The 72089-nt window shown below is 36.1% G+C and overlaps 5 protein-coding genes across 5 annotated transcripts; all 5 read left to right on the forward strand.

The window, feature by feature from the left end:
• Positions 1 to 13569: 13569 nt before the first annotated feature.
• On the forward strand, positions 13570 to 16765 carry LOC126824963 (uncharacterized). The gene is made up of 6 exons (XM_050554426.2): positions 13570 to 13837; positions 14183 to 14253; positions 14720 to 14860; positions 15023 to 15137; positions 15411 to 15483; positions 16140 to 16765. The coding sequence occupies exons 1-6, from the start codon at positions 13748 to 13750 to the stop codon at positions 16253 to 16255; spliced, it is 606 nt and encodes a 201-aa protein (XP_050410383.2). The 5' UTR covers positions 13570 to 13747; the 3' UTR covers positions 16256 to 16765.
• A 137-nt stretch (positions 16766 to 16902) lies between these two features.
• Positions 16903 to 25801, forward strand: LOC126824960 (uncharacterized). Its single transcript, XM_050554423.2, has 6 exons — positions 16903 to 18097; positions 18728 to 18801; positions 19575 to 19715; positions 20424 to 20538; positions 23195 to 23267; positions 24215 to 25801. Exons 1-6 carry the CDS (start codon positions 18008 to 18010, stop codon positions 24334 to 24336), a joined length of 615 nt encoding a protein of 204 aa, XP_050410380.2. The 5' UTR covers positions 16903 to 18007; the 3' UTR covers positions 24337 to 25801.
• A 7821-nt stretch (positions 25802 to 33622) lies between these two features.
• On the forward strand, positions 33623 to 35194 carry LOC130013126 (recQ-like DNA helicase blm-1). Its single transcript, XM_056101679.1, has 2 exons — positions 33623 to 33972; positions 34624 to 35194. The coding sequence occupies exons 1-2, from the start codon at positions 33623 to 33625 to the stop codon at positions 35192 to 35194; spliced, it is 921 nt and encodes a 306-aa protein (XP_055957654.1).
• Positions 35195 to 46962: 11768 nt separating this feature from the next.
• Positions 46963 to 53197, forward strand: LOC126824199 (dopamine D2-like receptor). The gene is made up of 3 exons (XM_056101680.1): positions 46963 to 47432; positions 52561 to 52775; positions 52959 to 53197. Exons 1-3 carry the CDS (start codon positions 46963 to 46965, stop codon positions 53195 to 53197), a joined length of 924 nt encoding a protein of 307 aa, XP_055957655.1.
• An 11018-nt stretch (positions 53198 to 64215) lies between these two features.
• LOC126824200 (alpha-1A adrenergic receptor-like) lies at positions 64216 to 71957 on the forward strand (the record flags this gene model as incomplete). Its single annotated transcript, XM_050553384.2, has 2 exons — positions 64216 to 64685; positions 71762 to 71957. Coding segments are annotated over exons 1-2 (666 nt in total), but the record flags the coding sequence as incomplete, so codon positions are not given.
• Between the last annotated feature and the right edge of the window lie 132 nt (positions 71958 to 72089).

Genomic DNA, 72089 nt, shown 5'->3' on the forward strand with positions numbered 1-72089 from the left:
TTATTATTATTACATTTCATATTTTGATAAAAGCATATTATATTTTTATTTTAGTATTTTATATTTTTATTATAGCATTTTATATTTTTATTATTACAGTTTATATTTATACTATTATATTTTATATTGTTTTTATTATTACAGATTATATTTATACTATTATATTTTATATTGTTTTTATTATTACAGTTTATATTTATACTATTATATTTTATATTGTTTTTATTATTACAGATTATATTTATACTATTATATTTTATATTGTTTTTATTATTACAGTTTATATTTATACTTTTTTATTTTATATTATTTTTATTATTACAGTTTATATTTATACTTTTTTATTTTATATTATTTTTATTATTGGCTGTTCAATTTGAATTTTCGCATTTTATATTTGTATTATAGCATTTTATATTTGTATTATTACATTTTAGATTGATATTATTGCATGTTATGTTAGGTCTTTAATATCTTTGATATTATTTTAGCTCTGTTATATCTTTATTATTACAATCTATATTAGTATTATTACAAGATAGTATCATTTAATTAATCTGTCTACTAATTATACCCTTACCCAACACAAGTATATGTAGATCTCGTTTAACCATCACATGATCTAATACGGTATGCCTGGAGTCTAATATAGCCAATATTCATTTCCTTATTTCAATTTAACAAGCAACGTAACTTAGCCTGGGAACGGAGAGTAGCTGGCAGTCAGGACAGGTGAGTGGGCGACCGTGCACCATGTATCTGATGTAGAATCTTATCATCAACCTGTTTTATTCTAATAAGACGTGTTTGTTCTATCTCTAATAGCGAATGCAACTTACCAATAACCGTTATTTATGAAAACAGGTATATATCCCATCTCTTCTGTTTTTTTCAATCAATTCGTTACATTCCTGTCAATATTAAAATAGTATAATACTTTATATAGGTTTATTAAGTTTTAAAATATAATGTTCCGTGCAGTGCTTTGGCTTCTTTACTAATGACTAAGAGCAAGATTTGAGTTAATTAGGTGAGTGAAGTCTGAATATCTTGTGAGTTATCCAAATAAATATCTTAGACCATAGGTACTCACCATCTCGTCCTGATATAACGAATTATGGCGATATAAATATAAAATTTCTTGTATCGATTATTGATAAAGTTATTTCTTTCTGATCAAGTTCTTCAGGTGACATTTATCGATTACCGTCATGTTGAAGTTTATATATAGGTTTATTTCTAAGCTATGTCGACACAACAAATTTATATTAGTTTAATCATAGTACATGTTGTTATTCTCTTCTATAAGATCAATCAAACTTTCTTCCTCTTTGACGTGACAATACACTGAACCTACCAGAGCTGTAAAAAGGGTTCTTAGAAATATCAGAAAAACAATAACTCGATATCGATTATCTCAATGATGACAAATGCTACACAGGTTTATATTTTTCAGCCTCAAAAATAATAGTCCGAGTACGTATGAAATTTAAGCGCCAAAATATAGGGGGATTGTGTATTTCAGCTCAAAAGATTGAGTCGTTTGAACGTGAACCTAAAAAATGCGCTTATCCGGACACGTAACCCTTTTAAGATGTCGAGTCAATTTTTTCTTTGGGTGCCCTTATAATCGATTCCCGTTCCTTTAGTGGTCTATACAGTGAATGACCCATGTACTGTATGTAATAACGAAAGGTAAATTTCACCCACACATTATGTTTATAAAATAAAAGTCTGGTTTTATCCAGACACCGCATAATACAGCTTGAGACACCGGTTTCTATTTCAGATGAAGACTGACGGGTTTAAGTAATTTGAAAACGCATCACAAATATTGAGTTAAGGCCCGGTCCCAGTGTCCGATGGACACAAAACGTATGCAAAAAGGACACAGCGGACGAGCAAACTTTTGGGGGTGGTTCCATCCGTTTCATCCGCTCCAGAAATGGACAAAAATGGACGAAAATTTGCGAAAACAGAACGGAAAAGAACGAACGTGGGAAGAATGTAGCGGGGATGTTAAATGGAGGTTCATCGGAAGCCTAGCGGATGAAAGTGGATGACACCTCCGGCAAACTTCAGACATCCTTCAATATACCAGATATATCCCAGATACAAACGCTTTGTCCGTTTAGAAAACTGTATATACGAGATGCATACGCTTACATCCTTTCTATTTCCGTGCTACTAACGATGTATAGACGTTCCATGTACCTTATCTTTCCTCCCTCTTTCCGTTTTCAGCTGGAGCGGATGTGAGTTGCGAGGATGCCCAGAGGATGCAGAGAGGATACAGTGGACGTTTAACGGATGATAACGGACATGGAACGTTTGGTGCTCGCATATGTCGCGCATTTACATCGTACACGGCAGAAAGTTCATCCGTTATAAAAGTTTTGTGCAGCTCAAAACTTTTTGCGCGGATGAAATCAAAGTGAACGGATGCTCGATTGATAGAGCGTATGAAACACGTATGCAATGAGCACACAACGGATGCATGGCGTTTTCAAACGGAGGGCACGTTTTTTCCCCAATTTACATCCTCTTTGCATCCGTAAGTGCAGTGGGACCGGGCCTTTAGTTGCTCGTCCCTTAGGTACAGGATCTTAAGGGATTTTAACACAAATTAAGCAGTTTTATTCTCTAACATATTATTGTTATTGGCCCTTTAAATTGCACTTGTTGGGTAGTAGATCTATTCCTGTATATTATGACCGCCTTAAACATAGTTTTCAATTTAACAACAGAAGACGTATATAGTTCTAAATCGTCGTAAGTTCATGTTAATATAATACAACAATAGTCTAGTTAATAGCTAGTGTTTTCTTACTTCAAAAAACACATTGACAGAGTAAGTACTAAACAACTAGTCCTTGAGATGAAGAAAGAAATATTCACACCAATAGAAATCATTGTCGTTAACAGAAATGAAATTCAAATTCCACTGTTCTGCTCCGACTGGGGTAATGAAGACGGGCACCCGCCAGTGTGCTATTGATATAATACCACTAGCTAATTTGTTCTTCATTAGCCCAGTATAGGAACAGAACAGTAGGACGTTAAACCCAATTTCATTTCATTTTTCTATGTTCAATAAGTCCTATTAAAATGTCACAGAGTATCGATTGGACTCAAGCCCCCCCCCCCCCCTCACACACACCCACACACAGGTCATTTCAGGATTTTAGGACTAACATATGGTTCAATTTTATTTCAATACTTTGTTTGTGCGTAGGGGTCTATACCAGTGGGAGGAAACCGGAGAGAGCACACGAGGTCAGACAAGCTACCCCTCTCCTGGTCATATACTATATTTATAAAACCAATATCCAATATAACCCATGCATGATATTTATAAAACCAATAACAAATATAATTCACGTACGATATTTATCAATCATGTACAATATTTATCAAACCAGTAACAAATGTAATACATGTATGGCATTTATCAAACCAGTAACAAATATAATTCATGTACGATATTTATCAATCATGCACGATATTTATCAAACCAGTCTGTAACAAATATAATTCATGTACGATATTTATCAAACCAGTCAAAAATATAATTTATGTTCGATATTTATCAATCATGTACGATATTTATCAATCATGTACGATATTTATCAAATCAGTAACCAATATAATTGATGTATGATATTTATCAAACCAGTAACAAATGATATATTTTTGAAACCAGTAACAAATATAATTCATTTATGATATTTATCAAACAAGTAACAGATAAAATGCGTGTACGATATTGATCAAACAAGTAACACATATCACAGTTCATACAATTCAAATAATTTTATGTTATGTGCGGTACATGTAATAAACTAATAAATTATATGGAATTCAAGCTCAAAATACCCAGAATACGATATTCAACATACAACAACTTTAAAAAAGTACGTTAGTCATGGAGGATATTTGACATACAGTAACAAAATAAATTATTTGTAATCGATGGACGATATTGATTTTGTAAGATTTATTTATAATCCATGGACTACATTTAACATTTAATAACAAAATAATATATATGTAATTCATGGACGATATTTAACATTTAATAACAGAATAAAATATATGTAATTTATGGACGATATTTAACATTTACAGAATAAAATATATGTAATTCATGGACGATATTTAAGATGCAGTAACAGAATAAAGTAATTGTAATCGATGAAAGATATTGATCTTGTAAGAATTATTTGTAATCCATGGACGATGTTTAACTTCTAACAATATTGTTTATATTCGTGTACAATGTTTAACATATTACCACCATGTATTAGCAGGAATATATGTAATTCATGGACGATATTTAATATGTAATTCATGGACGATATTTAACAATTAATAGTAGAATAAATCATATGTAATCAGTGTACAATATGCAAATTATATTAATCATGCAGTATTTATAATGTAATATATACATATCACAAAGTCAAACAACTCAATCTTACTAAGAATAATTATCGTACATATGGCAAAACAAATTACAAACACCATTCGTGGTGTAGCCACAAGTAATTTAAAAATAGAATAATTTCTAGAGGAATAATTATATCCACTTCTAGAAAATAAATATAGGGTAGACTACAGATTGTATTTAAAAAATCAACTGAAGCGTTTCCTAAACGATGTATTTTCTACTTGGAATAACGAATTTGCAATGTTGCAGATTTATTTACAATTTAATCATCAATTTCACAATTGAAACGAACGATCAGCAAATTCCATTCTTGGACATAACTCCTTACAACCGATATAATATATATTTTAAAGAAGTTTTATAATTCTACAACAGTATAAATTGTGACACAACAACAACAATATATGTTGCTATGGGTACAAAAGTTGGTCCGACTTACGCAACCTTAACATTAGGTTATCTCGAAGAAATTTTATATGAGAAAGTATCCTCAACCTTCGATAAAACTTTTACCGATGTGATTAAGCAATAGAGGAAACAATTTTTAGATGATTGTTGGTGCACCGAAATCTAGAAAATACAGCTAAGTCTAGATGTCGACATTAAATTAACTGTTGAATCTAGTAAAGTAAAACTAAACTTTCTGGATGTCACGGTGAATCTTTAACCGAATGGTCAAATTGAAACTGATATGTACTATAAACCGACAGGCACACATCGGTATCTCAATTTTAATTCATGCCATCCTTCTCATACCAAACATAATATTCTCCATAATTTAGACAGACCATAGCTTCACAATCAGATATCAAACAAATACGTCTTAATCAGCTTCAAGAATATCTAAAAACAGCATCACTATCCGTCAAAACTAGTAGATGATGCCATTGGAAAAGCTTTCAGTTTGGATTAGAGCAAATTAAGGTGCCTAAAAACGATATTTGAAACAAAGAATTGGGGGGGGGGGGGGGTAAACCCCATCCAGCGAAAAAAAATTGTCGGTCACAAAATAAATGCAGTCGGTCGCAAAATAAGTGTAGTCGATCTCAAAATAAGTGCTCACTGAATTAATCACAAATTTTATGTATTTGCGCAAACCCGTGCACCTAAATTGCATACGTCTCGTACTCACCCAACACTTTAGTTTAAAATAATCCTTGTCAACTTATCATGTTTGAAAAAATGTTTTTTTTTACCCTTATTCTGTTGTCAGTTGGTCTAAGAAAAAAAATTCACCCCAGGGAGAAAAATAGTTGGTCTCAAAATAAGTGGAGTCACTGCAGTCGGTCTGTAAATTATGCATCGGCGACTGACGAAATGAATTAATGTGAACAAAGCCAGAATAGAAGGGGAAAATCTCAAATACTGAATATATGTGCACCTAAATTTCTTACGTCACATAATCGGTCTCAAAATAAGTGCTTGCTGCAGTCGGTCTCAGACTAAATGAATTAATGAGATAAACAATGCCAAAAAAGAAGAGAAAAATTTTGTGTGAATCCGTGCATCTCAATTGTAACGGTATAGTATAAAATAAACTGGTCAACTTGTCATTTTATGAGTATGTTGATCTAAGAAATTAAGAGAGCTTGTTACGAAGATTTTGATAATTATATTATTGGTTGTCATACGAATAACATTAGTCGAACAGATGGTAAAAAGTTATCGGAAACATAGTTTGTTTCATAAATACGTAACATAATCTTTAAATTATGAAATGTTAAGGCGATCTATTGAACTTAAGGATTTTTACTTGTTGCATATTCAATCCCAGTAGAAATTAAAACGTATTTTACTTATGTTGTAAGTATTTTCGGACCATCGGAATTTTGCAAAACCTTTCCCCAGACCCCAAAGTCCAGTAAATTGCATTTCAGAGACCAAGTGGAAGCGGACGTTAAATAGCGTACGTTAAATAAGGCTATTTCAAACACACACACACACACACACACACACCCGACCGTGCCTGCTATAAAATGATGTGATTGATTGGTATAGTTAATCCGAGCTTTTGACAAATAACATAAATTGACAGTATAGTCTATATTTACCAACTAGGTTACTGTCGGACAGCGACACATTTCTTTCGACAAAACAAGGAGGACTTTTCTTTCTCTAAAGTACGTAATTATGAACGTGACAGGAAATAACTGATAGATTCAAAGAGCCATAGAAACATACTTTCCAGTGATGTATAACACGATAACTGGAATTTCGTAATAAGACCCGTATTTTTGACATTTTAAACTCTCGCCACCGTCCCAACACCCTCTCTCTAAATTTTAGTATAGGCTAATCAACGTTAATCCAGTTTTTAAAAAAGCATAATCAGTGTGCCCAACAAATAAATGAATATACATGTAGGCTACTTAGAGAGAGGCAAGAGTATACATGAACGTGCTTTTCACTGATATGTAACATGATTCTGACGAACCTGTGTAATTCGTCCGGTGAACCTGTGTCACGCACTTTGTCATTCGGCGATACCGTCATCCTGTTTCTCATTCGTCAGGTAACCCTCTGACATTCGTCTAATGGATTTGTTAAAATGTAATTGTCTGTCTATCGTCTGATGATTTCGGTTATTCACTTTGTCATTCGTCTGATGAACCTCTTCCATTCTGTCATTCGTTTGATGAACCCCTGTCATTCACTTTGTCATTCATGTGATGAACCCGGGTCATTCGTTCGGTGAACTTGTGTCATTCGCTGTGTCACTCACTTTGTCATTCGTTCGTCCGGTGAATTATGTCATTAACTTTCACATTTATCCACAGAATGATCCACAGAATGTGAATATGCCAAAATATGCCGGGAATTAATCAACTATAGATTATGTAAACTGGAATTGAAAACAGGGACCTGTTTCACGAAATTTTAACTAAGATAAAATCCAAATTTTAGTAATTTGATTGGATAATATTAGATTGATTTTAGTGCTTAGCCAATCAAAATTGAAGTATCTACTAAAATTGGATTTTATCTTTAGTTAAGATTTCGTGAAACAGGCCCCTGCTTCTTATATATTATATGGTTCGACAACCAGCTAAGATTCTAGATATCATTGTATATGCCCTTTCTGTTAGTGAAAGATGCGCCTGGAACAAGCTAAGTGCGAAAACAAATTAATTACGATGCTGTCAGACTGCAATCATATTCACTGACCGCTAGGTTTCTATTATATAGCATCAATCCCTAATTACACTTCTTTAACATTTGAAAACAAATTAATTAGTTGCTGTCAGGCTGTAATCATATTCATTTACTGCGCGACTTCTGTTATATAGGAGCAATTCCTAATTATATTACACGTGCTATTTACTTTGTATCAAATTTTTCCAACTCAAATAACTATGTATATCTAGTTTTGAAGCATAAAGCTCACTGCCAATCAACGAGCACGCCGCAAAACGTATTGAAAAAATACCACCTACGAATTGTTGATCTTTGATGTGATGTGAACTGTTCCGAACAGATCCGTCTCTTCTGAACCAACCTCATGTGATAACTAGTGACACATGCTGAGCACGAAGCAGCAAACGACCATGTTTATTAGAACACCTGGTGTCAATTCAAATTAAGTGGGAATATGTCACTTCCGAGCGCTTAGCGATGAAAGTTTCAATACCAGATTCTTGTTTCAACCAACGATTGGAAGTTTTGCAATTTGTGGTGTAAGTAGACACGGGTACGTTGATCCTGATCGTCCTGTTACGCTTCCAGATAAATAATATGGCTCAACCTTCAAACGTTTCGTCCTGTATGGACAACCTGACAATGATTCAATATTCAAACGTATCGTCCTGTATCGGCAACCTAACAAAGGAAGAATTCCGTGTACCGGGTATTAACGAAATCCTACTGGGAAGTCTATTTATAATTGCTGACATTGTATTTGTGGCTCAGAATATTGTGATCTTACATGCCGTACGTAAACTGGTTAGTATTTCAAAAGCCTGTCGCTGGATTTGGTATAATGAATTGGTTGTAGAAATAGGGATTTATTTGTTTGCTCTGGGAATAGACACGGCAGCTTTTTTCTTAGAAGTTGAGTTTAGTAACGTAGAGTTGACCATGATGATTATCTATATGTATACATGCCTGAGTATGTCTCTCCATATGTTAACAGCTAATATGTACAACATATATCTAGCATTCCATCTCACGTATGATTATTCGTCTATTAGCGAAAAGAAAATTCGTATTTTCTTGCTGGCTTCTTGGTGTCTCAACTTTCTGATCTCTTGTATGGTCTTGTTTGATAATAGCCTACTTGTCCCACATCCAACTTCGATGGTAGATTTCAAACTAACAAAATCAAATGTCTGGATTGTATTGATTCAGATTGCGAATTTGGTCATTTATCCCACTGTCTGTATTGTATATTCGTTTATACAAATTAAGAAACTCCAAACTTGTAACAGAGCTTTAAGTAATGCGGTCCAAGGTGGTTTTCGGGCAGGGTATAAACTAGCCTGGCTGTTATTCAGGTTTTACATGATACAAATTATATCACTGTTACCTTATATAATTTTGGTCTATTTTGGTCACACACTTAGAAATTACGACATTGGTGTTCAGTGGCATGGGGTACAAAGTGTGTTCATGGTAATAGCCAACCTGGCACCGATTTTTAAATTACCAATATTTGTCTTGAGAAACAAGGAATTGAAAAAAATGCTGAAATGTAACAGCTGTAACACGGTTGTTCCTGCTTGACAAAGTTGAGTCTATAGGAATAAACCAGAAACGCTTAAGAGTCTTCACCGGGATGCCCGAGAAAGACCTGGTCGCCTTTAAAGTGCTGTCAAATGTGTATAAAGCTTTGTTTATCGGATACTGGATACTGCTCTCTCCTTCATGAAAGAATTATTCACATTCTACAAACAGGGAAGTCATCTTTCCTATTAATAGTGCCCAAAAGAATAACCAGAGAAAGGTCGACGTTTGTTAAATTTAAATCGGAGTTAAAAATACGCTTGTTGTCCCCCGCCTTTCGAAGAAAGCCGGGGACTATTGAAATGGGTTCGTCCGTCTGTCTGACTGTCTGTCCGTCCGCCAGTCTGTCTGTCCGTCACACTATTTAGGACACAATTACTCTCTTTCTAATTGAGCTAGAATTCAAACTTGGTGTAAGTGTTTATTAGGTCAATGCCATGATGGAGTGCGAAGATGAGCATTTTCTGCTTATGGCAAGAAGAGATAAGCAATTTGATTTGTTGATGCTTTGAGACAAGATAACTTTAGGTCTAATCAAGTGAGAGTGATGAAACTTGGTGTATAGTTTCATTACACCAATACCTTGACTAAGTTCGATAATGAGCATTTTCTGCTCAGCGTAAGTAGAGCGATAAGCATTTTGATTGGCCGAGACTTTGGAACACAATAACTCTCCTTCTAATTGAGCTAGAATGATCAAACTTGGAGTAGGTGTTGATTGGGTCAATGTCGTGATGGAGGTCGAAGATGAGCTTTTTCTGCTTAGGGTAAGCAGAGATAAGCAATGTGATTGGTTGAGTGATAAAACTTGGTGTATAGTTTCATTACACCAATGCCTTGACCAAGTTCGATAATTAGCATTTTCTGCTCAGGGTAAGCAGAGCGATAAGCAATTTTATTGGTCGAGACTTTGGAACACAAAAATCTCATTCTAATCGAGTTAGAATGTTCGCACTTGGCGTAGGTGTCTATTAAGTGAATGCCTTGATGGAGTTTGAAGCTGAAAATTTTCTGCTTAGGGTAAGCAGAGATAAGCAATTTGATTGGTTGATGCTATGGGACACGATAACTAAGTTCTAATTAAGTGAGAGTGAGTGTATAGCTTTATTACATCAATACCTTGACTAAGTTCGATAATGAACATTTTCTGCTGAGGGTAAGCAGGGCGATAAGCAATTTGATTGGTCAAGACTTTGGAACACAATAACTCTCCTTCTAATTGAGGTAGAATGTTCATAATTGGTGTAGCCTAGACGTTCATTAGGTGAATGCAATGATGAACATTTTCTGCGTACGCTAAGCAGAGATAAGCAATCTGATTGGGTGATGCTTTGGGGCACGATAAGTTTGGTTATAATGAAGTGAGAGCAATGAAACCCCGAATATAGATTCATTATATCATTACCTTGACTAAGTTCGATGGTGAGAATTTTCTGGGTAGGCTAAGGAGCGATAAGCAATTTGATTGGTCAAGACTTTGGAACATAACAACTCTGCTTTTAATTGAGGTACATATGTAGAATGAGGCGCTATTGAAGATGACTAATAATAATAGTATTGTTGTTGTGTCACAATTTGTATTGCCGTGGAATTATAAAACTTCTATATATATCGGTGATAAGGAGTTATGTCCTTAGTTTCACTAGAATGTCCAAGAATGAGATTTGCTGATCGCTCGTTTCAATTGTGAATTTGATGTTTAAATTGCATATCTGCAACATTCCCAATTCCTTATTCCAAGTAGAAAATGCATCGTTTAGTTGATTTTTTAAATACAAACTGTAATCTACGCCATGTTTTTTTTTTCTTCTAGAATTGGTTATACTTATATCTCTAGAAATTATCCTATTGTTAAATTACTTAATTGTGGCAACACCTTGGTCCCCATCACTATACCACGAATGGTTTTGTAATTTGTTTTGCCAAATCTACGATTATTGTTAGTAAGTTTTATTTGTTTGGCTTTGCGATATGTATAAATTACATTATAAATAATGCATGATTAATATAATATGCATATTGTACACTGATTACATATGATTCATTCTGCTATTAAATATTAAATATCGTCCTTGAATTATAACGTCCATGAATTACATATATTCCTGGTATTACATGGTGTTAATATATAGGTGTAATACTATCGGGTTTAATTTGTTTCGTCAAATGTAAGGTTATTGTTATGTATATATTACATTATAAATAATGCACGATAAATATAATTTACATATTGTACATTGATTGCATATTATTTATTGTTGTATTAATTGAAGTACATATATTCCTGCTATTACATTGTGTTAATATATGTTAAACATTGTACATGGTGTTAATAAAAACATTATCTTAAACATCGTACATGAAAAAACCCCACAATATTGTTAGAAGTTAAATATCGTCCATGGATTACAAATACCTTTATTCTATTATTAAATGCTAAATATAGCCCATAATTACAAATACATTTTTTATTACAAGATCAAAATCGATTACAAATACTTTATTCTGTTATTAAATGTTGAATATCGTCCATGAATTATAAATAAATTTTACAATATCGTCCAGCGATTACAAATATTTTATTCTTTTACTGCATGTTAAATATCCTGCATGACTTACATGTACTTTTTTAAGGTGTTGTATGTTGAATATCGTATTCTGTGTATTTCGTGTTTGAATTGCATATAAATTATTAATTTATTACATGTATAGCACATGTATTACAAATACTTCTGTTATTACATAAATCTATCTGAATTGCATGAACTATGATATGTATTACTGGTCGTACACGCATTATATTTGTTACTTGATTGATAAATATCGTACATGAATTATATTTGTTACCGGTTTGATATATATCATACATGAACTATATTTGCTACTGATTTGATAAATATCATACATGAATTATATTTGTTATTGGTTTGATAAAAAGCATACACGAATTATATTTGTTATTGGTTTGATATCTATAATATATGGGTTATATTTTATAGACATGTTATTGGTTTTATAAAATAGCATGCATGGGTTACAATTATTGGTAACTGGTTTGATAAATATCGTACATGAATTATATTTGTTATTAGTTTTATAAATATCATGCATGGGTTATATTGGATACCGGTTTTATAAATATAGTATATGAATTATATTTGTTACTTCTGTTATGAATATCGTACATCAATTATATTTGTTACTGATATTGAAAATAAAGCAATATTTAAAGTATTAGATCACATATTAACTCGGCGCCCGAGGGTTACAACGCAATGCCAAGTATACCCATCTCAGGACATGGTTTATATACTTTATCCATTTCGATTACAATGGATGGGAGGGGGCGAAAGGTTAACGCGTTAGATCGCAAGGTCTGCTATTGAGTTAAATGCTTTGGTTTCGATTTCCCGCTTGTAAGTGACAAGGAGTAAGGTAGCCTGTACAACCCGTGTGTTTTCCCGGGCCCTACGGTTTCCACAGGTAAAGACCCCTATGCACAAGCAAATTATTGAAATAAAATTGAACCATATGTTGGTCCCGAAATGACCTAGTTTGTGTTGAATGTTGGGGGAAGCTTGAGTCCCATCGATACTCTGTGAAGGAAGACATTTTAATAGGAATTATTGAACAAACAACACATTAGCTAGTGGTATTAGGGACAAAGTATAGTCGTCCAGTTGAACCAAAAACCTAGGTCCCGTGTACCGTGTAAAGAACACTAGGCCATACCGCCGCTCTCCGGGCACAATTCCCCCCGATATTACAATGGCGGATGCCCGTCGTCATTAGCCTAGTCGGAGCAGAACAGTGGAAATTGTATGTCATTTCTGTTAACGACAATGGTTTCTATTGGTGTGAATATTTCTTTCTTCACCTCATGGATTTATACTTGCTTTGTCGGTATTTTTTTGTAAACGTCCAACAGGAAGAAATGTCAATAGGTCTTTTTGAACAAAGAAAACACTAGCTATTAACTAGACTATTACGAATAGTGTTGTATTATATGAACACGGACTTAGGACGCGTTTGAACTATAAAAGTCTTCTGTTGTTAAATTGATAACTGTGGATCTATACACAACAAGTGCAATTTAAACTTCGGGGCCTCTATTTCTAGAGGAGCCCCAGCAGTGACTTCAATCCACATCATTCTAAAACGGCGACACGATTGCTATATGTATTGAAATACGAAGGAAATCTTATATTCAGATGTAAAATATTTAACATCTCAACTTTCGTTTAAATAGCGATATCAAGCTATTGTTCTGATATTTCTAAGTACCCTTTTTATAGCTCGGGTAGGCTCGGTATATTGTCACGTCAAACAGGAAGAACGTTTGATTGGTCTTATAAAATCGAATGAGAACATGAGCTATAGTGAAACTATTATAAATTTTGTTGTGCCGACATAGGTTGATGACGCACCCGACCTTCCTATTGAACAAGGCCTATATATAAACCTTAAGAAGACGGTAATCGGTATTTCGATACATGACACCAGAATAACCTGATCAGAAAAATAGCTTTATCAATAATCGATACAAGAAATTTTATATTTATATGTTTAATATTCATTATGGCATCCATCATTAAGGAAGATATCGAGTTACCCTGGGAGTTTGAAGGTTGTCTAGCGTTTGGCTTACACAACGTTTTTACACCCCAGGTAAGTGTATATCATATGTATTCACCGTTAGTCTCCAGTCCGCACGTTCCAGTTGCCCGGCACATTATGTATTATACCATGGTTGTAAAGGCCGACTCTGTTCTTCACTCAAGGAAATATATTTGATTTCGCCATAATTCGTTATATCAGGACGAGATGATGGATACCTATGGTCTAAGATATTTATTTGGATAACTCACAAGATATTCAGACTTCACTCACCTAATTAACTCAAATCTTGCTCTTAGTCATTTGTAAAGACGCAAAAGCACTGCACGGAACAGTATATTTTAAAACTTAATAAACCTATATATATAAAGTATTACACTATTATAATATTGACAGGAATGTAACGAATTGATTGAAAAAACAGAAGAGATGGGATATAAACCTGCTTTGATAAATGACGGTTATGGGTAAGTTGCATTCGCTATTAGAGATTGAACAGTCACTTCTTTATAGAATAAAACAGGTTGATGATAAAAATCTACATCAGATACATGGTGCACCGTCGCCCACTCACCTGTCCTGACTGCCAGCTACTTTCCGTTCCCAGGCTAAGTTCCATTGTTTGTTAAACGATTAGGGGATATCGTATGAGATCATGTGATGGTTAAACGTGGCCTACATATACGTGTGTTAGCTAACTGTAATAATAAAAACAATATAAAATATAATAGTATAAATATAAAATGCTATAATAAGACTATAATATATAAAGTGTTTTTATAAAAATATAATAAATATATAAAGTGTTATAAAAATATAAAATCTAGTAATAAAAATAGAATGAAATAAGAATTATAAAATGAAATAAGAATTATAAAATGTAATAATTATAACAAAATATAACAGGTTAGTAAAATATATATTTATTTTCAGACAGGTTCTTGAAACAGATGTCAGAAATAATACTCGATGTATCTGGGATTCGAAGGAACAAGCTGAAAGAATGTGGAATCGTGTTAAAGATTATGTTTGTAAAGAATTCCAAGGCTATCCAGTTATAGGATTAAACGAAAGGTACAAGATCTATTTTTAATTTAAATTAAACGATTGTATTTGGGGAAGTAGGAGTCGAGCACGTTCTTGAAATACCTCTACAATGCTGTCACAAATAAATAACTGTAATACGTTTCATTTCATTAATAATTTAATATTTATTTATATTTTTGTTTTTTATAGATTGCGATTTTTAAGATATGATCCAGGAGAGTATTTTAAACCACATTATGACGGATGTTATGTACGAGATAATGGTGAAAAAAGTTTGATAACTTTACAACTTTATCTAAATGAGGTAAACCTATAATCTCGAAATCACTATTGTCACAATTTGTAACAAACGGCCCCCAACTTGTACAGCAACGTCGTTTCGCCCATCTGGTGAACCAATGTGTAACGATTTGAGATTTGAGACACTAATATGTTGGATATATATAATGAAACGATTGATCCCCACATTTTGGTAAAGAGTTTCATTCCTTCTTATATTCATTCGTTGCTACAGTAAATTTACCCCAAAAATATGTTTCCTGAATTCAGACGCAGTTTGTGTACGTATATTTTACAGGGATTTAAAGGTGGATCAACAACATTTTTATCCTCGCGAACAGGGGACCGAGTGGAATTTGTTCCTAAAACAGGTAAACTATTTAGAAACTAACTCGCAGTACGTATGTTAGGACTATAACCAACTAACGTTGTTAAGATGCGCTGGAGGTCCAAACAAAACGGTCTCACCTCAGTTTCAGCATGTTTTTGGTCATCCATAGGCTAACGCCACTGACACTTACTTTCAGACAACAAATTTAACTGACGAAAGTAAACTGTCAACAGACTGGGAGTCATCAGCATTCAACTAGTGATTTATAGACTGTTGGCTTAGTATCTCTCCAATGGATTCCGTGTATAGGCTCAGCTCGGAACTGACCTATGGGGCATTCCACAAGAAAAGGCGACCGGTTCAGATAGTGATTCGCCATCCATAAACAATTTCCAAATATATACGATGTTATGTTTTCATTCACAGACGACTGAAAATAGACGTGATTGGCGATTACTGACATATCAGCGATACAGATTATATAACGCGTTTCCTTTCTAGAAGAAACAAATTAACCATTTTCGGTCAATCCCACCTCACAATCGAGACAGTTCTAAAATTAAAAATAATACTACCCGTCATGTAATCTTCAAAATAATACACCAATGATAAACAACATGATTACAAGAAAATAATACTTATTCTGATATCATCTGGTTGTACACGGAGCTGAAGCTATTCCTGATTTTGTTTCAGGAGCTGTACTAATATTTCAACATGATATGCTACATGAAGGTTCATTGTTAGAAAAAGGTAGAAAATATTCGTGTAGAACGGATATTATGTTCGGTAAAGATAAAATTCTCGTGTAGAAGAGGTATTATGTTCGGTAAAGATAGTGATTGATATGCACTGTCTTTGTTAATAATAGTTGTGTAGGTCCCTATTCCTTTTGTCATAATGTTCCTTAATATATGAAACGAAAATAAAACGCTGTTTATTTAGTATGTCTATATTTCGCTTTTGTTAACAGTTGTCTTTTATCGCTTGTCCAACCTACCCCTACGCGCAAGCGAATTATTTAATTGAAATTAAACCATGTGTTAGTCCCAAAATGACCTAGTTTGTGTTAAACCCCATTTCTCTCTTTCTCGTTGTCTTTCATGTATTATGTTAATCATTGTCTATTAGTTTATACATATATTGTTTTAATCATTGTCTATTAGTTTATGTTAATCATTGTCTATTAGTTTATACATGTATCATTTTTATCATTAAAGTTAATAGGTAAAGATGTCGTGTGTATGATAATGAACAATCCATGCTAGATCATGTCTAAACCTAAAACGTTTATAATAAAATAAATTAAATAATCCCATTAATTATGTTTTATGTAAGATCCCAGAGAGAATAGAGAATCTTCATAGATTTATCCACCCAGTTATTTGATTTCCTGTTTCACAATTGTTTAATTACGAAATGAAATGACATGGGGTTTAACGTCCCACTGTGCTGCCCCGATTGGGCTAATGAAGACGGGCATTCCAATAAATACACGGGACCTCGGTTTTTCGTCACACCCGAATGACTAGACAGCTGCACCACAGACACGTGGAAACCACGCCAGAAATTGCCGATGATCGAACACGCTTTTGTCTGTACACCCCTTTGTCTGTGGTTTGGAGATAGGGGCGCCTTCTCTACATCGTGTGCGATATCACCTTCGGTGGAAGCGGACGTTAAACACTTTTCATTTCAAATATATTGACAACTATGTTATAAATAGACTATGACGACTGACAGTACTATAAATAGAACATGATACTAGTCACGTTGTCAGTAAACACGTATAAACATTGAACGTTTTCAGGTGAACTTAAAGAAAAGAAACCACACTGTATTAACTATACTAGTGTACATTTGTTGCATTGTTTTTGGATTATCGATTAGGACTTTGAATTATGACGTCACGGGTTAAAGGTGCTCAACTGTGAATATTAGTATATTTTAACCTGTTACAGGTAATTCGACAACAGGTAACTGATATATATATAGGTTAGATGTATACATATGTGCGTGTGTACATAAACAATATAATGACATTGAAGGTATGATATGCTTATAAATACTATACTATATTACAGGTATATCGACAACATATAAGCTATATGTATGTATATATGTATGTATGTATATATGTATGTACATAAGCTATATGCATGTATATATGTGTATATTTACATAAACAATATGACACTATACCAGTTGAAGGTATGATATGCTATGAATACTGTACTATATTAGTATTAGTAAAAGTAGTATCCGATTTAAAAACCATAAGGAAGTACCAATTATTCAACAGTGTGGAAGTATCGGGTTTATGATATAGTTTTTGAAATAGCAGTTTTAATAGAATTCTCGGTGTATACTCATCAACATTGTGAGGGTATCGGCTTTATGATATCGTTTATGAAATAGCGGTTTTAATGGACTTTTCGTTGTGCAGTCATCAACAATGTGAGGGTATCGGGTTTATGATATGGTTTATTAAATAGAGGTTTTAATAGAACATTCGGTGTACAGTCATCAAGATATTGTGTTTATATGTCGATTGATTATTCAACATGGCATCCATTGTTAAACAAGATATCAAGTTACCTGGTGAATTTAAAGATAGCTTAGCTTTTGGCTTATACAACGTGCTTACACCGCAGGTAGGTCGTTTAATTTATATCTACAGGTAGATCATATGAATTATATCTACAGGTTGTTCATTTATATTATAACTACAGGTGTAGACAAGACCAATGATTAAGGGCGGATGGGGTGCATAGATTTCCGAACAGGATGTTGCCCGGGACAGCTAACAAAGGGGTGAGCGACATAAAGGCTTCTGGGCGCTTTGCCCCAGAAAATCTTAGGGTTTTTGGTTGAGCATGAGTATTGGTCTAAACGTTATTTCGGAATATGGTGGCGGGTGGGGATGGGATGAGGGGAGGGGAGGGAAGCATAAGGTCTGTCATTGAGTCAAGTTGTGTGTTGTTGATTCCCAGACCGTACCTGACAAGAGTAAGCTCGCCTGTTCACCTACGTTGGTTTTCTCCGGGTCCTCCGGTTTCGCCCACCGCTATAAGACCCCTACACGCAGACGAAGTGTTAAAATGAAATTAAACCATTTGTTAGTCCCGAAATGTTACTCTCTCTCTCTCTCCCCCCTCTCTCTCTCTCCCTCCCTCTCTCTCCCCCCTCTCTCTCTCTCTCTCTCTGAATAAATCAATAATATTGTACGAGCGTTGGTTATTGCTTTAGATAAGGTTATAATGAGTTATTAATGATATTGACAGGAATGTAAAGAATTTATTGATAAGACGGAAGAGATGGGATATGAAGCTGCTCTATTAAATATTGGAAGCGGCGTGTAAGTTTGATTCTTTAATATCTTTAACATGTCAGTAAACCCTGTCGACGGTCGGGAGTCACGGTGGCACAGTGAGTAAGGCGCTGACTCACTAACCACGATTGAGCCCCATGTTGGACGTTGTTCGGGAAAGTTGCCCGGGATTCTACCGAGTGGTTATCTCTCCTGTCAGTGGTGCCTGGCGGAAGGTCTGGCAAGGAACAGCGCCTAGTCTGTCTCGTGTACTCCTCTGTGTGCACGTAAAAGAATCCTTGATATTGTAGTAGCGCCGCTGACCGGGAAAGGTTTACCCAATAGAGGATTCCCTTGCGTATGTGCGTCTTTGTTGGCCATGATGGTGCGGAAAAGTATGGCATTAAACATGCGCTTTAGATCATAAGGTCTGTAATAGAGTCTCCGCACAAGCGAAATATTGAAAAAATATGACCTAGTTTGTGTTGAGTCAAAGTTTTCGCCAACGCTTCATCCCATTCTCCGCTAGATCTCCACCCTGTTCCACTTACAAAGGGGTACCACACTATTCCGGACACAATAGGGATCGAATCCCGGACCGTCTGGCTAGTAACCCAGTGGCTTTCTAAATACTTATATTTCATCTTTAAGAATAATGAAAACCGAGATAATTTTATTTTTTCCAAACTCCGGATAGAACTTTGCGATAGGAACTAGGAACGCAAATGCTTTGCCTTGTCTTGTTTGTATTTGCAGGTTTGCAATACAATTACTTTAATAACAATACAATATATTAATGATAAAATAATTTATGTTTTCAGACAAATTCTTGAAACAAGCGTAAGAAATAACACTCGATGTATCTGGGATTCCATAGAACAAGCTGACGTACTCTGGGGTCGTGTTCAAAAATATGTCGCTTCTGAGTTCAAAGGTTATCCAGTTTTAGGGTTAAACGAAAGGTATGGCTTAGATTTATAAGTGAACTTCTTCATTCTACATCAGCGTGTTGATATAGATCCCTAGAAGCGGAGGGGACAATTTTAAAGATTAAGTGCCATACAAGGGTCTGGTGATGGCGTGCGCGCTGTATCATAAGGCCTGACATTGTGTCAACTGGCGTGGTTTCGATTCCCCGGTTGTACGTGACAAGGAGTAGGGTCGCCTGTCCAACCTCGTGGGTTTTTGGGGTCCTCGGGTTTCCTCCCACTGCTAAAGACCCCTACGCGCAAGCGAATTATTGAAATCAAAATTAAACATGTAAGTCCCGAAATGTCCTAGTTTGTGTCGAGTGGAGATGACCCCCCCCCCCCACCTCTCTCTCTCTCTCTCTCTCTTCACGCCACTGTATTTGTTCCACGCCGTCTAAAATAATTTGATAGGCGGTGATCAACAACATGACGTTATAGTCATTAAACACACGCAAATGCACCGCCAAAATGTTGCTTGATGACGTATCCATGTCTTCAATACAAAACTTTGGTAAATAAAACAAATGTGAAGAAACAAAGGAAACCATTGCCTACAATACCCGATTTGGATGTAAGGAGTTTATTCTTAATAAAATAAATTATTTTACAGACTGAGATTTTTAAGATATGATCTAGGAGAATATTTTAAACCACTTTCATTAATAATTTAATCTTTATTTATATTTATGTTTTTAACAGATTGAGATTTTTAAGATATGATCCAGGAGAATATTTTAAACCACATTATGACGGAATTTATGAACGAGATAATGGAGAAAAAAGTTTGATAACTTTACAACTTTATCTAAATGAGGTATTTTTCAGTTCTTCGGGTTTTATCTTTAGATACAAACCACGGTGTATTTATCTCTTTGGTCTCTAGGATCGTTATTTTGGATATAAAACACCCTGGGGGACACAGCTCCCCCCAGTACTTCAGATGGCCAAAGATCACTAAAGATTTCCCCATTGACTCCAATGTTAATTCTCGTATCTTAGACCGGCTCTAACTTTTTCCCAAATTTTCGTTGGGTAGAACGCTTTCATCCACAGATGGAGCAACATGTGGCAACCACTTGCCCAAAAGCACGTATGAGGTTCTTCAGGAAAAACTTGAGATACACAAGCTGGAAGTAGAGACAAGTAAACATGCATATTCAGGCCCTACATTTCAACCTAACCAACCTCTCAACTCTTGTATCCTTCCGCATCAAAATTATGAATATTCACCAAAACCTGACAGAAAATGTATTTTCAAACCCTTTTCTTCGATTCTACACCAAAAAGTCAACAAAAATCGCCATGCAAAAGGGGGAAAAAGGAAAAGGGAGAGGAAAACTAAAAATAGCTTGGTGATCTGTGTCCAGATTCCTTACAAAATGCCCTGAATGAAATAGAATTTAACATCCTGCTTTTCTAGCAATCGGGCTAATGATGTCAGGCATGCGCACAGGACAGCGGTGTTTACCTCGACTCTTTACTGACAGCCGACTATGAAAGGTTCTATGACTGCACGGCCTAACCACTACACTGTTTCTCAGTCTAACCACTAAACGATTTTCCCTCGCTGGTTTATTACTTTGAATTTAAATTTGAAGGGACCAAGACTTGTCAGTAGCAAGCAGCCATTGAAAACCTACAAAACTACTCTAAGAATGGTTCCTGTCTTATTCGTTTACGTTTGTAGATAACTCTGTGATTAACGCGCTAAATTCTAAACGTCTATAGATGTTTTCCCTTAAAATTGAACTCCGATTACAAAACTACACAAATAATTAAATAAAAGAAAAGTTAACTCCCTAAACAACCGCACGCCATACTTGTTTTCAATTTGTAGAACAAACATGGCGATCGCTTAGGGGTAACAAAAACACAGGCAGGTCAAGCAAACTGTCCATATACGGTTAGCTAGTCAACTACCAATTACCTCCTGACTGATTGACGGTTTTTTCAACTATCACTACTATCAGCTTAATGAAAACATTATTGCTACACAATTATTATATCTGATCAGGTACATATTATTTTACTAATTAGACGAAATAAGTCAACCACGATGTACTTTTGCTGTAAACAAAATAAGAGTAAAACCGTCTTACTCAAAACACTAACTATGCCAACGCCATTCAATTCTTATATTTCGTTTAATGTTTTGGCAACAACGTAGAAACACCAAATAATTTTCTGCATCATAAAGCCTAGTATTAAAAAAGTATCCAAACCAGCAATAAAACTGTTCTTCTCTCCATCAAATATGTTCTCAATAGGTATGCACAATTATACTCAGATTTACAAAATCAAGAGCGTAAACCTAAACGGGGAGATAACTCCACAATTGCAGCAATTCCACTAATCTTATATACACAAAAACAAAAACAATCCATTGCTCCGTAAACGGGGAGATTACTCCATAATTCCATTTTTCCCTATATCCAAATGAACAATTCTATTAATCAAATATACAAAAAGAAGAAATGAATTTAAATGGGGTTTAACGTTTTTATGGGCTAATGAAGACGGGCCACGATAAGCTACAACACTCATTACCCGGTATTACCATGTACAGTCGAATAAACACTGATTCAAATGAATAAATGTTCCTTGTTTATCATGTACCTACCCGCAAATTATGAACAGCTAGTAACCATATACTACAGAACAAAAACATAGTTTATTGTTTAACTAAACCTCGGTCATAGACATTCCTTTTCCTGTTTATTATCGTAGGGATTTATTGTCATTTGTTTGAACTCATTGGGAACTCGTCTATTGTTTTATAAACTGATGGGACAATTTCTTCCATATTTTGTCACTGATTTTCATATCGAAGCGATCTGCATGTTGTAATGGGCATATTATACATAATGTCGCCATTATTACAAGACAATTATTATTCAACGTGGCCATTATTACAAGACAATTATTATTATACGTGGCCATTATTACAAGACAATTATTGTTATACGTGGCCATTATTATAAGAAAATTGTTATTATACGTGGCCACTATTACAAGTAAATTGTTATTATACGTGGCCATCATTACAAGTAAATTGTTATTATACGTGGCCATATTACCAGAAATCTTTGTATTGCTTCGCCAAGCAACTCATGGGGTTTTATGAATTGCACAAAAGTCTTTACAGTCTTTATTTGTTACCATAGTAACTAATTGTATGTTTGTATACTGGTTTTCAGGGTTTTATATCTGAGAAAACGAATGAACGTGTGGGATTTGTTACCTTAGTTACTATGTTTGTATACTGTTTTTTCAGGGTTTTAAAGGGGGCTCAACAACATTTATATCTGAGAAAACGAGTGAACGTGTGGAATTTGTTACCATAGTAACTATGTTTGTATACTGTTTTTTCAGGGTTTTAAAGGGGGCTCAACAACTTGTATATCTGAGACAACTGGTGAACGTGTGGAATTTGTTACCATAGTAACTATGTTTGTATACTGTTTTTTCAGGGTTTTAAAGGGGGCTCAACAACTTTTATATCTGAGACAACTGGTGAACGTGTGGAATTTGTTCCTAAAACAGGTACATCTAATATTATTACATATTCCCCAATTACAAAAGATAAAGATATTATATAATGTGATTAGAGAAATATCAGGTGAAAAAATCTTCATTTGTGGCATCATAAAATCATAAAGCTTTAAGGTAGCCAAGTCTCTAACTCAGTATCATCCAAAGTCTTCGACATGGAAAACACGATTTATTTGTCGGTTTAAATCAACATTGATGTTGTGATCTTACCGGGAAAAGATGTTCTTCTGTGTACCATAATGCGTTTCAGTCTCATTTCTAACAAGGGACTCGAAGATCGAGGCTAGACATATACCACAATGCAAGTCATGGCGAACGGTGACGGCATATTCTTATCTGGAGAGCATGCGCAATAAATACTATTTAGACTGGGATAACCAGACGCTAGAGATTACCAATCATTTCCGTTTTTACTCTAATTTCAAATCAGTTATGTACGACGAAATACGTCAGAAGTCTCAATCGAATACATTAACCGAACACAGTTTTTATGGGATACACTCACTGATTTTATTGTAAAAGCACATTTCGACAGGTATCCTCTTGTCGTTATGACCTTTAGTAATCTTGGGGTCAATACAGAGAATAAAATAACAGTCTTTGTAAATGGTTTCACTATGTATTTCATATATATTCAAGTGAAGTTTACTAAATGCCACTGTGCTTGATAATGACAAGAGGATATTTGTCGAAACGTTGTGCTTTTTGAATAAAACTAGTCATTGTTTTCCATAAAAACTGTGTTCTGTTAATGTGTGTTCCGATTGCTAAATGGCACTCAAATATTATTATAAATTCATGTATTAATAATACTATTATAAATCTATAAATAAATATTAGAAAAAGTTTTCCTGACATGATTAAGCTAGAAGAAAATATTCATTTTCATTTTCCTGAATTACTGGAATTTTTATTAGCTAAATTTGTGTTTTTTTCAGGAGCTGCATTGATTTTCCAACATGATATTCTACACGAAGGTTCATTGTTAGAAGAAGGTAGAAAATATGCGTGTAGAACAGATATTATGTTCGGTAAAGATAAAATACACATTGCCAGATGATGGCGATGCTAACATAAGTGACGAACTCTGCTGATGATGTGACAAATTCGATCGACGATGTTTGCCGATATGATAAATTATATTGCCATGCTCACCGATGTGATGAATTCTATAGACGATGTTTACCGATCATGTGATAAATAATATTGACGATGTCTACCGATGTGATGAATTATATTCATGATGTGATAAATTATATTGTCGATGCTTACCGATGTGATGAATTCTATAGACGACGTTTACCGATGATGTGATAAATTAAATTGACGATGTTTACCGATGTGATGAATTATATTGACGACGTTTACCGATGTAATGAATTGTATAGACGATGTTTACCGATATGATGAATTATATTCATGATTCTTACTGATGTGATGAATTATATGGATGATGTTTACCGATTTGATGAATTCTTTTCACGATGTTTACCGATATAATGAATTCTATTCACGATGTTTACCGATGTGATAAATTTTATGGACGATGTTTACCGATGTGATACATTATATGGATGATGTTTACCGATGTGATGAATTATATTCGCGATGTTTCCCGATGTAATGAATTCTATGCACGGTGTTTACCAATGTGGTGGAGTCTATTGACGATGTTTATCGATGTAAAAAATTATATGGACGATGATAAATTATATAGACGATGTTTACCGATGTGATGAATTATATTCGCGATGTTTCCCGATGTAATGAATTCTATTGACGATGTTTACCAACGTGGTGGATTCTATTGACGATGTTTACCGATGTGATGGATTCACGATGCTTACTGATGTGATAAATTATCTTCACGGTTGCTATGGACGTCATAGGCAATATGTATTCTTTCGACAACGATTACTTTACGTATTAGTAATTTTTGACGAAATGTAATCACATTTTCGATGATTCAAAACCGAAAAGTTTCTAATCACGATTGTAACACAGCATTTATGTTACCCAAATTCAGGTTATTTTAATAGTTTAAAAGCACCAACTTTTCCATTAATTGATTATATACATTATCTTGGAGTGTTTCTAAGTTTCACCATACAGTCAACAAAATGTAATACCACGCTATCTACGGGGCATGGCTAACGAAGGTGATAATTGAAAATATCATTAAGAAAATCAAAATCCGTTAATTGGATGAGTTTGACGAACGGCTGATTTCATGCACATTTAATGGATTTTGAAGTGCAAAGCGATTCGTTCAAGCAATTCGGTGCCACCCTTTTTTCATCGTATAATCTAACTTAGCTGAACAACTGTCGATTTTTATCCAATTTGGCTGCACTGTTATGACATCAATCAATACTCGTAAATGGCAAGTAAAAAAACTATTAATAAACCGCCTAGAAATATCAGAAATCTACTCCAATTATCATTATAATGTGTATGCATATATTATATTATTAAGAGTTTATATTTTACAATGTTCAATAAAAGCTATTATATAGATGTAATGAATGAAATGGGGCTTAACGTCCTACTGTTCTGCTCCTAACCTGGGCTAATGAAGACGGGCATACGCCATACAGTGTGCTATGAGGGAAATTTTGCCCGGGCAGCGGGCTACGGCCTACTCTTATATCGAATATATAGATGTTTATTTTTAATCGCCAGTATGTTTAACATAGCATTTTCCGTTATCTCGTTATGACAGATGAACGCTAATTGATGTAAGTAATGTCCGACATTCGATGGTCTCGATCATTCAGACAGATATTCTACGAATATTAGTCTGGATGTGGTGTCAACATTTGGGAAAAACTGGGTCATTGACTAGATTTGTTGGCCCTTCATGTTATCAGGTGCAAAATCTACTTTTTTTTCAAAGCGTAATAAGGCCGGCAATAGGCATAAGACAAGATGTCGACGCCCATGAAATTAAATTGAGAATTGTCCTCTCTGAAAAATATTTGCATACTATATTAGTCTTGTTCAATACTCCAAATTTCTTTCTTTAAGGCTCATGTATGGTAGAAATTAATCCCAAGTCTTCGCCTCGATTCATGTTTATTGATAATAATGCATGAATTATGAGATTTATTTCGGGAAGGGACTCAACTCCTTTTTGACTTTAGTTGAAAAGTTTCATTGCACATGCGTAACCGGAAGTTTGTTTTTATGTGGATGATTATCCAGTAAATTTTGTTCAAATGCTTACCCACACCCTCCTCCGTATGTTGAAAACTGAGATTCTGTGCTTCCGAGACTGTACATTTGAAGCAGTGCATTGAGCACAGTGTTAGCGATTATTTGATTTTAAGGCATGAAATGAAACGAAGTTTAACACCTTTCTTTTTTGCACCAACAAGGATAATGAAAACGAGCTTACTTCATGTAGTTCGTTATGAGATAAAATGGGGTCTAGCGTCCTAACATTTTGCGACGATAATGAAGTCTGTGAAATGAAATGAAATACAATGATGTTTAACAGCCTACATTTCTGCTCCGATCAGACGAATGAAGACGCATGTGTGTACTATGAGATAATGTGTGCCCGGACAGCGACTTTACTATTCTTATATCGTTTTCAAACTGTAAGGAGACGTTTTAACGTATGTCTAATGGTATACACTGGAGCTCAGTTTCTCGTCTCACCCGAATGACAGGATGCTTTAGCTGCCTGTTAAATGCCATTGGTCTCCTGGTTAGTGGAATGAAATGAAATGGAACAGAATAGGACTTAACGTCCTACTGTCCTGCTCCGACTGGGCTACGGGTATATGCCATGCAGTGTGCTATGAGGGACATTTTGTCATTTTGCCTAGACAGCCGCGCCACAGCTTACCCTTATATCAAAATCCAACACTAATGTGTACACGTGACCTCGGTTTTTCGTCCCGTCCTGCAGCATTGCCATGGGGAAACCACGCCTGGAAATCCCGATGAATTTTCATGGCCAACACCCGGAGAGAATATATTGCTAATAAAACTCTTAACCTTCTCTTGTCACCATGATCACCACTGATCAGAAGTCTCGAATGAAAACTTTTCAGCCCCGGGGTCGCACGTGCGCTGCAGAAAGCAAACATTCGCCCGAAATAGACACCCATTTATGAATGAAGCCATGAAAAAAAGTCTCTTCTTTACGCGTTGGATTTTTAAAAATACCTGGCTAATTCGTGAAATATTTCTGGTGAATGTTTTTTTGGGCTTTCCTATCTTATGGCACACCATGGCGAAATGTCATCTTCTCGGATGAATCCCGATTCAACCTCAGTTTTCCTGATGGACGTCACCGTATCTACCGACGTCGACATGAAAGCCTTGCTCGTAACTGCGTGCTGGAAAAGGAACGTTTAGAGTGAGGTGGTGTCATGGTTTGGGCCGCTATCAACGTCACCTTCAGGTCCCAGTTGGTGGTGATCCAAGGCAATCTCAACGCTCAACATTATGTTGACGCCATCCTTCGTCCGGTGTTGCTTCCATTCGACAGATGGTCTTTCAGCATGTAGCGCCCGACCACACACTGGCAGGTTGACAAGAGACTTTCTGAACAATCATCATGTCCGTGTTATGGATTGGCCCACTATGTCTCCCGACATGAACCCGATCGAACACCTTTGGGGTGAACTTCGACGACGGGTTCAAACTCAAGCCGGGCCACCACGAACTGTTGCAGAGTTGGAACAGGCACTCCAAAATCATTGGCAAACAATCCCACAGCGAGTCAGACATCTGTGCCAGTCCATCCCAAGGCGACTTCAGACATGTGTAAAAGCTCAGGATGGACATACCCGATATTGACTTCACCTGACCCCTCCTTTGTTTCATGGTTCTCTGGCGTTTCGGGTTTGTGCATTTGTAGTGAATTCTTTCATGAAATTATCCACAGATGCTTGTTATCTCGATTTTGTCAATTGTTATGTACATTTGTTAAAAGTTCTTGCAGTAAATAAGCTTTGAATTTGGCATTGCGTTTTAATGGCTTTGAGTGGATCTTTTAAACTCACTCCCGTGGCAACTTAGCGCCACCACAAGATTGTGAAATTTAATTTTATTTAACTGTAAAGGTTAGCGAGTGCCCGTTGTATCATAAGGTCTATCATTGAGTTGACTGGCGTGGTTTCGATTCCCCGGTTGTACGTGACAAGCAGTAGGGTCACCTGTCCTTCCTCGTGGGTTTTCTTTGCGTGCGTCTTGGATCAGACGGTCTGTCATTGTGTCAAGTGGCGTGGTTTTAATTTCCGCTTGTACGCGACAAGGAGTAGGGTTGCTTGTCCTCCGGTTTCCTCCTACTGCTAAAGACCCCTATCGCAAGCGAATTATTGAAATAAAAATTGAACAATATGTTAGTCCCGAAGTCACCTGGCTTGTGTCGAGTGGTTAGTGGTCGCCTTGGTGAGTTTAGAAGTTACGTTGATGCTAGCCCTAAATACGAACATCTAAACGAAATCTATTCTCGTAATCTTGATTAACAAGACTTGTCTGATTTAAATTAAATTACGGTACTGGTCACAGCACTGGAATTCTAATCCTTTAGAGCGTACGACGTTTGCTCTGTTTTGGATGTGAATTTTGTTATAAATGTCTGTGATAATTATTGGAAACATAATAGGTTTCTTACACAGTATATAAAATAGATTGGAGGCTTAGTGGGGGGGTGGGGGGTGGGGTGTTCCATCAAATGGGCACAAAACCAGACCCAATTTTTCTATAGTAAAATTGTGCGTAGAATGCGATGCCGAGTGGTAATCAGTCCACCGTTGGGGCGTTTTCGAGATATTGGGGGTCAACGTCAAATGAGTTCATTGACACCTATAAATGAGGGTGTGAGGGCTAGAACATTCAGACACGCATTGGGTTCTGTAGACGACTATTTCAGAACAAAACGGAGGTCTCGTATATACATTGGCATGTACGTAAAAGATCCTTTGGCAATTGGAATCCCTATATTGGTGACTTAAAGGTCCATGGATTAGATGGCTCACTTTCAGTTAAGACAAAACACGTGGTTTTAGGATTGTATATTTAATGGCTTACACTTTACAACAAATTTATGAGGTCTTTTTATAAAGATGGGTTCCCGCGTACAAACTGGGTGATTTAATTGTATATATGGACTAAAAACATATTCAAACTAATTAATTTGTCATAACTTTGCTTAAAATCCTTCTCAAACATTGTAATTGCGAAGGAATGTCCTGCTATAAAAATTCGATCAAACCAGGTCATGTTTACGTCACGTGACTTACCTCTCTTGGAAGTCAGAGAATTCATTGCATACATAAGACGATGTTGTCTTTAATCGCTTACTATTTATTACAATTATCGAATCCTAATTAAATTCTCGGATTATCCACTATCCGCGTCTTTTTCCGTCATTTTTATCTCAGAAAGTGTTGTACGTCTAACTCTTCATAAAGTTTATCAAGCACTCAATGTTCGCGTGTGACCTTTGACATCACGCGTGCAGAAATTCCTAATCGTCGGGCTGTTGATTAGGGAAACCCTTACATTTTTGTCCTGTATGCGCTCCATGAGTGTTTTTCAGGGAATCCAGTATTCTTCTAGTAAAATTGGATATCTCTACTTTCCATATATACCAAAATACTTTTATTGGAAATAAACACCCGATAAATACTTTTCTGGGAACCAATTTTTAATTATAAAGAATTTGTAATTGTGACATTCGCGAAAGACGATTATTATTTTCATACAATATAAAAAAAGAAACACATATAAGCGAATATTTCATGAATTAAGTGAAGAGAAGAAATGTCTTTAAATGACATTTAAAATAGACGCCTTCTGGTATTATCAGCAAATAGCATTTCTTCGTTCCGATGTGAATTATCCGGTAGTTCTATTTTTTTGGCATTCGCCGTTTTGGGAGGATTACAGATACTGATTCAACTCTACTCGGGAAATATATTTCAACTGTTACACAGGCAAATATGACTTTTTATCAAGTCAAAAAGTTAATGGTAATCCAGAGAACATAGATCACATTTCCATATTAAAAAGGTGGTGATGTTTTAGAGAATGATATGCGACTAGATTGGGTGAGAAAAATATAGCAATGGGTGTATAAAAGAGATCACATAGATGCATTGCCATATAAAGGAGGTGGTGATGTTTTAGAAAATAATTAACGCCCTGACTGTGTGAGAAAATTAAGCAATGGATGTATAAAAGATTTACCTAAGTAATGATTAACGATCGAACTCGGTAACAACATAGCAGTGAGTGTATAAAGAGTTATGTAAGCTTTGTGACTACTATATCGCGTAATTGTGAACACGGGCGTTAAATACAGTTCCACGCACTATATTAAAGTCACGTATGAAACTGTTTCTTGGTGACGCTGAACAGCTGTGTTTTCCAAGATATTATCATATATAACAGAATCTTCCAGTGTTTCATTTCGATTTGGGTCATTTGTCTTCTTTTGTTTGCGCTTGTCTTGGGTACCAGGATGTCCCAATGTTTCGTTTGAATTATTGGCATTCCGTTTCTTCGTCTCGTTCATCTTGTAATCTCTAATGACGACTGCTAGTAAAGCAAGCAGGAGGAGGATACCAGCTACAATCCCAACCACCATGAAAATCTTTGAATTAGATGATGCTGTTACCGAAACAAAACCTTGAAATAAATCATAACACATCAATGTTAAAAATAATGATTGCTACTGTCGATTAATGTAGTTTTGTCTAGGTAATTTGAAAGTAAAATAGCCATTCAAAGAACTAAAGATAGAAACATACATTGTGCTACGGGGGAAATTAGCCTACTCTTATATCGAATTCCAACTGTCAAGAAATCTTTTACGTGCGCGCGAATGTATACACAGGACCTCGGTCTATTTTCTGGTTTTCGTTGGCGTGTAGTGCGGTACTCCACGCGCGTACAACCGAGCTGTAAATGATCATAGTTTCACACGGATAACTAATGATCATTTTTTATTTTGAAAGAATGTTATTGACATATTGTTACATGCCTTGAACTTAATCTACCAAACACAGTTTACAAGTTGGACGCGCGGTGGCTCAGTGTTTAACCCAGAGATCCGATGTTCGATCCCCGAGTTGGCCGAGAAAGTTCATCGGGGTTTTCCCTCGCGGTTTCACCTTGTCATTAGTACAGTACAGAGGGTCTGACAAGTGACGAAAAACCAAGGGCACGTGTAATAATTACACCAAATGATATTACCTTTTATTAGGTCCATTGCCGTGGAATCCAACATCATAAACGTCACCCATATTGCTAGTAGAAATAACTGTTTTTCTATAATTCTTTGTGTAAGAAAAATATCCAAATCCGTCTTTCAAAGAATAGTATACGTTTCCAGTTTCTTGGTCCACGCTAATATACTGAGTTAAAGGATCGACTGATATGAAAGACAAAATGGTCCGTTATATTTTTCAAAAGGAATCCACTGCCCACTGTTAGTGGGGTCAAATAATATGAAAAACAAAACCAGTGCTTATCAGGCAAGATATGCCAACATTTTGCAAGAGATGGATAGAGAACAAGCAAAAAAAATACGAATTTTTGTATAACCAGGGGCCATAATCCATTAAGTTACGGTCAGATATCAGGAATATCGGGTCGACATCCTTAGAATTACATACTTTTACACTTTTTGCGTTCAATCAGCGGCCATTTCGGTCCGATTTTTACGAAATTCAAACACAACCTTCATCAGGATGTAACGATAAAATATGTTAACGATTTTGAAAATCAGATAAAAAAATGCGACCTATACAGGATCCACAAGCTAAAAATGCCATAATCAAGGAAGATACGAACTAATATGCGTGACAGGCACAAAGGTCAAGTTTCATCAAAATCGAATAAAATTTGTGACTTTAAAAACATAATGGACAAATATTAGAGCATCTTAAACATACGTTATGCAAGAGCTAAATCTGCCTATTTTAAGTCTTTAATTAGGCCTTTATTTACATGACAAGTTCAAAATCAACACTGTAGACCCTCGGATGGCTTGGATGCAGCTTGGATTCAAACAGTCGTCCATTTAAAATTAAATCAATAAATGGCTGACCAAGTTAATTTAACCGGTAGTCGCTGACGTCACTACCGGAAACTGGTGATGAAAGGCCTGCCAGGCGAGAGTACTATTGCCATTTAGAATCGAGAATATGTGGGTGGAGTTATCGTCTGTCAATCAAACAATCGGCAATTCTCGTAGACGGTGCAGACATAGTTGATGCCTATTTCTAGTCCAAACTTCCAACAGTGACAACTTCGTTCAGAATAAAGTAATTTGAGAGAAATTTTCAATGTTTTCTTTTTTTTATCAGTGGTACAGGAGAACCTGGGATGAGACAACAAATGGCGTGCAAGTAAAATAACCATTGGCAGTTGGACTTTGATATAAGAGTACGCTGTAGTGCCGCTGACCGGATATAATGTCTCTCATAATACACTAGCCCGATTGGATTTGGAACCTGGATAGTCGATTGTTTCTATTTATCGCATTACAGGCTTTGTGTATTTATAAAGGAGGAAACACGCCGGAAATTTCATATGAACTTTCTCGGCCAACACTGATTTCGAGCCAGCGCCTTATTCACTTTGGCTACCATGGCTCCCGAACAGCTCCGACAAGTGCCTCCAATCGCACTGTACTTAAAAACATGATCGTATTTTTGATTTTAACAGATAGATAGACGCGAAAGGACACCTCGTATATTGACGTATTAGGTATCAATCATTATAATTCAAATGAATTCCTTAATTTTGCCGCTCCAAAAAAGGAAATGCAAAATGAATATATTGAAAATTTTATTCAAATTACTTTATTTTGCGCGAAGTTATCAATGGTTGTAGTTTTAACAAGATGCGTGCATTGATCGTAACCACTGTACTGGGTCATTCGTGTCTATTAGCCTCGCCTCTCCATTATTAAATTAAATTATTAAATGACCGAATCGTTCTAATCTACTTTAAATCGGAGAATCCAATGGCACCAAGAGTTGATAAACGTCTTGTCATGTTAATACATGTCTAATTAATAATTTATATAACATTTAAGGCCCACAAGAAAGACCTACACTAGGGAGACTTAGCTCTTATATAATGCCTGATAAACATTACATCTACCTTTAACTGATATGATTTTCCTACCTTTATCTGATATGATTTTCCCATTTCCACCATCCTTTTTCATGCAAAAAATCTTGTTTCTTGTACTTCTTAGTGTGTAGTAAATCAATTTTCTGTCATAATCACATGTCATTGCACCAACTGTAAATATAGTTAAGTATGTATCAATTTCGGGAATCTGGAGTCTTTATGTCTAATTATGACCGGTTATGTTAATCTTGCGTTCGTTCAAAGGAATACCGACAAAAACTGGAAGCGGTAAATCGCTTTCTTATGAATCTGTCCCGGTTATAGTGTCAGATCCAGTTTGTGTGCTCATCATCGAGCCTCTCAATTCTATCATGGACGAACAGAAGAAAAAATTAGAAGGTTTCGGCTTTCGATGCGCAGTGATCCACAGTGGGCAGGAAGATATCGACGTAAAAGCAGTAAAGTTTATTTTTACAAGCCCAGAAATAGCTGTAGGAGATACCAAACTTCGAAAACAGTTCTATACTACAGAATTTAAAGAAACCTTGAAGTTAATTGTTGTGGATGAAGCTCACACGGTTTTGCAGTGGTAAAAGTTGATTAATAATTTAATTGGCAATTTGAGGTGAAAAGCATTCTAATTGAACTGTTTTTCATATTTTGTTAGACACCGGTAGTTTTTTTTTCGGAATAAAAACAAATAGTAAGCTTATACATGCATAGTTGTAAAAATTGCGGAGGATAACACAAAACGTTTAAAAACATATTTCCATTATTGTCATTAATTTGTCTGCAGATGGGAGGGTGTGATGCAACAGTTGATCAATAGTAGTCCTATGATATATGTAGAGGTCTGTCCCTGAAAGCCATCACAAAAATGTTTAGCTAGTGTTTGAACCCCCTGTCGATAACATGTCCTTGAAAAATCAGGGAAGCAATATTTCTGGGGGGACAACCATGGCCGCATTAACATATTATGGGGCCTGGGGCAGAATTTAATCGTGGGGCCCCTTACCCCCCCCCCCACCAACATCTGACTGTGTACGACCAAACTTAAGGCGGTAGCCTACATGTCACCCGTACGGTCGATGGCGCCTCTCTCCCTGTGACTAAGTGACACTAATATATTCATTTCATTTTCATTTTTTGCAAAAACATGCGAAATGGTTTAGGTAAAATTGATAAAAACAATAGTAAGTGTTTTTGTACACTCTTCATTTTAAAAATCTTGTTATTGCAGGGGTGAGAGCCATGAAGGAAACGACCCATTCCGTGAATACTTCTCAAGGATAGGAGAGTTGAGGTCAGTCTTTCTGAATGTACCTGTCATGGCATTGACGGCAACAGCATCACCATTAAAAAGAAAACGAATAATGAAGAGTCTTTGTTTGAATGACTGTGTAACCATTTTGGATTCTCCAGATAGGACAAACATAAAAATATCCACTGCAAAAATTTCAAATATATCAAAAGCACAGGATTATTTTACTCCTCTTTTAGATGATGTTGAAACACAGAAAGACAGCTATCCGAGAACACTTATTTTTGGTACATTGATTAATGACTGTGCAAAGGTATATATTTATTTCCTTGAACGATTTGGTCGTCAGAGTACTTTATTCAATATGTATCACAGCGAAACAAAAGATTATGTAAAGGCATCAATAAGAGAGGATATGAACTTAGAAAATGGCAATATTCGTGTGTTGATCTGCACGAATGTTGCTGGAATGGGAGTGAATTTCCGAGGTGTCCAGCAAATCATTCATTATGGACTACCTCGTGATATGGATACTATCAACATAATTTAATTTGACAAATTATCAGTATTTCAAAACCCTGGCACTATCCAACTTCAACATGAGATTGCGTTCGGGTACTACAATCACTGGTGTACCAAACTGAGGAAGCGCCAAACCAACGTTGTCTTCATCATTCTAATCTCACCACTAGGCACTCGTAAAACTCTTCATCATTGTCCTATTTGTAGAACAGTATTACGTAATTTTTGAATGGCCCCGAACATGAAAATTAAACTTGAAAATGCAAACCTTGAACATGGTAAACATAAACCAAAACTATGAACTGTTGAACTCTAAATGGGAATAAAAATACCAAGCAAAGGTTCATCATACGATGAAGACCCTCTGGTCTGTGAATTACTCCTGTTAATCTGTCTTTCTGAGTATCATGATTAAGCATTGCCATTTGGGCAGCATACGCCCTCTCATTAGTCAGACAATCACCACCAAAGACAATTCTGTTGGCTACGTTAGTAGAATCTTCAGTTTGAGCTATAAAATTTTCATGGATGTGTTCCAATATGTGTATCATTTCTGAAGATTTGTTCTCAGACTTATCCAAAAGATCAAGTATCTCAAACTCTGACTTCTTTGAGGTTTCTGTTTGAAATGGGTGTGGAATGTTTTTCGGTAAACAGTACTGAAAGTTTTTGAGTTCAGGTATGTATTTGACAAGAACTTGCATGATATGAAACTAGTATACCGTTGCTTCAGGAACATGAAAACTAGCGGGAACGCAAGTTTTCAGTAGAGCGAAGATTGGAGCGGAATCGGTAGGTAGTGGACAGTGTCTAGGTGTCTAGTTGGTGTCTTGGATTATTGTAAACCGCTTTTGGGGCAGTTGTCGTGAGCCCGATATTAGGGTATTGTTAATAGTATTGTGCATCAGTCTACGACAGAAGAAAGACGAGGATAGGAAGATTAGGAGAGTGGTCGTTTCGGACTGTGCATATATATTAAAATTCACACGTGTTCAATCCCTCTGTGTAAAGTACATATTGGATTAGCCCCTTTAGTTACCTTAACTTAATTGTTGAGCACCAGTGCCTTATCTGAAGTCACCGACGGGCTCTTAATTACATGCGGCGTAACCCGGTTGCAGCTAGGCCCTGCATGTGGCTACTAGACCTTGTGCCTTGTCTCCTTCGGAGAGTTTTTGTTGCAGGTATTACCCGTTTAAGGTGTGAGTGCCTAGGTACTAGACATCAATTGCCTAGGTACAGGTGTGAGACGTTCTGCAAATAAGATTATACATGGATTAGCAGAGTTCCTGTTAACGTCGCTACTAAAAAGGATATTTTACCCGTGTACATAGTCGCATGCTTATTTCGCCGTGTTATATTATTTGTATACTTTTTATTTATTGTAATAAAGTGTACATAGTCGCATGCTTATTTCGCTGTGTTATATTATTTGTATACTTTTTATTTATTGTAATAAAGTGTATGATCTTTAAAACTTGATGATTGGTCGAAACAAGGTATATCGAGCTGGGGTTAACTTCGAGTCAAGACATTCATTCGGGTTAGGGGATTGGATTTGGGTCCAAGCGAGGTGATCAGTAAATTAATAGTCACTTTTTAGCTGCCCCGTTATTCTGTAGAGACGTCGTGGCCCGAGGCGAGGCTAAGAAAAACCACTCCCTCGGATAATTACCAGTAGTCCGCACTACTGTCCTATTTTGGAAGAAGAGTGGCCATTGGTTGGCACATTTTCAACAGTATCAGGTTATGAATTTTCAATATCATGTAGAACGAAACATTGAAGGAAAGGCAATATGAAATTAAACAATAAATATTTCCACTGTATGATTGTCCTTTATTTTTACTGTTTGTTACACAAGGATTTACTCGATTGTTTGGGCTTTGTGTCGGGTATGTGTGCGTCATTAGCATTTTTAGAAAGATACCAAAGTTTCAACGACTTAATCCACGCTAAACTTAACTAAGTTTATTTAAGCCTAGCTCAAAACCCGCCGTGCGAGTTACTACGGGAACTATACAGGGAGACTTTAGTAAACCCATACACAAGACTTATGCGTCACTTGCGTGTGTTCGGCGCCGTTGAAGATCGCAGACTGGTCGTAGAGGCTTTTGGTCCTGCATATACAAACTTATCACCCGGTTTCTTGCGGCTGGTCTGCGAGCTACCAAACCCCACGACCCGTGCGTGTCAAAACATTTACGGCGGATTGTGAGCTAAGCTATGGTTAACATTCAAATAAAAAACTAAAATATATATCAACAGTAGTTCTCCCGGCTTGGATTTATATCTTTGTAAAAGCTGAACTTATTTCAACCACGACTTAATCGACGATAAACTCTATTAAAGCGAGAATTTCAAATTTTCTAAGAAAGTCAAAACCTAATTATTTCTATGTCTTTTGCTCAATAGGTTATCAAATCACTATTATACGATCATGGGAATTATTTTCCACCCTTAAAAATCTATGACACAGGAATTAACAACACAATTACTTGCCCTGTTTTGCTATTGACAACATGGGGCAGCCATTTTCCAACGTTGGAATTTGAAGTTAAAAATGATATTTTTGCCAATTTCTCGGCTGGCAATAGCGAATTATATGATTAATAGGATTATTCTTTAACAAGGTAGGACTGTTTATGGATACCATCTATTTTAAGGCTTTATTTTAATACATTTTAAAAATATAACTTGAAAATTTGCAATTGCAACTTTAAGATTGATTAGTTAAAGACACTAAAATTATCAACAATAGTTCACCAGGCTTGGATTCATATCTTTGAAAATGCTGCACCTTTTTCAACCACGACTTAATCGACGATAAAATCTTAAGATTTATTAGTTAAGACACTAAAAATATCAACGATAGTTCACCAGGCTTGGATTTATATCTTTGTAAATGCTTAAGTTTGGACTGATATTGCTTTTAGAGATTCAACTTACTCAATGACTCTGTTAGTCTGTGTTTAGTCCTGCGTCAGTCAATATTGTTGTAGACAACGATATTTGAACCTATAGAGATTAAGAGTTGCCTGTTGCCAATGTCTGGATTTTTGTAATTACAAATATTTTTTTCTCATCTTAATTGCTTTGGCGTGAAGGACTTTAGCTATTGTCTCCTTTATTCATTATATATAATTGAATATAGAAAATAACCCCAATTAGAAATCGGAGACTGCGTTCTAAACGGTGTGATTGACATTCGGCCTGGCGGATGCAGGAAAGAAACCTATTTCAAGAGAACAATATCCTGTTGGATTTCTATGTTCGAAATCCAAAATTCTGAATTTCTATTGGATCCGTTCGAATAAACCATACGAAAACTTCTATTTAAAACACCATTTCTAATCATTGTGGGGTCGACACCATTGACTTCGCAACAAATAACTTTTATAAAATATTAGCGGTTGCCGGGCGCGACACGGGTTGTGCATCATAACTCCGAAACGACAGTCATAAATATTAGTATAGATAATTTATGCCATTAAATATCAAATTCGTCATTTTATATAAATAATGTTTGTTAGTTAAGATACATTATGGGAGATAAGATAAAGAGATGGCAGTTCTCGCTATAATAGTTAAACACTAGATAGTGTAAAGGTAATTTGCTGAAAATTTCAGTCAAATTGATCCACTATGAGCCGAGAAAGAAGCGGGTGAAATTTATGCATAGTCTCGGTCATCATTACTAAAATCATTAATATAAACAGCATAGTCTCGATAATCCACTTTTATTGATTTAATTATCAATAGCCGTTAGCGGCATATAGGAATCTAATCCAGCCAACATCGAAGGCTAGCCTTGACATCGAGATTTTATTATGGTCTGGATAAGTTAATTAATGTCTAATTGATAATTTAGATAGCATTTCAGGCCTAAAGAAAGACTTGTAATAAGCAGATTTTGCTCTTCCATAATGCATGTTTAGTGAAAATTGGTAGTAATCTGGCTGTAGTCATGTCACTAATGTTTTTCATAATACTCGAAATTAAAAACAGGATTTAGAAATCAATATTGATCAATCCCAATCACGTGTACCCCATGGTTTCGGGTGCCATTCTGTAATGAACAAATAATCATAACCTACAACACAATGAGGAAGCAATTAGTAAAGGCTGATTCACAAACAAAATAATTTTATAAAAAAAGTGTAGAATGCACTAAGCAGGTGTAAACGACTGTCGTTCAATTTAAACAGTTCACGTATTTCACCGAACATAATTGATTAGAGAGAGAGAGAGAGAGAAATGGGGTTTAACGTCCACTCGACACAAACTAGGTCATTTCGGGACTAACATATGGTTTAATTTTATTTACATAATTCGCTTGCGCGTAGGGGCCTTTAGCAGTGGGAGGAAACCGGAGGACCCAGAGAAAACCCACGAGGTTGGACAGGCGACCCTACTCCTTGCCACGTACAACCGGGGATTCGAAACCACGCCAGTCGACTCAATGACAGACTTTATGATACAGCGCGCGCGCGCACGCTAACCATTCAGCCATCCAACCCCCCTAATTGATTAGAAATTACAATATGTTTTTCAAAAACTGAATATAAATCACTTTCATTCATATTGCATTAATATGTGCTTTTAGAACCATTTTTGTTTATTTCAAGGCTCCAAACAATAGAGCCATATTCCCTTTAAAGAGCACATGCAATGAACAAACATTATATAGTTGGTGCTAGTGATTACTTTATAACAATCCCACATCAAATCTGATTAAAACTCTTCAATATATTGCCTTGTTTGTCATATGCTCTAAAACACTTGAATTTTTCGACTACAACCTTTAACGTTGCTAAATCGCTAATATATAGGACCTAGAAATTGACACAAATGGGTAGCAACGCTTATAATAATGTAATATGAATGTATATAAACTGATTTACATTTTACTCTTAATTTCAAATCCGTTATGATCGGCGAAACACGCCAGAAGAATCAATCGAATGATAATCTCTAGCGCCTGGTTATGCCAATCTACACCGGTAGTATTTATTCTGCGTGCTCTCCAGACAAGAATATAGCGTCACCGTTTGACATGCCTTGTGGAATATGCCTACAAATGGCGGGCGCTGAAACGCATTATGGTACACGATTTGTGTACCAATGGTAAAATAATTGTTTTGTCTTAAATATTGGATATCAGAAGCCCATCTTTTCCCGGTAAGATCACAACATCAATGTTGGTTTAAATTGACAAAGAATTCGCGTTTTCAATGTCGAAGAATTTGGATGATATCGGGTTAGAGACTTAGCTACTTTAAACAGTTATTAACCCTTTTGTCTCCATGTTAACCATATTCACACCTACTCACATGGTGGCAAATAGGACGCCAGTAAGCCTTCGAATAGTTGATTGGAAACGTTTGTTAAATGTAAAAATTATATTCATAGAATTAATCTGCGTTTCCCTTGATGATCCTGCATTTTATTAAAAAGTTATTAACCTGTTGTCTTCATGTTAATTCTATTCATCACAGATTAGCCGTAAATATGCCTTTGCGTGTGGAGGTTATTTGGCCCCGGTATTATTTGCTTAGGACTTGAGTTATTATTTTAGTATTGTTCTCATTATGCAAACCATTGTATCTTTCAGTAAATCAATAAATCTAGAAAATCAATCAATTAATAGAGAATAGGAATATTATTGTAGGTAGGGCATAACCTGTGACAATAGAAAATGGTGTATAGTTTCAATTGAAGTTTAGAGAATTAAAGATTTATAAATTATAATGGACCTTTTAGAAAATTGTTATTACAAAGAGTTTTAATATTAGCGATACCCGGACAGTTAATTGTCTTATTATAGTCATTATTAAAGAACAATATTGGTGTCAGTCATTATCACATTTGTGATACTGGTTAAACACGTTCCAAATATAATTTTAACACAGAGATCATTTCTAGGATAGATGCGTTGTGAAGATTTCAAGAAAGGGAAGTGACGAACAAAAATGGAAAACACGAGTTATCCCTCCATATAAGTGACTGAAGTGACGGATGATTACAGATACACAGGCGAATTTTGCTCACTAATAATTCCTTCGAAGGCCAAAAGTTGTTGTATGGGACTGTGGAAGGATATCTGACAATTCAAAAAATAAAATAATTGACTGTCACTAGGTAAGCGAAAAATAGAAAAAGTACGTGCATTACCATGTTTTTATTAAGTATAGAATGCATAAAAACCAATCATGCTGCTGAATTAATACAAATTATGTGGGGTAGATTAATTTCATGGGCGGCATCATCTTGTTTGAGGACGAGTTACCTCCGTTAGACGCTGTTTATGTAGTGTCTATCATCCAGCATTGTCAACATTTGAGAAAAATTGGCTAGATAATCCGGTCTATTACATTGTCATAAACAACGTCTAAGGGAGGTAACTCCTTTTAAAACAAGATGTTTACGCCCATGAAATTAATTTTAGAATGTAATTTCAAAAAATCCATTTGATTGCATGCAAGTTCAATATCTAACACTCTTAATTTTTTATTGTAAAATTTCTCTCTTCATGGGCCATATCTATGCTTTGACTTGGCTAATCAACCAAACTCTCGGTTACGCATGGGCAATGGACTTTACGTCAAATATTGACAACCTTCCTAGACCCTCCGTATGTTGAAGACTGGGGCGGTCTGGGTGACCGAGACTACTGTTTATGATAATGTAAAAGACCGGATAGTCTAGCCAATGACCTATTACTCTCAAATGTTGACAACGCATCCAGGCTAATATTCGTAGAATATTTTTCTGGATGATAGAGACTAATTAGCCAAGGATAGTTTAATCCTAATTACAGTTGGAATTATCCCCCTTGACTTATCTGGAATGGAGGTCATCCGCAACGAAACGACCGGGTTATTAATTATACAAAACCTGAAGTCGCTAATTATCCTTCATAATCTTTTGCAATCTGATCAGTAATAAATATTCGCTTGAATGAAAGGGATGACTTCGGGACGATTTAAATAGATCTCAATATTTCCTTTTTTTATTCTGGAAATTAAATTCTAAAACAATAATTTTAAATTATTAAGGGAAAAAAAATAAATGTGTTGGACGTTTATCTGGATAAAACAATATTTCCTATTTAGCGTAAATTGGTACACAAAATAGTACGCGAAATCGTAAATTAAGTAAAAGGCATCAATTCTGTCCCTGAGCTTAAAGGTCCGCCATCCTCCACATAGTTAAAAGCGCGCTTTCATGTTACCCCTGCTAAACAGATTCTAACGATATTTTTATAAGTTTTTACCCATTTTTTAAATTCCTCCTTCATATGTAAATAAATGTATTTAAATCAACCTGTCCATAACATGGGAAACCCTATGCTTTTGGGATAAATGTAGTGATGTTTTCCTATAACAACTGTTATATGCTACTTACATATTTGGTAGTTCATGGGCTATGTTTTATTTCGATTACCAACCGTAGAAACAAGATGCTGCCTGACTTACACATCGACACAAACTATAAAGATTATCGCTAGGAATTAGTGGACTTGTGAGTAATAGTCACAATACCAATACCAACCTCACGTGTACGTCAAAGCATGCGCACTCTAGATTTCTGTTGAGTTTTTTTTATTTATTTATCATCTTCATTCATTATAAAAACATAATAAATTTGGTTGAGAGTGCAGTGTCTGATTACTTCTATGAATGTGATACAAGTTTCATTTCTTCATGTATTAGGGCAAATTTATCATTTTTATAGAGATATGTTTTACACCTGTCATATACTGGAAGGCAATAATGACAAGTAACCCCTGTAAGCTAGGAATGGTGCTTGATAAACTACATCTAACTATGTAGTATTTACAACAGATAATAATATGATTTATTATTGGTGGAGCCCCAAGTCTACCAAGCATTATTTCTTCCATTGTTAGGGTGACCCACCATAAATAAATATCTCCATATATCTCGACAATTACGCCACAATATTTATATATATGCCAAGCCTCAAATCAGTTTCACACAATTATAGTCACTAAATAAACGATCATGTTGTACTTAATAAGCTATGACCATTAATCATGTATAAATAATAGACTGAAAACTGGTTCCAAGAGTCGTCCATAACATCCAGACACTTTTGAGTAAAAGATAGGTTACGTGCCCTTGTTTTGAAATTAGTCTCGCTTAACCAGTCTATCGACCATTCTACGTCTGATTGACAGGTCGGGATAATCAAGACTACTTTTTTACGAAACGTAACAGAAAGCTAGAACAAGAAATTGAATTTAGAAATAAGCACGTTAGGTAGCTCAACAATCGTTTTAAGAAGCCTGTAAAAGTAAAATGAAACTACTGCTAGTATCATGTTCCTGCCTAACCCGAGTGATTCAGAGATATTATTTGTACTAAACCAAAAGATGCCGCTCTTAACGGTACAGTTAATGATAAAGCGATTTAAAAAATGAAACGAACGTAATTTCTAAATCTGCTGTAATAACCAAGAAGCTTAATTTAACTGCTATTCAAAATCGTCAACAATAATTTTTTTACGGCTGTAATAGTTGATAGATTTGTAGAGAATTGCACGTGCCATGGCTATTTATAGTATCATACTGTCAGAAAGTTGGTCTCGGCACGGCGAATGTGCACGCTTCAGTGGTAGTCTCGAACTATCAGCGGTGGACTGTATTTCTGTGAGTACATGGGTCACCCTACCATTGTTAAGTTGGCATCTTCATATTCAATAGTTGTCAAATACTTGGAAGCATCATTCCATAGGTTTTTTTTAAGGATATCTACATTGATAGTAGAGACGTTCTATCGTTCTCATTTCCTCTAAAAATATCATTTATATTTCTAACTCCCCTTTTTTCTTTACCAATCTTTAAATTAAAATAGAATTTTATATTAGCATTAAACCGAAGAAGCAATGGAGGAATTTAAACCAGGGGTTTGACTCTCCTTTATGGATTAGCTTTAGTATACAAAGTTTATGTTAGTTTTAAAGCTTTAGTAAAGTTAATTATTTCTGATAGCTTTAAGCTACTTGATTTTCAATTTTCTCAAATATTGTGTTTTCTGGATTTGGTAACACAATCAGAACGTGATTGATATTTGGTATATTAAGACTTTTAATTACCAGCACCTTTCCAATTAGCGTTATTTTACGAGCATTCCATATTCGACATAAAATTTCGATTTCTTTTAATTTTGGACTGATATTAATTTCAATTATAATTTCATTTAGTTTCGTGCTTAGAAGAAGTAATTCCTAATGATGTAAATCGATTTCTACTGCACACAAATTCAAAGTTATTGCATAATTTCTGCCTGGACTCGGTTTCATTACCTATCCAGATTGCAACTGTTTGTTCTGCATTTTCCCTTAGTCCTGACATTTTAAAGAATAATTTATGTGTACTCATGGTTTGTATTAAAGATTCCTAGCTACCATCTAGAAACAAAGTAGTATCATCTCGGTATTGAAATATTTTATATTCTTGATTAAATATTGTTATTTCCTTAATGTTTTTTGTCTGACCATAGCGCCGAGAATTTCCACACATAGTAAGAAAATATACGGGGAGAGGGGATCGCCCTGGCGGTTTCCTCTGTCCAGTTTAAAACTGTGTGATATAAACCCTCTTTGAGTGACAGATGATACTGAGTTTTTATCCACTTTTCAATTGAAGGCCCAAAGTTGAAATAATTAAACATACATTATGCAAGAGCTAAATCTGTCTATTGCAGGTCTTTCTTTAGGCCTGAAATGTTATCTAAATTATTAATGAGACATTAATTAACCTATGCAGACCATAATCAATTATAGATGGCATCGCTAGCCTGCGATCTTTAGTGGATTATGAGCCGATTTACTGCATAACGTTCCTTCACGATTTAACGATTAAATGGATAATCGAGACTATGTTGTTTATCGTACTGACTTTAGTAATGATGATCAAGGCTAGCCGGAAATTTCAACGGCTTAGTTCTCGGTTCATAGTGGATCAATTTGAATGAAATTTTCAGCAAATTGCCTTTACATTATCCAGTTTTTAACTATTATAGTGAGAACTGCCAACTCGTTATCGAATCTCCCATAATGTATGTTTATCAATAAACTTCCCCGAAATGTTTTCGAATGCCTTTGCAAAGGCCATTAAGAGGACCATACCATTCAGATTTTGTTTCTTTGTTTCAATAGTTTGTCATATAATATAACAGTAAATTCTCCAATGTACCCACCGAAAATAAAACCATTTTGTTTTTCATGGATTATACTTTCAAGGACATTTCAAATCCGGTTTGCAATACAAGCTGATATTTGTTTATAACAAGTGTAATTGGTCTCCAGTATAGTTAAGTTAGTTTTTATATTTCCCTGGTTTTGGTAGGCATGTAATCATGCGTTGATTTTGTGTTAAGAGATAATTCTCCAATTTGGTACGAATACTTTATTAACCTATGTAATACTTGGCTAATATCTTTCCAGAAGAATTTACAAGATTCGGGAGTGAAGCCATCCAGGAACTTAACTTTTGTTATTTTTTATAGATTTCATTGTATTCCATAGTTCAATGTAAGACATTGGACCTTCAGTAGATTCACTATCTATTTTATACGACCTCAATATCAACCGCTTAATCTTGCACGTCAAAGCATGCGCACTCTGGTTTTCGGAGGTTGTGGTTATTGAAGTGGTGAATATAGGAGGTCAACATCCCCCCCCCTAATGACTGTATAGAAGGTGATACTATATGGTTACTTGTATAGGTATTTTTTACTTCAATATGCTTACATTCATATTTCTTGTAACATATAGCAGATCATGCCTCATGCTGGCATTACTTAACGGTTTCTCTGGGTTATATTCCTGATTGTTTTCAAATTTGAGTGAAATCTGTATCACTACAGGCCCGGGACTGTACAGCGCAGTGGACGCTTACGCTAGCCCCCGGATGCATTCACTTAATTTGATATGTTCGTTTGTTTGTGATTTCCGCGTATTGTTTCTTGTCCGTGGATTTGTCTCTGTGTAAATGATGTGTGGTGCAGTCCCAGCACTTACTATTAAAAAATCAATATTTGCTATTCAAGATATATCCTGGAGACGTGTAATACTATAGAAATCTCATATTGACCAGAAAGCGGCCAATATAAACCAAGAAGAGGTCTTTTAGATTATCGACCTGAACGCGCCCAATGTCAACTAAAGGAGAGCTCTAGTCCCCTTTTAGACTCGACAAAGGCAACACCCATCGACTATATCTCAACAGGTACTGGATGTATTGATGTACCAATCTGTGGAATCCACTCGTATATATATGTATACAAATCAAAAATTTAATTGTATGGGTGGTAATGGTTTCAGCCTTAAAAGACATCGACTAATACTTAGAACAACACTTGTTTATATTTGTCAATACCAGTTGAGTAGCTCTAATGAGGGTAGAAAAAGAAAAATCGGTTGTCAACTTGTTGAAGACAAAAAGCTTAATACACTGAGATAAATAGTTAACCATCCTGTGTTAATCGATATTATTAATGACGTCAGGGTCATGCGCATTCATAACGATGGCACTTCCTACTTCAGTAAAGTTATTAGTGGTATTTAGCTTAGATATAAGACAATTATCAGAAAACTTAGATGAGCGAAACTTAATGATTGGTATCTATTATTTGCATCGTATTCTAAACATGTTGTTTAGCATCTGAACAAAAGTGGAGTTTATTGGGTCGGCGTTCCATAACAGCTTATTTTGTAGTAGATGCGTGTCAGAACTACATTACTTGGAAGTCATATCATCGCAGATAACAATGGAAAACACAACTTTAATTAGCGCTAATTCTTCAATTATCACAAATATGAGCAGTAACGAACATTCGGGCAACACATCGACTTCCTGGCAAAAGATTTTATTGGGAACAATTTTATATATTGTAGTATTTATTACAATTGCTGGAAATGCTTTAGTGCTTATTGCTGTTTACAAAGTGAAAAAATTACAAACAGTGTTTAATTTCTACATAGTTAACTTAGCCGTAACAGATATCGGCGTTGCATCAACTGCTATGAGTTTCTATACGATTGACAATATTTTAGGATATTGGCCATTTGGTGAGTTTATGTGTGGATTGTGGATATTTTGTGACTATGGTATGACCTTTGCTTCGGTTTTTACTTTGTTGGTCATCTCTGTTGACCGTTTTTGGTCAGTTTCCTGGAGTGTTCATTATCGCGCTAACCACAACAAACGAAAATCTGTAATAGCCATAATTTCCGTTTGGTAAATATTAGTTTTTATTATATCTTTTACTGTATAAAACCAGTTCTTATTATGTCAACTTCAGTTATGTTTTTATTACATCATTTACTGCAACTTCACTTCGTTTCTATTACATCTTTTACCCCAACTTTACTTTATTACATCTTTTACTTCAACTTATCTTTATTACGTCTTTTACTTCAATTTATCTTTATTACATCTTTTACTTCAACTTTACCTTATTTTACATCTTTTACTTCAACTTCACTTTATTACATCTTTTACTTAACACCACTTTTACTCCAACTTCGGTTAGTTTCTATTACATCTTTTACTCCAACATTGCTTTATTTTGTCTTTTACTCCAACTTACCTTTATTACATCTTTTACTCCAACTTTGCTTTATTATGTCTTTTACTCCAACTTCAACTCAAACTTTGCTTTATTATGTCTTTTACTCCAACTTACCTTTATTACGTGTTTTACTTACATCAGTTAGATTTAGCAGCACATAAAATGGCATTAGGTTAGATACAAAAGTTGATTATAAGAATTTTCCATATGCAAAAGATGTCAGTTACGAAAAAATTCAATGGATTTGTTAAATTTTTTGTTTTACACCTTATTTGGGGCTATACTATATACTGGAAAACACCGGAAAACGACCGGAAACCCCCATGTTATACTGAATACCGGAAATACACTAAATACCGGAAAACACACTAAATACCGGAAAACACTTAATACCGGAAAACACTAAATACCGGAAACACCCTAAATAGGTAACCCGGAGAATACTATAAACCGGAAACTAGCCCTAACCCAGGCACACAGAGGACCAGGCTCCCGGTTACCTATTTAGGGTGCCAGTCTCCGGGTTACCTATTTAGGGTATTTTCCGGTATTTAGTGTGTTTTCCGGTATTTAGTGTGTTTTCCGGTATTTAGTGTTTTTCCGGTGTTTTCCGGTTGTTTTCCGGTATATAGTATTGCCGCCTTATTTGCATACCTTCAGTTTTTTTTATATATAAACAATATTTTTATTCAGGATGTCTGAATGGGATTGGGGAACAGGCTTAGCCTATGTAAAACCACTCTCAGTTATGAAGATGTACTGTTCCAAAATACGATATCGGGACCTTTAAACTAAAAGATCTTTGGATACGGAATTTTATTGGCTGGAGTTTAAAATTGATATTGAAATTTTATTGGCTGGAGATTAAAATTGAAATTAAAATTTTAAGTCTTATCTTATGGAAAATGTGTATTCCTAAAATATTCGTAATAATATTCTTGTAGCCACCATCCATATTTGAGCTCGTTATTAGTATTAGAGACTAATAAGATGCATGTAACTTAGATTTGTCCATGCACTGGGCATCACAACATCAAAATAACTAAATTAAATGTTTATTCAAATTTTCGCCTCTAAAGGTTGAGATTCTTTCGAATGTTCCTTATTGAAACACGTCTAGTTTGTATGTTCAAGGCACATGTTGTGAATTTTGACCCGGCGTCCACCACTGCTTAGAACCATAATTTTCAGTGTGCATTTTTGATGCACCGTGTGTTAGAGGTACTGCAAGGGACACACTCAGCTGTTGTTGCTATCCTGTTTAGTAAAAAGAACAATTATCAATTATAATAACATTATGAGAACCAACTTGGACTATTCAACCTACCCCCAACCCCGCCCACGAATAGTGTCGGTATAAAAGATTGAAAACTTGGATAAACGCGTTTGGCCGTAAACAATGTATTTTATCTTATTGTCCCCCGCCTTTCGAAGAAAGCAGGGGACTATTAAAATGGGTTCGTCCGTCTGTCTGCCTGTCCGTCCATAATTGAGCTAGAATGTTCTAACTTGGTGTAGGAGTTTATTAGGTCAATGCCTTGATGAAGTTCGAAGATGAGCATTTTCTGCCTAGGGTAAGCAGAGATAAGCAATTTGATTGATTGATGCCTTGGAACACAATAACTTTAGTTCTAATTAAGTGAGAGTGGGGAAACTAGGTGTATAGTTTCATTACATGAATACCTTGAATAAGTTCGATAATGAGCATTTTCTGCTCAGGGAAACCAGAGCGATAAGTAATTTGATTGGTTGAGACTTTGGAACACAATAACTCTCCTTCCAATTGAGGTAGAATGTTCAAACTTGGTATTGGTGGGTATTAGGTCAATGCCTTGATGGAGTTCGAAGGTGAGCATTTTCTGCTTGGGGTAAGCGGAGATAAGCAATTTGATTCGTTGATGCTTTGGGATACGATAACTTTAATTCTAATTAAGTGAGAGTGGTGAAACTTCGTGTATAGTTTCATTATATCAATTCCTTGACTAAGTTCGAAGATGAGCATTTTTTGCTTTGGGGTAAGCAGAGATATGTAATTTGATTGGTTGATGCTTTGGGACACGATAATTTTAGTTCTAATTGAGAGAGAGGGCACTTGGTGTATAGCTTTATTACATCAATACTTTGACTAAGTTCGATAATGAACATTTTCTGCTGAGGGTAAGCAGATCGGTAAGCAATTTGATTGGTCGAGACTTTGGAACACAATAACTCTCTTTCCAATTGAGGTAGAATGTTCACACTTGGTGTAGGCGTTCATTACCTTGACTAAGTTCGATAGTGAGAACTTTCTCGTTAGGCTAAGGAGCGATAAGCAATTTGATTGGTTAAGACTTTGGAACATAACATTTCTGCTTTTAATTGAGGTAGAATGTTTAAACTTGATGTAGATGTTCATTAGGTGAATGTTTTGATTGAGTTCCATGATTAAAATTTCCAGCTGAAGCTAAGCATTGCTAATCAATTGTTATCGCATTCGCGCTGTATCATTGAGTCAACTGGCGTGGTTTCAATTCGCCGGTTGTACGTGACAAGGAATAGGGCCGCCTGTCCATTCTCGTGGGGTTTTCCCGGGTCCTCCGGTTTCCTCCCACTGCTAAAGACCCCTACGCACAAGAGAAGTATTGAAATAAAGTTTGTGTTGAGAGGACGTTAAACCCCACCTCTCTCTCTCTATTTACATCATAATTGACTAATTAGATAATTGAAGGTCCAAAACCCAAAGCTACAAAACTATCATATTTAGGAGAATTCGTCAGACAGCAGCTTGTTTCTGGAAGGGAAATGATGTAGTAATTTCTATCAGCAGACCCGCCCCGCCGAGTCTGGCTGAATTGGGGTTGAGAGAATGACTTTATCTCTCTCTCTCTTTCTCTCTCTCTCTCCCGTCTTCATTAGCCCAGTATAGGAGCAGAACAGTAGGACGTTAAACCCATTTCATTTCTCTCTCTCTCTCTCTCTCTCTCTCTCTGTAATTACTAGCAAATCTTTATCCAAATCTTACATGATGCATTTTTAAGTCGGCTGAGCATTAGCAAAACGCGACTGAAATTGGAGTACACATGTAGCTGTGGAAAAAGTGGTTTAAGCTTATATGTTGAATAGCTTCTTTTAACCTACATAAGTACATTAAAAACTATTTTTAGCCGTTTGCTGTTTCATTTGACTGCCTAATGTTAATACGACTAGACTCTTATTCACCAGTTTGACAGAACATAATAGTCTAAATAACATTCCAATCGACACCGTATTTAATTTTTAAATGATTACCAGACAATTAGATATATTAAACAATCGATTGGAACCAGTCTATTTAATTAATTAAATTCCAGAGTATCTGACATTATTATAACTGAAAGTTGGGTTAATAACTATTGCCAATAATGATTGTATTAAACAATTGTTCTACATATTTCTAGAACTGTATAGGGTAACTTCCGAGCACAATACACAATGACCATGTAATGTTTTTCATGTTATTGGATCTTGTGAAGCGATTGATGAAACCCAAATTTCCTCATGTAATTAAAATGCTACAAAGCCTTTAAAAAATTAATGATATTTGCTCGCCGGTTTATATAGTACAGGGACAAAGAAGTTACAAAATGTAATTTGTAAGCCTATTTATTTTTATTAGGATCTAATAACCAGCTTGTTGTATCTTGGAAACCGTGCGAGGGATTAGGATTATTCATTACAGCTTATTGATGTGGTTCTACAACATTAATTGCATCATAATGATGACTTCTAATAACAGTTTCCTTTAGCCAGTCGGAAACCACGGGATTCCATGTTAGAGAAAGTTCAGCGCGGATTGCCAGCGTGGTCTGCCCTTACCAACCTTGTCAGTGGTGCAGGACACATCTCCTGACAAGGGATGGTGTATAGTCGTTCGCAGAGGACGAAATACCGAGGTCCCGTGTACAAATTGACACGCATGTAAAAGATCCCTTGGCAGTTCGAATTCGATTTACAAGAAGGCCGTAGAAAGGCTTCCCGGAACAAAATGCCCAACAGCACGCTGTATGGCGCATGCCCGTCTTCATTAGACCATTCGTTGCAGAACAGTAGGACGTTAAACCCCAAGTCATTTATTTAATTATATAGCCCGGAGCACAAAGTATGTGCATATAAATGAATATATTCCCGACTTAAATGGACAGGATTATGCCTACTCTATTTGTTAAGACCAGCTCAATGTTTGTCAATGTCGCTGAGATGTAAATAAGGTTACAGAGAGAGAAATATGGTTTAACATCCAAATGACACAAACTAGGTAATTTTGGGACTAACAGATGATTCAGATGGTTCAGTTTCATTAACAAAAAGTATCTCTGTAGATGAGGAAGGGAACTGGGGGGCCAGGAGAAACATCCGTGCTTCCGATTAAAACCACGTCACTTGTATCAGTGAAACACTTATGTTCTAAGGCACTCGCCTTTCACTACCCTCCTCCTCCGTTCTTGTTTGAATTTAACTGATAAGTGAATTTGTACCATAGTATATTTGTTTAAATAGGAAGGGGACTGGGTGGCTGAATGGTTAACGCGTGCGCTTTTGACCAGAACGTCTGTCATTGAGTGAAGTGGCGTGGTATCGATTCCACGAATTAAATGACAAGGATTCGGTTCGCCTGTCCAACCTCGAGGGCTTTCTCGCGGCCATCTGGTTTCCTCCCACTGCCATTGACTCTTATTTTAATCCCGAAATGACCTACTTGATGACGAGTGGACGTAATACCCCCCCCCCCCTGTGTCACTTGTTTGGTTAATTATATTAATGTTTTATGTTTTACAGGGCTGTCATGGTGGCTTTATGGTTACCAGCTTGTATAGTGGATCGAGTTAAAAATGCTGCAGATAAGGTGTGCATTTGGGAACCATCATTAAATCCAGAATATGTTTTTGTTATAGCCCTGATTGGTCATCATGGCGCATGTTTTGTTTTATTGTTCTGCTATCTGCAAGTGTTCTTCTTCATGAGGAAAAGGGCCAAAATTGGGCCCATTGGCAGTAAGAAGATGGCTGCCCCCGGGTCAAACAGTGAAATGAGTGTAACACCCACAATACAGAACTGTGCTAGTCCAACAGAAAAGTCAAATCCAACAGGGTCTACCACTCAGTCTTTACAAGTCCCAAACACTAACAAAAGTGGAAATAAACATAACACTGACGATAAAATCGATTCGTCTGAAAAACGTGAAAGGAAAGTGTTTGTGACTCTGTCTTATATTTTGTTTGGTTACGTCATTTGTTGGGTTCCTTTTCATATTGTTTTTGATGTTAGCGCCATCAAACCAGATGCTGTTCCGCAAGTTGTTTTTACTATAACTTTCTGGATGACATATTTAAACTCGGCCATTAATCCATTTCTATACAATTTCAGCAGCCCCGAATTCAAAAGTGCATTTAGAAAAATTATGTTCAGGAAATAAGTGTTTTGTTTTTTTGCTTTAGAATATTTATTTCAAACAAAATGTGCAGCAAAACAAACGTTTTTGAGATATTAATATTAATATTATATCAAGTTTACGGATGATTAGATGATTTCTAGGAAATCCAGTTGTTCAACATCTTGGTAATTAAACCACGACGATCATAACAAACATATCTAAAACAAAGGAAGCAAATGGAGTTTTAGTGTACATTTCTAATACGAGTTTGATAATGTAATTAATAAGTTTCTAATTTCTATTACGAGTATAATCATATAATTAATGAATGTCTTTTTTTAATTACGAGTATGGTAATATAGTTAATAGATGCCTTTTTTATATTAAAGATACATTATGCAAGATTTAGATAAAGAGCTGTAATAGTTCCAGAATAGATAATTGAAAACTAATATATTGAAAATTTCATTCAAATTACTTTATTCCGAATCAAGTTATCACTGTATAATTTGTTTAATTTAGTAGCAACGTTACGAGTTAAATTAAATCCTTAAATGGCAATCATATTTTAATCTGTTTACATCAGCACCATCCGATAATCTAGAGAGTTGATTACAGACTACAGAGTTGTCATGTGAATAAATGTCTAAATAATGATTTATTTAACATTTGAAGCCTAAATAAAAGTCTATAATAGGCAGATTTAGCTCTTACATAACCCATCATTAAGATTTTTTAAATTCGCTTAGCTGCATCCGAATGACCATACGTTGTCCCTTGCAAGGGCCTCCGTTCTAAAACACTGGCAAGGGGTACCATCTCGGAAAACCCCAATGACCGAACACGGGACCCCAGATTAGCGAACCAACGTCTTACTCGGCGCACCACCGGGGCTGACTTTCCTTCTTTCCTTGCGGAAGTCCAGTGTTTATAGACAAATGCACATATCTGTAGAAAATTTAGTGGACATTTATTGTGAGCTATCATATATACTCAGCCAAATTAAAAACTTGACACTGATGAATTTCAACAATTTTTTTTTCTGGTAAGTCAAATAAATTCTAAAGTGTTTCTAACGATAGTAAGTAGTAAGAAGCGCATCTTTTCCCGGTAAGATCACAACATCAATGTTGATTTAAATTGACAAATAATTCGTGTTTGCAATGTCCGAAGATTTTAGATGATATTGAGTTAGAGACTTAGAAGTGAACCATATGGATGAGCCCTTCTAATTAGCTTACAGGAAGAGTCACATAAACGAAACAGCTTTGCTTTATGTATATAATGATATAAATCTTACTTGATGTATACTCAGCCAAATTAAAAACTTGACACTGATGAATTTCAACAAATTTTTTTTTCTGGTAAGTCAAATAAATTTTAAAGTGTTTCTAACGATAGTAAGTAGTAAGACGCCTTTAATTTCATAAAATTGTAAAGTCACGTGGATCACGTGACTTTTGAGCATATAAAGATGAAAAACCTGAAAAACACGTGCAAACACAAACTCGTGAGGTCAATGGATGCAAGTTTGCTTAAACTGAACACGCACACGTAACTTAAACTGGAAAAACAAATTAGAATTGTTATTTTCATCTTTGTTAGAAAATGCCGCGCCTTTCAAATGTAGAACGTCTACGTGCTATAGGTAGTCTCTATGCTGGTCAGTCTGTGGTCACTGTTGCAAGAGCCTTTAATTGTTCACGCCAGACAATAATTAATCTTAGAATGAGAGTGCTTCAAACTGGAACTATAATGGACCAATATTGGCACCTCTTCATCGCCGTAACCGAATTGTGTGAGCCACAAGACACATAAGATTTACTCAAAGACAGTGGAATTCGGTTGTCTTTAGTGACGAATCTCGATTCACTTTGAGATTTGCCGATGTTAGGGCCCGAGTGTACCGCAGACGAGGTGAACGTTACGCACAAGTATGCGTCAGAGAAGTAGACCGATTTGGTGACGGCAGCGTCATGGTTTGGGGTTCTTTTTGTGCACATGGACGTTCTCCTCTTGTTGTTGTCCAAGGGAACTTAAATGCTGTCCAGTACAGGGATCAGATTTTGCAACCTGTTCTTCTTCCGTTTATGCAGAGACATGGGTCTGGACTAACGTTTCAACAAGACAATGCTCGACCCCATACATCAATTGCTACCCAGAATTTTGTTAAGAAATGCCGGTGTCCAAGTCCTGGATTGGCCGTCGCTTAGCCCCGACCTTAATCCTATTGAACACATCTGGGACGAACTGGGTCGACGTGTTCGTCAGCAAGTGAATCCACCACTGACGTTGCAGGACCTTCAACATGCTCTTGCTGAGCAGTGGCGACGTCTTCCTCGGGTAGTGTTTACTAATGTTCTGAGATCCATGAGAAGACGTTGTGTGGCAGTACGAGACGCTAGAGGAGGCCACAACCGTTACTAAACACTTTATTCCGATTGTTCTCCAAGTCTGTGAGTTTGAACGTCATCAGTTAGACACTTATCACGGGTTCGAACGTCATCAGTTAGACACTTATCACGGGTTCGAACGTCATCAGTTAGACACTTATCACGGGTTCGAACGTCATCAGTTAGACACTTATCACGGGGTTGAACGTCATCGGTTAGACACTTATCACGGGTTCGAACGTCATCAGTTAGACACTTATCACGGGTTCGAACGTCATCAGTTAGACACCTATCACGAGTTTGAACGTCATCAGTTAGACACTTATCATGATCACGCGAGTCTCAGTGGCTGCAGTTTCATCATTTATGTACAATCTGTGACTTTTGTTGAGGACTGTTGTTCTCTGTTTATAAACAGTCCACGGTGAATGCAGGTGACTGATGGGAAGTACACCATAAAACACCCGTTGCACCCAAGCATATATACCAGGGTAAATACATGTATTAATTGCGTCATTTTATACATTTGTGCTAATAACGACTTGTCGAATCTTGTTGAAACGTGTAATTGTTATCCATAAAATTGTTTTAATTGATTATGTTTCATTAACAAAATGCACGTTGGGGTTGTCTTGATTTCCATAATTTGTTCTTTGTCGTTTTGTTTGAATATGCCTGATTTGATTGATTGATATGGTGAAAAGTTGGAAAGTTGGACTTAAAGGACCTAAATCGCTAATATTTGGCACCGAGATATTGACACAAATGATTTGCAACGCATATAATAATGTAATATGAATGTATATAAACTAATTTACATTCGATGGTTTTCGTTTTTACTTTAATTTCCAATCAGTTATGTTAGGCGAAATACGTATCAATCGAATGGCAATATCTAGCGTCTGGTTATTCAAATCTACACCGATTTATTGCGATTGCACTCCAGATAAGAATATGACGTCACCGTTTGACATGACTTGTGGAATATTTCTAGCCTCGTTCTTCGAGTACCTACTTACAAATGGCACTTAAACGCATTATGGCACACCATTCGTGTACCAATGGTAAAATGTTTATTTTGTCTTAAATATTCGATATCAGAAGCCCATCTTTTCCCGGTAAGGTCACAACATCAATGTTGATTTAGATTGACAAATAATTCGTGTTTTCAATGTCGAAGACTTTGGATGATACTGAGTTAGAGACTTAGCTACTTTAAATCACTTTCAATTACTGATCGATCTTCTTCTTCACTAAGTTATAAATATGAGATCAACCGTCTCTTTATAATTGGAAGTAAAATACACAAATTGGCTAATGATGCCCTGAACAATAAGACATTATCAACAAAGAATAAATTTAATTGATTTTCATCATATCTTATTGACAGAACACAGGCAGTGATGGTGTTATCGGAAAGTTGATACCATGTCCGGTCAATTACTTTATACAACAGACGTTAAACGCGGGTATTTAGCCCGTGCTAGACAATTATCTAATGAAATTTATAGAACTAAGAGCAACTCAGGTAAGGTCTAACATGCGAGTCTTTGCTGTTCTTATACTATCAAGGGAATATCACATCAGCTTTAACATTACCACATTAGAAAAATTGGTTCAGTACCTCATTCCAAAGCAGCTGCTGCAGCAACTCTGACCCGATGTCTTATTCTACTGCAACAGGTTTCTATCAGGAATAGTGAACGAGAGAGAGGGGAGAAAGAGAAATATGCGGTTTAACGTCCACTCGACACAAACAAGTCATTTCGGCACTAACATATAATTCAATTTTATATCAATAATTCGCTTGCACGTAGTGGTCTTTAGCAGTGGGAGGAAACCGCAGGACCCGGAGAAAGCCCACGAGGTTGAGCAGGCGACTCTAATCCTTGTCACGTACAATCGGGAATCGAAACCACGCCAGTTGACTCAATGACACACCTTATGATAAAATGTGCTAACCATTCGGCCACCCATCCCCCACTAGTGAACGAACAACAAAATCGCATTCAAAGGATACAACATACAAAAGTTCGTGACCGCATATTGCCTGCTTTATCATTTCTTCATTGGTATTGTATCAATGAACTATTGTATTTACATTATTGTGTTTCACCTATCAGGTAGTTCACAAAACAGTAGCTATGTACCCCCAGGAACTTGTTTAGGACCATCTAGGAACCTTAGATCAAAATATAATTCTCCGCTGCAAGTACCAACTTACAATTTAAAAACGTTTGGAGCAAAATAAGTTTCATTCATGGCAGCGTCACAATGAAATAACTATGGAAGCGTATAGGGGCCAATAGCGCGAAAGATGAACAAAAAATGAAATGGGGTTTAACGCCCTACTGTTTTGCTCCTAAATTGGGCTAATGAAGGAGGCATACGCCATACAGTGTGCTATGAGGGAAATTTTGCCCGGGCAGCGGCGCTACGGCCTACTCTTATATCGAATTCCAACTGTCAAGGGATCTTTTACGTGCACCCCAATTTGTACACGGGAAGTCGGTTTTTCATTCCATGCGAACGACTAGACAGCTGTCCTTGTCAGGCCCTCCGTCCTGCATCACGCTGTAAAATCTGGATGAACTTTCTCGGCCAATGCAGGGATCGAACACCCGACCTCCAGGCTAGAGAGCCAGCGTCTTACCCACTTAGCCACGTGATCCCCAGCGCGAAAGATATCGCCATATCAATGTAATATGTCAACATATTGTGATCATTGAGATGAATTTAACCTTAAGACAAGTTTTGCTGAGTTAACTGAATCAACGCGCCATGTTGTGTGTCGTCCATTTCACCATAGTATATGTTGACATAGCGCATGGCCATCAATGAAATATTTTGACAAAACTTCAGAGTAGCAATATCTTAATGCAAACGTGGGCATTTAAAACGAAATGGCGACATACAACACAGCGCGTTGGTAAGATTGTCTTTTGAGAGGTAAAGTCATCTCATCGATCACAATATGTAGACTATCGCGATATTTTTCGCGCTTTTGACCCCAATATGCTTCCATAAAATAGCCTATGGAAGCGTATTTGGGTCACTACTTATTGAGATTATATCGCAACAGATCGAACTAAAATATGTCAACTTCATGAGTTATATTACAAAAAATCGACTTAATAAGTCGACTCGACGCATTAAATTCACCCCTAAACGACAAAAACTATGTCGATATGTTTACATCATGCCAATAGTCGATTTGACTCTAAATCAACAAGTCATATATTAATGCAATATATAGACTTAATAATGTCGCCGTTTTCAGTTATGTATCATGTGCTTAATTTCATTGCCCGAGATTGCTTATTCATGAAAGTACAGCCAATGATGGGGTTTAACGTCCACTCGACACAAACTAGGTCATTTCGGGACTAACATATGGTTTAATTTTAGGGGTCATTAGTAGTGGGAGGAAACCGGAGGACCCGAAGAAAACCCACTGGGTTGGACAGGCAACCCTACTCCTTGTCACGTACAACCGGGGATTCGAAACCATGCCAGTTGACTCAATGACAGGGGGTACAAGGTAAGGTAGCTTTTGCCGTCTCAAATTGTTTCGGGCATTTCAGTTTTGCGCTTCTAATATTCATTACGCCTAATTGTTTAACGCGTGCGCGTTGCACCATAGGGTGTGCCATTGAGTCAAGTGGCGTGGTCTCGATTCCCCACATTTCAAGGAATATGATGGTCAGTCCAACCTCGTCGATTTTCTCCGGGTCCTCCCACATACAAAGAACCATACGCGCAAGCGAATTATTAGAGTAATAGTGAACCATTGATCGAGGCTCGGCCGAAAATTCAATCGCTAAATCTCGGTTCAGAGTGAATGAATTTGACTGAAATTTTATACAAATTCCCTTTACATTATCTTATTTGTAAGTATTATAGTGAGAACTGCAAGCTCTTTATCTAAGACTCAATAGCGACAATCCTATCGTAATAAACGCACGACAATGGAAAACTATAACTATTATAGTGAAAACTGTCAGCTCTTAATCCAAATCTTACATAATGCGTTTTTAACGATTTATTGGTGTTTGGAATGCCGGTTAGGCTATATTGGATCACGTTGAAGTTGCTGTCTTCAGTGTCTGGAATAGAAGGAATCGCCGTTAAATGTTCACATTGTGTCGAGTGGACGTTAAACCCCATCTCTTTCTCTCAAACATGAAGTGAAAGTGAGAGTTTAATTACCTGTTGTTGATAATTATCTTTAATGGATTTAACCAGTGGTTATTAGTCATTAACTAAACAACAAAGAACTGAAGTGGGTATAGCTCAACTCGCGAATGGTATAGCATTTATTTAACGGAAAAAACCTATCAGAAAAGATATATCCGTAAATTAAAACGCCAGGACCACTGGCTAAATCCATTAAGGATAAAGTTAATTTAACCCCCATTATCACTTTATGTTTGAATGATAGAAAACTCATCGTCAGAAGGATTTTAGTCAGTTGAATAAAATCAACTTAAAAATATCCACGGGTTGAAGTACCCAGTTCAGCTTTCTATAGTTTACTTAATAGCTAATAATCATTAAATATAATAAACTTTAAGTAAGTTCAAGATACATTATGGGAGATTAGATACACTCAAATTCATCCACTCTGAACCGAGATTTAGCGATTGAATTTTCGGCCGAGCCCCGATCATTACTAAAGTCGGCACGATAAAAACATAGTCTTGATAGTCTAACAGCAAATCGGAACCTAATCCAAAAAAATAACACAAAAAAAACAACATCACAGACTAGCAATGACATGGAGAGTTGATTATGGTTTGGATAAGTTACTTAATGTCTAATTAATAATTTAGAAAACATTTCAGACCTAAAGAAGGACATACAATAGGCATAATGTATGTTTAAGTCCTGTAGTACTTCTAGTATCATTCATTGATAAATTTGTATCTCGACTCGGACTTCTACTGATACGATTTCTTTATGACTAATAAAATCAGGCTACTACAGTTTCAGGTTTGACGATGGAATTTGTATTTTTCTAAGTAAAGCAAATTGTCAATACTGTAGGGTCTTCTGCTTGGTGTATCGGGTTCATTACCTACGAATGGTCAACACTGAATCTGTTAATTTGTTAATCTAATCAGTTTGAAGACAGTAGAGCACGTTATTTGGAAGCCCATAAGCAGAATAGTCGTGCGTAGTCCTGAACGTGTTCAGAGGTCGGAACTCGAGTCTCGCGACTTGCGAATCAATTCGAAATATTTATATCGAATCGAGACACGACTCGTCAGTCATGATGACTTGCGACTTGAAAGAGACCAAGATTCTTAATTAACCATGATGAATAGATGAACTGGTGACTTGAACAGACTTTTGGACTTGTTCCCACCTATTATTGTAAATGAAATGAAATGAAATTAAATGGGATTTCACGTCCTACTGTTCTGCTCGGAACTGGGAGAATGAAGACGGGCATACGCCATACAGTGTGCCATGAGAGATATTTGCCCGGACAGCGGCACTACGGCCTACTCTTAGTACGAATTCCAACTATCAAGGCATCTTTTAAGTGCCCACCAATGTGTACACGGGACCTCAAAAACAGCTAAAGACAAATTCTAGACCATCACAAGGCTACTAAGATATGTAGTAAGAACAGATGCATGGGTCGTACGTAGGATGTGGCGACCGGTTAGGGTCACACGCTCTCCACGTCTGACAGAAAGGCCCATGGTACTAAATGGAATGTGGCTAATATCCACGTTTTTCTACCCTTATACATGCACACAAACGCAAGTACTTCCACGAAATATGGATTGAAAAAAAATAAATAGATTAATTAATATTTTATTGCTCTGCAAGAAATATTCACATAAAATATATTTAAATCAAAGATGTAGAACATTCCAATGTCGTTTGACCAGTTTTTGATCGTCCGTAAAACACATCACAACTCCATCAAGATATTTATCTAATAAATACCTACACCAATTTTGAACATTCTAGCTCAATCAGAAGGAGAGTTATTGTGTTCCAAAAAGTGTGATGGACAGACAGACAGACCCATTTTCTTCGATAGGCAGGGGACAATAAATACCATTCTGCAGTGCCGGACTGGTGGGCCAAAGGCCAACCTGTCAGGTCAATGACCAAAGCACACACAAGTACGCGCGAGCGTCCGAGGGGGATCAGGGAGGTTTCTCCCCCCAGGAAAATTTTTAAAAATTGATAACCGCAAACCCATATTCCAAGCATTTCAGACCAAAGCAGAAGAAGGCAAATTTTTTATTTCCTGATACAATTAGATAACAGAATGACCTAAGAGCACTATCATTAGATGAATTTGAGAATTCTAGTAGGCTACACTTCTTTTTTGGTGTTGTTTGTCAGTCATTTTTTTCCTATATTTTCTTTCTCCTGTCCTGTGTCCTGTCCTGTCCTCTCCTTCCTTCTCTTTCTTCTCCCTCTCCTTTCTTTCTCCTTTCTTTTTTCTTTTTTTCTTTTTTCTTTCTCTTTTTTCTTTATAGGCAGGTGGACAGGTGGACAGGTGGGCCCAGTACGGCACTGCCATTCTGGCAGTTTTTGGCCGTCCATAAAACACATGACAAGTAAACACACTGTGTGTGATAGGTATTGAATCACGTTAACTAAATGTTTACCTAAACAATATGTCCGTTCGTTGTTTTTTTATACTACTACGGTTAGACATTAGTGAAAATTGGAATAGGAACTTATCGTTTCATCTGTAGATTTAGGGCTACTTACAAGATTAAATGAATTTTCAATAAATTTCCCTGAGACTTTATCAAATGCCTTTTGTTTCTTTGTTTCAAATAGTATATCATATAGTATACCAGTACATTCTCCAATGTACCTACCGAAAATAAAACTATTTTGTTTTTCATGGATTATACATTCAAGGACATTTCTAATCCGATTTGCAATACAAGCTGATATTAGTTTATAGTAAGTGTAATTGGTCTCCCGTATCTTTCTACATGTCCCTGGCTTTGGTAGTGATGTATGTGTCAGGGATAATTATTCAGGATGGTAGGAATAGTTTATCGATCTATGTTATAATTGGCTAAAATATTTCCAGAAAATTAAAATTATTCGAGAGTGAGCAAGCTAGGTCCCGACCGTTGCTATTTTCTTGGTCACTTTTTTTTATATGTAATGGGTAATAATTAATTCTTGAATATGATCTTCAAGTTCTTTCATAATATTATCTAATTGTTCAATTACATTATTATGTTCAGGGTTTTCACAATTGGCTTCTTCTAATTCCGTTTTTTATTTCTCAAGATTTTTGTCTTTTTCAGTTTGCTTATTCTGGTTAATTGAGATTGCAGGGGGGGGGGGGGATGGCCGAATGGTTAGCACGTGAGTGCTGTATCATACGGGCTGTCATTGAGTCAGCTGGCGTGGTTTCGAATCCCCGGTTGTACGTGACAAGGAATAGGGTTGCCTGTCCAACCTCGTGGGTTTTCTCCGGGTCCTCCGGTTTCCTGCCACTGCTAAAGACCCTTACGCGCAAGCGAATTATTGAAATAAAATTAAACCATATGTTAGTCCCGAAATGACCTAGGTTGTGTCGAGTGGACGTAAACCCCATTTCTCTCTCTCTCTCTCTAATTGAAGACCAATTCATAGTACCCCAATATCAACCGTACTTAAAATGTAAAGCATATGTAATGTGGTTTTTGAGGGTGTAGTTACTGGAAGCCAACACGGCCTCAATATCAACCGCTTACCTTGAACGTCAAAGCATGCGTACTGTGGTTTTCGTAGGTTGTGGTTATTGAGGTGGTGATTATATGAAGAGAGAGGAATGGGGGTTAACGTCCACGCGACACAAACTAGGTCATTTCTAGACTAACACATGGTTCATTTTATTCAATAATTCGCTTTCCCGTAGCGGTCTTTAGCAGTGGGAGGGGGCCGGAGGACCCAGAGAACAACAACGAGCTTGGAGGTGATTACAGGAGGTCAACATCATCCCCTAATGACTGTATAGAAGGATGATACATCAATCTCATATAGACCTGAACGCGCCCAATGTCAACTAAAACAGAGGTCTAATCCCCTTTTAGAATCGACAAAGGTAACACCCATCGACTATATTTCAACATTTACTGGATATAAGGACGTATCCATCTGTCGAATCCACTCGTGTATTTCTGTATACAAAGCAAGAATATAATTTTAAAATGGGTGTTAATGGTTTCAGCCTTACAGTCATCGATTAATACTTAATACAACAACTGTTTATATTTATCGATGCTAGTTAGGTAGCTCTAATGAGGGAAGAAAAATACAAATCAGTTGTCAACTTGTTGAAGACAACAAACTTAATAAACGGAGATAAATAGTTAACAACCCTGTATTAATCGATATTAATGACGTCAGGGTCATGCGCATTCATATCGATGGCACTTTCTACTTCAGTAAAGTTATGAGTGGTATTTACCTTAGATATAAGATAATTATCAGAAGACTTTGATTAGAGAAACTTAACGATTAATATCTGTTATTTGCATCTTATTCTAAACGTGTTGCAAAGCAACAATCGCTTTCAGCATCTGAACAAAAGTGGAGTTTATTTGGTTGACGTTCCATAACAGCTTATTTTGTAGTAGATGCGTGTCAGAACTACATTACTTATAAATAATATCATCGCAGATAACAATGGAAAACACAACTTTGATTAGCGCTAATTCTTCATTTATCACAAATATGAGCAGTAATGAACATCCGGGCAACACATCGATTTCCTGGCAAAAGATTTTATTGGGAACAATTTTATATATTGTAGTATTTATTACAATTGCTGGAAATGCTTTAGTGCTTATTGCTGTTTACAAAGTGAAAAAATTACAAACAGTGTTTAATTTCTACATAGTTAACTTAGCTGTAACAGATATCGGTGTTGCATCAACTGCAATGAGTTTCTATACGATTGACAATATTTTAGGATATTGGCCATTTGGTGAGTTTATGTGTGGATTGTGGATATTTTGTGACTATGGTATGACTTTTGCTTCGGTTTTCACTTTGTTGGTCATCTCTGTTGACCGTTTTTGGTCAGTTTCCTGGAGTGTACATTATCGCGCTAACCACAACAAACGAAAATCTATAATAGCCATAATTGCCGTCTGGTAAATATTAGTTTGTATTGTATCTTTTACTGTCAATATCCGTTACTTTTTATAACATATTCTTTTATTTCAACGTCCGTTACTTTTTATTATATTCTTTTATTTCAGCTTCCGTTAGCTTTTATTATATCTTCTACTTAAAGGTACCATCCCGATTGTTTCAGTCCCAGAAATAAAAGTCCGTGTACGTATGAAATTTAAGCCCCACAATATAAACGAATGGTGTATTTACCGTTTCTTTAAATTTCAGCTCAAAATATTGAGCCGTTTTAACGTGAACGTGAAAACCGCTTATCCGTACATGTAACCCTTTTAAGATTTCGGGTCAATTGTTTCGTTGGGTGACCTGGTAATCTATTGCCGTTACTTTAAAGTTCTATATAGTGCATGACCTACGTGCTGTATTTGATAACGAAAGGTGAATTTCACCTACATGTTATTTTTATAAAAAAAAAGTCTGGTTTTATCCAAACACAGTACAATACAGCTTGGGACACCGGTCTCCATTTTCAGATGAAGACTGACGGGTTTAAGTTGTCTGAAAATGAATATTGAGTTAGTTTCACTGCCCTACCGTAGAGAATTTTAAGGCCTTTTAACACAAAATTAAGAAAATTTATTCTCCAAAATATATAATCGAGATTGGCCCTTTAAACTTTAATTTGTTTTTCGTTGCACATGTTATAACATTAGGTTATGTCGGCTACAAAACTCGATTTATGACAAAAATTCAATATGCAAAAGATGTTAGTTAAAGGGAATTTTTCATTTTTTTAAAAAAAGATTGAGTACCGTCGATTATTATGGAAAATATGTCAGCGCAGAGAAAACTTGTGTCTCTTTCAAAATCCGTCTTGGTATGTTAGAATGACATATGGTACTAGTTATTTTTACATGTATTGTATGTAAAAACATACAGGTAGGATACAAAACTAGATTTATGAGAATATTTTATATGCAGATGTGTTGTTCCGAAATACAACATCATGGCTTATTCACGAAATTTCAAACTAAAATATATTTGGGATGCGAGTTTTCATTGAGTTCAAAATCCAAATTCAAATTTTAGGTCTGGACCAATGGAAGGTATGCATTCTTAAAATATTTTTAATGATATTTTTGTAGCCACGGGCCTAATTCGTATTAGTGACTAAGATACACACAACTTTATACATAGTATCAACATCACAACTTTAAAACAACTAAATTAAATGCTTGTTTTAAGGCTTATCATGTGCTTAATTGTGTTTTGAACACACTTTTAGCTTCCTATAGTAGTGCGATTGGTGAGTGGGCCCGTTGAATAGCCTAGGGGCCTTTTTCCCCTAAATCATACACTGAACACTATAAAACTTGATATGGTACATTATAAAATATTTTAAGCGGGTGCTGTTCCATTCGACTGGCTAATGTTAATACGACTAGACTCTATCCACCAGTCTGACAGAAGACAATAGTTTAAATAACATTCCAAAACACACCGTATTTAATTATTAAAATAATTGTCAGACAATTAGATACTATTCAATCGATTGGAACCAGTCTGTGTTATTTAATTAAATTCCAGAGTGTCTGAAATTATTATAACTGGAAGTTGAGTTACAGATACATTAGTTAGGAGCTATAATAATAATAATAATATCTTTATTTCGTACTCAAGGTACACACACAAAATACAAAGAATATAAATATTAAAGGAAAATTATGAACAAAACTCAATGAAAAGTGTTGTTTGAAAGAAAGTACATCAAATTAATATCATACAGTGCAAATATATTCAATAATTTCATTCAACTCATTTTTTGATTGTATATCATTTACATTTTCTCTCAGAGTAATCATGTCTTTGATTAAACCGGCATTTTGTTTAAGAGTATCATCATCATTCTGTTTGCATGTCATTCTCTTTAAAATATTGGTAGGATCAGACATTAGGTCGTATTTTGAAAAATTATACTTATTAGCTATAATATTAATGTTATTACAGACATTTGATTGGCTCCCATTTAGGGCATGATAGGCACATATTTTAGAACATTCATTCGGACCTCCGAGTATTCCTACGATAAATTTTACAAACCGCCTATGTAATTGCATGTCGATAGGAAAGTCGTCACAGATGAGATGTAGAAGTGAGTTATGGGTGCGTAGTGGAATTCCCCACAGTCTCCTTATGCACTTTCTCCAGCAGCAGTAAAATTTATCGATGCTCTTTTTTGACATGTCCCATAGTTGACATCCATAAAGAGGCATACAAAAGCTCTTAAATAATTTATATTTGGTTAAACAATGGGCATATTTAAATTGACTTAAAGTGACATTTACCCTCGCAGTGAAAGAGTTGATATGGTGATTAAGATTATCCCCCTTTGAGTTAGCGCTAATGAGATTACCTAAGTGAAGTTCTGAGGATGAAACATTTACAAATTTATCATTAAATGGTATAGGCTTAACTTCATCGTTACAAGAGGTGTGATTAAAAACTAAAAGTTTGCTTTTATCAGGATTGAACTTTACATCATATTGCAGAGAAAACTCTGAGGCTATCTCTAGTAAAGAAACAAGACCTTGTCTTGAGGGGGATAATAACGTTATATCATCGGCATAAGACAGGGCACCTACGTAGATATTTCCAATACGACAGCCGATATTACTAGCTTTGAATCTAGTCAGCAGTTCGTCAATATAAATACTAAATAATATCGGTGACAAAACACCACCCTGCTTTACACCATTCGTGACATTAAAAGGTGGAGCAGTGTGATTGACCCACTTAATCCTAATTTTCTGTTCTACATACATGTTTAACAGGAGACGTGAAATTAAAGGGCATATTCCCTTAGAACTAAGAAGTTTAAATAACTTTACAAAATTGATTCTATCGAAAGCTTTACTAGCGTCAAGCAGCCCCACATATACATTTGACCTATTATTATTGTAGTATTTAATTTTTTCTTCTAAGACAAACGTACATTGTGTAGTGGAATGTTCACTCTTGAAACCATATTGCATATTTGACGAATTAAACACTTCTTTGTTGTTCTCTAGTAAAACCCAGTCTAACACTTTACCAACAATGCTACTTAAAGCAATACCCCTATAGTTACCTGAGCAATTTAAAGATTGCTTCCGATTTTTTGGAATTGAAATAATTGTTGACAGTAAGAAATTATTCGGACAGTGACCATGTGACAGCATTGCTGATAATATCAAAGACAAGTGAACGTAAAATAACTTGGGTGCATGAATTATATGATCCGTTGATTGACCATCATTGCCATCATTTTTACCAAGTTTTAAATGGGATACAGCTTTAGTAACATGATTAGTTGATATCAAGTGTTTAGAATAACATGAACCGTTAAGACATTGCGATTGGATCTTGGAATGTATGCTATTTTTAATGCCAAGCATTTCGTCAGCATCAAAAGATACAGAATTATACAATTCTTCATATTTGTCACTAAAACATTTAGCTATGTTCTCTACGCCTATATGGCCATCAATGTTATTAGCTATCTGCTTTTTAGAACCATTTATTTTACAGACCTCTTTCCAGAAATTTCGGGTATTATTGGACAGTAAATTTGTCGATAATTTATTAGCAATAATAGACTCTTTCCTTGTTTTCACAAACCTCAAAGAGTAGTGGTATTGTGCTCTTGTGCGAATACGGGTCTCTGCAATTATACCAGAGCGGGGACAGTTGTTTTCCTTCCATAGGTTATGCCAAAAAATTGACCTCTGTCTATTGACCTCAACATGGTCCTGCCAACCAGGTATTGGCTTTTTGCGGTTACTTGAACGAGAATGCGGGAGAGATAACTTGCCTGCTTGCAGCGACATTGAAATAAGCTTATCATAATAGTTTTCAATAACAATATTATGTTCAGTGCAGAGACTATCATTGCATCGTATAATTTCAGCGGGAAATTCGGATTCATTCAACATTTGCTCAAGAATATCACTGACAGAAGCATCTTGCCATAATGGAAGATTGATATGAGTTTTGTGCTCACCATCTTCATTAATATAGTTAAGCGGGATGTTTAATTTCAAATTAATTGGTACATGATCTGACAAGTTGTCTCCCTCATGAATAGACCTATATTGTGTAACCTCATTCCAAAGGTTTTCAGAAACAAGTATGTGATCAATCAAAGAGCGGTTACCATTAATTTTGCTTTCATACGTAAAGTTTACATCAGCAATTGTATTAAAAAGAGGACATTTAAAACTGTTATATGTACAGAAGTCAGATAATTCAGAAATTTGATTGGATACTCTCGACAAATCAGTATTAAAATCACCCCCGACTAAAATATGGTCACTTTCATTCTCACTGATAATAGTTTTGATAACATCTAAAGTTTCTTGAAATTCATTAAGATTCGTGCTATCACACAGCATGTAGACATTACACAATGTTATTGTTAGAGTACCACATTTGATTAACACAGCACACACGCGTTTTGAGTCACAATTGATTGGTATTATTGTGCTTGAAATATTGTTCTTCCATAGAATGGCACTTCCACCATACGGTCGTCCATTAAGTATTGATACGCTGTCCATTCCTGAGATACCATGGACGCAAACATTTAAAAGCCTTCGTTCGAATACCGGAAGTTCCTCTTCTAGTAGCCAGTGTTCCTGGATAAGAATTATATCATGAGAGTCGCATAGTTTTTGTATATACTCGATGCGGCCAACTCCATGGCCATGTGAGTTGTACGACACTAGAGACAAGTCCATTTAATTAGGGTCTGTATATTGCGTTTCGCCACGTGGACGGACATATTGCCTTACTCTCACACCCTCAGGCCACACTGATTCACTGAATAAGCGTTGAAATTCAGATTTAGGAACCTCAAGTTTATATGACCGAAATTTAGAGTTCGGATTGGAGACACCTGATAACTCTCTCACAGTGAATTCCATCTCTCTCAGATGAGTTGATATTTGGGCATCTGTTGTTGTCTTATCTACCCGATATATAAATAGTGCTCTACTGGGTTCAGGGGCACCTTTGAACAGACCTGATTGGGATTTCGATTTACCAACTATGGTCATTCTTCGTTTATGTTCGCGACGCTTCATTTGCTTATTTGCGTAAGCTGGAAGTTGAAATTCAAGTTCTTTTACAGATGTCCGAGATTGTGCACTTACAGATACTGAACTGATTCTATCCCCAGAGACATCTCTTGTGTATGATTGTGGCATGTTGTTATAGTTTCTATGGGTTGCACGAGGTGGCTTCGGTCTTCGAAATGTCGATACAGAACTTTCGTCTGGTTTTGGTATATAGTTCGACGGTTTCAGTAGATCAGCATATGTTTCAGGCACATTCTTAGGAGCAGGGTTCTTAATCTGCTCAAGTTTCTCCTTTATTGCTATGTTGTCACACACAGTATGATCTAAAATATTTTGTAAATGTTCTACCTTTGTTTCGAGTCTGTTCATTCGTTCCACCATGGCTAAAGTGTTCAGTTCTTCAGGTTGAGTCCGAGGTATTTTGCCAATGTCGCTTGCACTCATAATAACACAAGGCATTGAGTCTGTTTTATCTAATTTCTCCAAGGCACACAATATATCACTGACATTGGCATCTTTCTCCGAGCGTGCAGTTGAATCTTTTCTCTTTGGCATGTCACCTATCACTTCGATATCACAGTTACCCCATAACAAACATTTGCCTGTTAAAATCTGTTCAGCATTGTAATGTCCCAATACGACTGCTTTCACGTTCGCATTTGAACTATTTTGTATTGAATACACCATGTAAGCTAAGACCACATCATTGATTACATTCAATGTACTAGTGACATTCTGATTGTTATTCTGGGCTGAATCTGACTCAGTTTGTTTAGCCTGTTCAGTGATATGTGAGTTGGCTCTCCTAGATGACTTATGTCTACTGGCTACTGGACCATATCTGTGCTCATAACAATGCTTACAGAGCGACATGTCACCTTGGGCCATGTTGACCTCTGACCCTCTCTTTGAAAATGGACATGGACCTTCGGGAATACCGTCACACTTCATTTCACAGTCAAAACATCAATGACAGAAAACAAAATGTTTAAAATCGATAACACATTCAAATTAGACACTTTTTAACCATCTTGAACATGTTGACATCATATCTATATTAATCCATACAGACGACCACTTTCTTTAGCATGTACAATCTGTCATAATATATATTGAACTAAATAGTAAAAACTATACTGCTTACTCGAGCGTGGAGAGCTCTGCCTACACACGTCTTACTCTTATACTTATATTATACTTATATCGGCCTATTACAAGTCTTTCTTTGGCCTTCAGATGTTATATAGAAATGATTAATTAGACCTTTATTTACATGGCAAGCTCAAAATTAACTCTGTAGACACTCGGATGGCTTGAATACAGCTTTAATTTAAATAGTCCATTTAGTAATTTTTCAATAAATGGCTGACAAAGCTAACTTTTAACGTTAATCACTGACATCACTACCGGAGACTACCGATGAAAGGACTGTCAATCGAGAGTACCGTAGCCGCTGGGAATGTTACTTGATAATCGAGAATATGTGGGTGGGGTTATCATCGGTCAATCAAACGACCGGCAATTCCCGGAAAGGGTGCGGAGACAGTTGATGCCTATTTCTAGTCGAAACTTCCAATGTATCTTTAACCATTGCCAATAATGATTGTTTTAAGCGAGTAAAAATTCTATTGTCACGTTTCTCATGGGCTGAGAGAGAAATGGGGTTTAACATCTAGGTCGATTGGTGACGAACTAACACATGTTACAAATGGTTCAATTTCATTTCAATAATTGGGTTGAGCGTAGGGGTCTCTAGAAGAAGGGAGAAACTGTAAGACCCGGAGCAAACCCACTAGGTCGTTTCGAGACTAAGGAATGGTTCAAGGGGTTGGATTGCAGGCCATACTCGCGTTGCACCACTCGTCTAAGGCCCCACGCCCACCCCAGCCCCCGACATTCGGGTTGAATATAAACTGACAAGTAAATGTTGTGACATAGTTTATTTATCTACTTAATTATTGTTAATGTTTTATGTTTTACAGGGCTGTCATGGTGGCTTTATGGCTACCAGCTTGTATAGTGGACAGAATTAAAAATGCTGCAGATAAGGTGTGCATTTGGGAGCCATCATTAAATCCAGAATATGTTTTTGTTATAGCTCTTATTGGTCATCATGGCGCGTGTTTTGTTTTATTGTTCTGCTATCTGCAAGTGTTCTTCTTCATGAGGAAAAGGGCCAAAATTGGGCCCATAGGCAGCAAGAAGATGGCTGCTTCCGGGTCAAACAGTGAAATGAGTTTAACACCCGCAACACAGAACTGTGCTAGCCCAACAAAAAAGTCAAATCCAGCAGGATCTACCACTCAGACA

This window comes from Patella vulgata, chromosome 6, assembly GCF_932274485.2.
Source record: "Patella vulgata chromosome 6, xgPatVulg1.2, whole genome shotgun sequence".
Lineage (NCBI taxonomy): Eukaryota > Metazoa > Mollusca > Gastropoda > Patellidae > Patella > Patella vulgata.

What these genes read in the sequence shown, in the direction of transcription:
- LOC126824963 (XM_050554426.2), top strand. Translation starts at nt 13,748, where the DNA reads ATGGCATCCATCATTAAGGAAGATATCGAGTTACCCTGGGAGTTTGAA. An exon ending in TTGATAAATGACGGTTATGG is followed by an intron (nt 14,254 to 14,719) that starts GTAAGTTGCATT and finishes ATTTATTTTCAG; the next exon opens with ACAGGTTCTTGAAACAGATG. An exon ending in GTTATAGGATTAAACGAAAG is followed by an intron (nt 14,861 to 15,022) that starts GTACAAGATCTA and finishes TGTTTTTTATAG; the next exon opens with ATTGCGATTTTTAAGATATG.
- LOC126824199 (XM_056101680.1), top strand. Translation starts at nt 46,963, where the DNA reads ATGGAAAACACAACTTTAATTAGCGCTAATTCTTCAATTATCACAAAT. An exon ending in ATAGCCATAATTTCCGTTTG is followed by an intron (nt 47,433 to 52,560) that starts GTAAATATTAGT and finishes TATGTTTTACAG; the next exon opens with GGCTGTCATGGTGGCTTTAT. An exon ending in CAAAATTGGGCCCATTGGCA is followed by an intron (nt 52,776 to 52,958) that starts GTAAGAAGATGG and finishes ATTCGTCTGAAA; the next exon opens with AACGTGAAAGGAAAGTGTTT.
- LOC130013126 (XM_056101679.1), top strand. Translation starts at nt 33,623, where the DNA reads ATGTTAATCTTGCGTTCGTTCAAAGGAATACCGACAAAAACTGGAAGC. An exon ending in GCTCACACGGTTTTGCAGTG is followed by an intron (nt 33,973 to 34,623) that starts GTAAAAGTTGAT and finishes TTGTTATTGCAG; the next exon opens with GGGTGAGAGCCATGAAGGAA.
- LOC126824960 (XM_050554423.2), top strand. Translation starts at nt 18,008, where the DNA reads ATGGCATCCATTGTTAAACAAGATATCAAGTTACCTGGTGAATTTAAA. An exon ending in TTAAATATTGGAAGCGGCGT is followed by an intron (nt 18,802 to 19,574) that starts GTAAGTTTGATT and finishes TTATGTTTTCAG; the next exon opens with ACAAATTCTTGAAACAAGCG. An exon ending in TACAACTTTATCTAAATGAG is followed by an intron (nt 20,539 to 23,194) that starts GTATTTTTCAGT and finishes CTGTTTTTTCAG; the next exon opens with GGTTTTAAAGGGGGCTCAAC.